This window comes from Cervus elaphus, chromosome 13 (assembly GCF_910594005.1).
Source record: "Cervus elaphus chromosome 13, mCerEla1.1, whole genome shotgun sequence".
Lineage (NCBI taxonomy): Eukaryota > Metazoa > Chordata > Mammalia > Artiodactyla > Cervidae > Cervus > Cervus elaphus.
In genome coordinates, this window is record NC_057827.1 from 41,999,469 (window position 1) to 42,071,557 (window position 72,089).

Below are 72,089 nucleotides of genomic sequence, written 5' to 3' on the forward strand. Positions count from 1 at the left end.
TTGGATGGGTAAGAACAATCTGATTTAATCTAATAAGGGAAATGAGAACATTGCAGAAAACAAAATTCAATAAAGGAAAATCAAACTGAGCACAGGAGAGGATTATGTAGTTTGGTTAATAGAATAGGGGATGTGGTGTCAAAACTCCTTCATTATTTTTTCCTGCTTAACCAAATCACTTCAAGAAAAAAAGGTTAGAAAAATAAAAAGATCTCCCTCCCCAATAGAGTGAAAGTCTATCAAAAAAGTGTCATAATGGGAGTTAAGATTTTTATTTTTTTATTTTTTTGGAATTAAGATTTTAAATTTTAAAAAGTACACTGAAATTAATTTTGGTAGAGAAATAATGAATTCCACTCTCCCAACATGAAGACCAGATTTTTTACCTTCTTACAGTATGAACTGTAATAAACAATCTATACTATCTTTCTATACAGGATCAAGAAAATGCCTAAAAGGGCAGCTGACTTTTCCATACAGTTCTTGGAATTGTGTGTAAGAATGCAAGAAGGAAAAAGTAAAGTTTCATCCAGTATCTCTAAGACACTTTTGGTGTGGGTTTACTGAAATCTTAGTTTTCAGTCCTTTAAGCAAAGGGCAAACTCTACAATTTATCTCATATGCACAATAATACCACACATATAAATACCTTTTGGATAAATAATGAGGTAGATTGTCTGAGTTATGTTGCTATCTATATTAACTGAAAAGCATGATATTGTTTATCAACATACTCCTTTGCATATTTTATTACCACCAATCAGAAAAAATGTCTTGTAAATACATAAAAAAACTTTTGTTCATATTATTGATCCTTTGATATCCAAAGTAGCAAAAGAAGGAAAATATAAAACATTAGTAAGTTCTAAGTATTCATAGTAGCATTTGGGGCATTATGACTCTACTTACAAAAGAAAACTATTTATTATTTCTGTTTATAACTATTAAACTGCTCTTATAAAGTATTCAGAACCGCCAGTAGAAATTAGAGAGTAGTTACAACACTCAGGCAGTTAGCTAGAAAGAGAGGAAAAAAAGGCTTCATGAAGTATTTGTGGCAGTAAAGCACTGTACAATCTAAGTTTGATTCTCAATTTTATCACAGAAGCTGTTTCGTTACCATGAAGTGCTTTAAATGTAGGTAAGTGAGTCACATTAACCAAACTCCCAAAATATTGATTCATACACCTGATTATGACTTTTTTTTCCACTGAAACTATGGAATATATATTTCTAGTTACCAAAATACCTCAATTTAATTTTCTATGACACTATTCTAAAAATTAAGACCCCTGAAACAAAAATCAAACTTAGAACTATAAAGTAGTTATGTGTGTGGAAAGTCAGGACAAAAGGTAGTCTAACCATTTTGCCTGCTATATAATCCCATCTATTTTACCACCCATGGTGGTAAAGCCTGGAGATTTTTAATGCTAGTGTCAATTAGATACAAGAGCTGAATAAATGTTGAAAAGCTCTTACTACCTACTTCCAATATTTCTTATTACTCAACAGTATCTTTTGTCATTGGAACACTTCCATATAAAGAACATGTTTTCATTAGAGATTTTTTAAATTAATTACACTTCAAGTGTGTCTTTTTTTCACAGACATAGTTTAAATCCCTCAGGAGATTATAATCTCTAGTCTAATCCAATCACAGATATGAATTACTTCATGGATTTTCTTATGCTTCAGAAGATTTTCATAGGCAACTAATCTTATCCACTTTATGTTAAGTGTTTCTATTTTTAGCTTCTCATATATTTTTAAATTGTGGCTGTTTATTAAAACCTACAGACTGCTGTACACTGGCTGACAGCAAGTATTATTTGTATAGACAGAATACAAAACTCCATAGAAATAGTTCTTATGCATCAGTAGCTTTTAAAATAGCATTTACTATTTTACTATTGATGATACAAGAAACTCACGTAAGATTAGATATTTTTATCTGTAGATAACAGAAAATCTATCTTAAACTGATGTATAATATGAGTATTTATTATTTCATATAGCAAAAAATGTGATTTCAAGGCTGGTTTCTTCACTGGTTCAGTGACATCATCAGAAATCTAGGTATTTATGATCTTTCAGCTCACCCAACCTTGATATCAGTGCTATTCTGCCTGATGGTGGCCAAATACATACAGAGACCTGGAACAATTTGCAACATGTCAAATCAGCCATGAAAAGGTTTATTCCTTCTTGCTCATTATTTTTCAAGAGCAAAAACATGTTTATCAAAGGCTTCCCTACCATATTCCTCTCATATTTCATTTGATTTATACTATATATTATGCCTATGTCTAAATCAATCACTAATAAGAGAAATGAAGTCAGATGGTTTTAGCAATTGGTGAGTGTCAAACTTTACTGTGTATCAGAAAAACAAGACTGTGAAAACACAGATCACAGGTTCCCATATATATTGCTATGACTTTGGTGGATGAGGTAAGTCACATTTTCATAAGCCCACAGATGATACTGATGTTTTCTGTCTTGGAGCCACTATTCAAGAACTGTTGCTCTAGGGTATACACTGGTCATCTGAAAGAGTATATTTGAGTCCAAAACTTCTCTCATATCTGAACTAGAAATGAAATAAAATCTGTAACAATAATAATAAAAACTTCCTACAAACAAAATCCAGGACCAGATGACTTCACAGGTGAATTCTACCAGACACACAAAGGAGAACTGATCCTTGTCAAACTTTTCCAAAAGACTGAAGCAGAGTGAAGACCCCTAAAGACCTTCTACGAAGCCACCATTATACTGATACCAAAACCAGACAAAGACATCACCATAAAAGAAAATAGGCCAGTATCCTTGTTGAATATAGATGCAAAATTTTCAACAAAACATTAGCAGACCAATCCAACAACATATAAAAAAAAGTCATACACCATGACCAAGCTGGATTCATCCCAAGTTAACAAAGATGGTTCAGTATATGCAAATCAATCAATGTGATACACCACCTCAACAGAAGAAAAAATAAACAACACATGATCATGTCAACAGATGCAGAAAAAGCATTTGATAAAACTCAACATCTACTCATGATAAAAACTCTTACCAAAGTGGGATAGAGCAGGCATATCTCAACATAATAAAAGTTAGTTAATGAAAAATCCACAGCCAATATAATGATCAATGGTAAAAAGTTGAAAGCCTTCCCACTAAAATCTAGAACAAGACAAGGATGTCCACTCTCATTGCTTCTTTCAACATAGTATTGGGAGTCCAAACTACAGTAATCAGAGAAGAGATAGAAATAATAGGTATCCAAACTGGAAGAGAAAAGGTAAAACTGTCATTATATGCAGATGGCATGATAATATATACAGAAATTCCTAAAGACTTCACACAAAAACTACTAGAACTGGTAAACTCAGCAAGATAGCAAGATATAAAATTAACGTATGAAAATTGCTTGCATTATTTTTACACTACTAATGGTATATCAGAAAGGGAATGCAAAAAAAATCCCTTTAAAAATTGCACCCCCCAAAAAATACTTAGGAGTAAACCTGGCCAAAGAGGTGGAAGACTTATATGCTGAGAACTACAAAACATAAAGGAATTTAAATGTGATTCAAAGAAATGGAAAGATATTCCATCTTCTTGGATTGGAAGAATTAATATTCCTACAATGGCCATACTAACCAAAGCAATCCATAGATTCAAATGTGATCCCAATCAAATTACCCATGACATTTTTCACAAGATTGCCAAATAATCTTGAGAAAAAAGAATAAAGGTAGAGACATAACCGTCCCAAACTTCAGACAATACTACAAAGGTACAGTAATCAAAATAGCATGATATTGGCACGAAAACAGACATGTGGATTAATGGAACAGAATAGAGAGCCAAGAAATAAACCCACACACCTATGGTGAGTTAATCTTTGACAAAAAAAGGCAAGAATACACAATGGGAAAAAAAAATAGTCTCTTCAGCAAGTGGTGTTGGGAAAGTTGGAAAGCCACATGTAAATCAATAAAGTTAGAACACACCCTCAAACCATGCATAAAAATAAACTCAAAATGGCTTAAAGACTGAAAAATAAGATATGATACCATAAAACTTAAAAAAAAATACAGGCAAAACATTCTCTGACATAATTGTACAAATGTTTTCTTAGGTCAGACTCCCAGTGGAATAGAAATTAAAAAAAAAAAATAACCTAATGGAACCTAGTTAAACATAAAAGCTTTTGTACAGCAAAGGAACCAAATGAAAAGATAGAAGGGGAGGAAATCTTTGCAAATGATGCAACCAACAAGAGATGAATTTACGAAATATACAAATAGCACATACAACTCAACAACAAAATAGCAAGCAATCCAACTGAAAAATGAACAGAACTAAGTAGACATTTCTCCAAAGACACACATATAACCAACACACACATGAAAAATGCATATCATCACTAATTATTAGAGAAATGCATATCAAAATCACAGTGAGGTACCACCTCACACTGGCCAGAATGGCCATCATCAAAAAGTTTACAAATAACAAATGCTGGAGAGGGTGTGGAGGAAAGGGGACCTTCTTACATTCTTGATGGAAATGTAAATTGGTACAGCCACTACAGAAAACAGTACAGAGGTTTCTCAAAAAAAAACCAAACAAAAAAATGAAGTTGCCATATGACCAGGAATCCTACTCGTGGGCATGTAACTGGACAAAACTATAATTCAAAAAGATACATACACCCCCTCTGTTCATAGCAGTACTATTCACAATAGCCAAGACATGGAAACAACAGGTGAATGGATAAAGGTCCATCAACAGGGGAATGGATAAAGAAAATGTGACATATTTATACACAGTGAAATTCTACTCAGCCATAAAAAAAGACTGAAAGAGTGCCGTTTGCAACAACATAGATGCACCTAGAGATCCTCATATTAAATGAGGTAAATCTGACAAAGACAGACAAATACCATATGGTATCTCTTATATGTGGAATCTAAAATATGACATAAATGAACTTATGTACAAAACAGAAACGGACTCAACAAACATAGACAACAGACATGCGGTTACAAAGGGAAGGGAGTAGCAGAGGGAGGCAGCCAGAGTTTGGGGTTAGCAGAGTTTGGGGCTGCACCCCACATGCCTACAAGACCTGTACTTGCTCAGCTTTAGGACTGAAGAAAGAGCCTGGAGTCAGCAATACAGACGTCAATGATTTAATGGATAGGGGAGCTTATACATCTTTAGCAAAGTCCTAGAGCAACACCTTACCATAGGTGTGTGTGGCAGACAGTGGGCAGGACATGGTAGCCATCTTCATTCCCAGGGGGCAGGAGAGACTATCAATTACAGAGGAATGATGTCGGGTGTGCTCATTGGTTACCATGGAAACCAGCAGAGGGACAGGCCTCTCTCTGCCCCTTTGATAAGAACCATCACTAGCTGGGCTGTGGGGCAAGTATGTAGGAAGGTCAATCATGTGCATAGTGTTTAAGTGAAGGGGGCACTGGTTGGGCAGGGGATGTGCAGAAAGCAAGTGGACAGGCATCTCGGGTGGCATGACCATACAGCATAGAATGGATAAACAATGTCCTCCTGTATAGCACAGGGAATTATATTTGATATCCTGTGATAAACCATAATGGAAAAGAATATTTAAAATATAAAAAAGTCCTCATAAAATCAGGAAGTAGCTTTCATATCAGAAGAATCAAATTCAGTAATCATTAGGGTGACATGCATAAAAGTTTTGAGCTAAGGTATATTGAGGAAATTGAAAACATATTTGACCAAAGACTGGCACTTCCAGGAAAAACTTTATGAAAGCTTGTGGCAGCTTGTTGAATGTAAATATTAAGAAAATACATTATATTTTGAACTTGTGCTCAGATTCAAACTGGGACATTTAGAAGCCTAGGAAATGTTAAAATGTTAAAAAAAATAAATAAATAAAAACTAACAAAAAATCAAATATGTTAAAAGCTACATGCAATTTCCCCCCCTAGTTTACAAAAGAGAGGAATCTGTTGCAGATCCATAGTTTCTTTGTGGAAAAAAAATGCTCTTAATGAGCATGGGAAGAATTTGCAATACAATTGAGATAAGGGAAGATAATATAGGAACAAATGGAACTGACTTTCCTTGACCTCAATAAAATAGATAAGAATACCCAGATTGGTGTCAGCATCATATCAATATGAGACAATCCCTTTGTCTCTCCCTTCAATCTACAACCAGTAAATCATCCAGAACTCAACAAAGATTTTGCTGCTTAACATACTGAGATGCTGGGGAATTCCACACATCTGTATATCTCAACATGGATGAACAGACACCTAGAGAAGGCAGAGCCAGTGGAAGAGCAGAGGCAGTGCCTGCTATACTGAACCCCTGGTGGCTAAGTCTGTGGCCCGGGGGGAAGCGCCTCAGGTGCCTACATCCATGGACAACTAGACAGCAGTGACAGGAGAGCCTGTGACAATGCCCCTCTGGCTTCAGAGGTGCCCACAACACCCAGTGACCCCCCACTCACAGTGGCATCACCTGCAAACTCGACAACCCTGGTCACAGCAGAGACACTCGCAATTCCGGCTCCTTTCCCAGCCTACCTCGACGCCCTCAGTGGAGATGCCTGCATCCCAAGAGGTCCATGATGTGCAGAGGCATCTGCTCACCCAGTACCCCAGGCAGCAACACCAGTCACATTGGCAACAGCAAGGCATCAATGATCAAAGAGGCACAGCAGCAATAATTAAGGTACCAGGTGACACTCCCCATGAAGGCAGTAAGGGTGGGATATGTCAACTGTCAAATATAACCAGAAGCAGTGCAGGTAAGAGGAACCAAAAATGTGTGCTATATCGCCAACTACTGGAAAACAAAAGAAGGCCTCTAATTCTAACCTGCTGAATCATTAAAATCTAGTTAATAAAGGAAAAAGAAAAACAAAAAAACTTTAAAGAAAAGTATTCACATAAAAAAAGAAAGGCGTTCACTATTTCAAATATGTCAGCAAAAAAAAAAAAAAAAAAAAAAGCTCATTAAGCACGAATGAAGAACCACAGTAACACAATCTCATAAAGAAAATGACAAATCTCCAGAAACTAAACTTGAAGTAGTGGAATTTTGCCATCTAATTGAGAGAGAACTCAAAATAGCTGTGATGAAGAATTGACTTAATAAACTCTTTAGTCAATAAAGAAGTCAAATGAGAAATAAGTACATGAAGACAGATAAAAATGTCATTGGGATATACCAAAATCTATGAGATATAGCAAAATGGTTTAAGAGGGAAGTTTACAACAAGACAGGCCTACTTCAAGAAACAAGTATGGTCTCAAACTATCTAAACTTGTACCTGAAGAAGTCTTAAAAAGAATAATAAACAAAGTCCAAAGTTAGTGGAAAGAAGGAAAAAATAAAGATCAGAGCAGAAATAAATAAAAGAGAATAGAAAGACAATTATAAAGTTCAATAAAGCTAAGAGCTGGTTCTATGAAAAGTAAAATTGACAAATCTTTCAGCATATTCACCAAAAAAAAAAAGAGAGAGAGAAAAGGCTCCGTTAAATAATATCAGAAATTAAAGGGGAGAATTAAAAATAGATACCACAGAAATACAAAGAACAACCTAGAATAAATGGATAAATACCTAGTAGCATACAATCTCCCAAGAATGAACCATGAAGAAATAGAATATTTGAATAGACCAGACTCGGTAAGAATTTTGTAAAGGTAACAAAAAACCTTCTAAAAATCAAGAGTTCAGAACCAGTTGGCTTCACTGGTGAGTCCTACAAAACATTTAAAGATTTAATAGCTATCTTTCTCAAACTCTTCCAAACAATGAAGAGGAGGGAGTACTTTTTTAACTCAATTTACAAGGCCAGCATTACTGTGATACTGAAACCAGACACCTATGACATACACATGAAAAAAAAAAGTAAAAGGGTAAAAGGATGAAAAAACTGAGCTCTTTTACAGGAAAAAAAATTGTATATGAAAAATATGATGGGGATTATATACACAAGGAGTTACAATATCTACAAAGATAATCAATATGTGGTAGGGACAGAACAGAAGGGATATATTAAACCTAGTTCAAATTCCCAGGAGCAAGAAATTTTGCAAACAGTTACACATTGTTAGAGCATTTGGATTTACATTGGAAAGTGTATGAAGTAGGAAAAATAAACTAGAACAGATAAGCATATTTTTGATAAATCCACCAAACTAAGATGCTTAATGGATAAATTCAGAAACAACAGCAAAGGCAGGGAATACACTGACATGGCTAAAAGATACTGTGGCTAAAGAATACTAACAGCCTTAGGAGAAGAGGTAAATTTGTTCAGGTTTTATATGAGATAGAGAGAGAAAGGGGTGAGAGAAAAAGAAATATAACTGGAAATGAGACAGCAGGTTAAGAGCCTGCTAAATAATTTGATCTGGAGGTAAAGAAGAGTTTTAACTGATAGAAGGGATAGCTGAGGGCTTGTTAAAATGTGGTTGAAGAAATCCACAGAATATCATGATACTTCATCATATAATGACACTTCATCACCAGGGGTAACACAAGCAAGGATACATTAATACTGATTGCAAAGAACTAGAAGATATCAACAGGTGACACATAGACCCAAAGGAACCTCACAGATCCAGCAGTAAAACTGAAAATGAACAATCTGAACTTTCAGTGTTGACTCAGTAAGATACAATTAAATGGGAGTAGAAGAGCAGACCAGGAGGAAGGGAAACAGTAAAATAGAGCTTCCACAAAAAATAATATTTTTATTCAGAGTGGCTGGAGCAATGAAAAACTGAAATTAGTTGAAAATATCCCAGGTTAAGAGTGTGGGCCTACTTCAGAAAATATAATTACACGCCATACCCATAAAGATTAGATTTTGTTAAAAAGGAATGAGGAAACATCTGAGGAAATTAATGGAGAAGAAAAGCTGAGAACTATAAACTCCCATGAATTTTTACAAAATTTAAAAAAAAGTAGAAAATATAGCAATAGAAATAAAAGAGTTAAAGAAAAAACCACATAACCCCCGAAACACACACACAAAATATCTTGTAGATTATAGAGCAAAACAGGAGCATGTAAAATAGGTTAAATACAAAGAAGAATGAAGAAATTGCCTGCATGATTAAAGGAAGAGCTAGAGAAACAGGAAGAAATGGATGGAATTAAGTCTATTGTTTACATGAAGCACTGTGGTATGATTAAATACATAGGTAAATTCGTTTGGCTTTTACAGTGTCAGGTTTAAGAAGAACTGTAAATGAGTTTCATAAACATGGCATTTTTATTTTTAAAAATATACTGTTGAAAATCAAAGGGGATAATGCAAGTGAAAGTGTTTTGATGAAGTTAAGTGCTTTATATGTGGAAGGTGTTATTATTATTATCTTTATCTTATGATTCCAGTGCTGGTTTTCAGTCCTTATACCCTTGCTCATATCTAATCAATCTGAATTCATTCAATGGCTAAGATGTCATTATCTTGAGTCTAAGGCACTACTAAAGTCTAAATATATTTCACTTTAATGTGTGCCTTCTGTCAACCATTTGCAATGCTATCAAGAAAATCCATCAATTTTTCTAGCATAACTTACTTTTGATTAAAAGCAAACTAATTCTTCCATATACTCTTTCTTAAGAATATGCTTATTCTTAAAATATTTGTATTCCTATTTCAACAAGAAAAAGAAGAGGTTATATACCAAAGGCACTGTTTTAGTTGATTTAAAAACACAATAAATCAATATTTTGCATTTTAAAATTTTGTTGTAAATATTCCTTACCAAAACATAACTCTATCTCCCAATTAGTATGAAAAGTGAAGAACTCTGTGATAATGTGAAACAATGATTATGGTACAATAATAATTACCTCAAGAAATTATAAGAAAATCAGAGTGGTATACATATCTGTGCTACATTTTCTGTTTCCTTAAAATTTAATTTAGAAGATTGTCAGACGATACAAATTGTTTAAAAAAAAAATTGTGGTTGAACCATATGAAATTACCATTACTTGACTATGTTTTGGTCTATAAAGTGTCAAATTCTTATTGTGAAAGCTATATTTAATATCTGTAATTACTTAACATATAAACTATTTTCATTGTATCATTTACAGTTCAAGTTAAATCTAGAACATTAATTTTTTTCTTCAATAAGGTAGTTTTTACTGCTATAAAACTACCTCAGTTAATGATAATTTTATTAATACAGGTCAGGCTGTGGGTGAAATGTTGTGGGAAAAGAACTCCAAAACAGAAGACCTCCCCCACCCCACCCCACCCCCATCACTCAAGACTGTTCTTTTTTAATTTTTAAAATTTTTATTTGGATTGTTAGCTTTTTATTTTCACTTACTTTTGTATTGGATGGAAGATTCTTTCAATTCTATTATGCTTTACAGATTTCAAAAGTTTCACACACCTGATTTCATATAGTCCCATAATAACCATTTTTCTCTCCCTACCCCTATATTGCCCCTGCCCACTTTGCACTACCCACTGGTAACCACTGGTTTGTCATTTATATCTGTGAGTCTTCTGCCTTTTTGTTTTATTCATTAATTTTTGTATTTTTATATTCCACATATAAGTAAGATACTATTTGTCTTTCTTTATGTGACTTATTTAGCATAATGCCTTCTAAGTCCATTCATGTTACTGCAATTGGCAAAATTTGATTCTTTTTTATGGTAGAGTAGTATTCCATTGTGTATGTGTACCACAATTTCTTTATCCATTTATATGATGATGGACACTTAGGTTGCTTCCATGTCTTGGCAATTGTAAATAACGCTGTTTATGAACATAGAGGTGCATGTGTCTTTTTGAATCAGTGCTTTTGTATTTTGGGATATACATTCAGGAGTGGAATTGTCCTTTCATGCATGCGTGCTAAGTCACTTCAGTCATGCCTGACTCTTTGTGACCCAATGGACTGTAGTCCACCAGGTTCCTCTGTCCATGTCATATGGGAGTTCTATTTTGAACTTTTTGAGAAACTTCCATAATATTTTCCACAGTAGTTGCACAAATCTACCACAATGGACACGTGTTCACTTTTCTCCATATCCAAGTCTGCAACTGTTATTTGTGTCCTTTTTGATGATATCTATCCCTGGTGGCTCAGATGGTAAATAATCTTTCTGCAATGTAGGAGACCTGGGTTCAATCCCTGGGTCAGGAAGATCCCCTGGAGAAGGGAATGGCACTCCGCTCCAGTATTCTTGCCTGGAGAATTTGATGGACAGAGGAGACTGGTGGGCTACAGTCTATGGGATCGCAAAGAGTCAGACACAACTGAGTGACTAAGACACTTTCTCACAGGTGTCAGGTGATATCTCACTGTGCTTTTGATTTACATTTCTCTAATAATTAGCTATCTTGAGCATCTTTTCATGTGCCTGTTGGTCATCTGCATTCCCTCTTTGAAAAAATTTCTATTCAATTCTTCTGCCCACCTTTTAGTTGGGTTGTTTGCTTTTTTGAATGTTGAGTTTTATAAGCTGCTCGTATATATTGGATATTAACCCCTTATTGGTCATTTCGTTCACAAATATTTTCTCCCATTCAGTAAGTTTTCTTTCAATTTTGTCAATGTTTTCCTTTGTTGCACAAAGCTTTTAAGTTTAATTAGGTACCATTAGTTTCATTTTGCTTTATTAGAACCTTAATTTTTTAATGGAAAATTCTGAGTTTTTAAAATAACCTCAATATATTTGTGTGTCCTCGCCCAGTCATGTCCTACTCTTTGCAACCCCATGGGATGTAGCTCACTACGCCCCTCCATCCATGTGATTTTCTAGGCAAGAATACTGGAATGGGTTGCCATTTCCTTCTGCAAGGAACCTTCCTCACCCAGGGATTGAACCTGCATTGCAGGCAGACTCTGTACCATCTGAGCCACCAGGCAAGTCCTGTTTAATATATTTATGTAGCATTTACTTTTCAATTGGATTTGGATTTATTTATATTAAAAACTTTTATTAGTACTGCATCTCCTATGAAAAGTTACACATACTTAAACTTTATGTGAAAGACAGCTTAAAAAGAAGTTAGCCTCAACAGGTATAGAACTGGAACATAAGCCTTTTCTTTCCTTTTTCAATTTGAAGATGACATAATTGTCTACATAGAAAAAAATCTCAAGGAATCTACCAAAACCCAAAGGAAAATGACTCCTAAACCTAATAAGTGATTTCAGCAATGCCATAGGATGAACACACAAAAATCAATTATGTTTCAGTGCACAACAATGAACATGTAAAAACTGTAATTTAAAACATAACACTACTTACAATCACTCAAAGAAAATTAAATACTTAGATATATATTTAACAAAACATATGCAGGATCTTTCATTTGAAAATTACAAAGTGGTGATGAAAGAAATCAGACAAGATCTAAATAAATAGTATAATACTTCATGTTCATATATTGGAATTATCAAAACAGGAAAAATGTGCTTTATCCTCAAATTGATTTAGAGGTTTAATAAAATTTCTGCCAAAATTCCAGCAAAGACTTTTGTAGGTGTAGACAAGTTCATTCTAAAATATGGAAAGGTTGAGTCCCTGGACTAGCTAAAATAATTTTGACAAAGAAAGAGGAAGAGGGATTGCAGCAATATGGATGCAACTAGAGATTATCATACTAAGTAAAGTAAGTCAGAAATAGAAATATTATATGATATCACTTATATGTGGAATCTAAAAATATGACACAAATGAACCTATCCATGAAACAGAAACATGGACATGGAGAATAGACTGGTGATTGCCAAGAGGGAGGGGGATGAGAGATGGATGAACTGGGAGTTTGGGATTATCAGGTACAAACTGGCATATAGAATGGGCAAACAACAACATCCTACTGTATAGCACAAGGAACTATATTCAATATCATGTGATAAATGGAAAAGAATGTGAAAAAATATGTGTGCGTGTATGTATATATATATATATATACATATGCTGCTAAATCGTGTCAGTTGTGTCCAACTCTGTGCGACCAAATAGCCGGCAGCCCACCAGGCTTCTCCATCCCTAGGATTCTCCAGGCAAGAACACTGGAGTTGGTTGCCATTTCCTTCCCTAAGGCATGAAAGTGAAAAGTGAAGTCGCCCAGTCCTGTCCAACTCTTCACGACCACATGGACTGCAGCTTACCAGGCTCCTCTGTCCATGGGATGCTCCAGGCAAGAGTGCTGGAGTGGGTTGCCATTTCCTTCTCTCTCTATATATATATATACACACACACACCACACACACACACACACACACATAGCTGAGCTACTTTTCTGTACAGCTGTAATTAATACAATATTGTAATTCAACTGCACTTCAATAAAAAATAAATTAAAAAAAAGAGGAGGAATCATTCTACTTGATATTGGTATTGATTACTATATAGCCAAAGTAATCACAATAGTGTATTACTTGTGGAGGGCCAGACACATAGATCAATAGGACAGAATAAAGACAGGCTTTTCAATAAGTGGTGATAGAAAAACTAGAAATACATAGGTAGAACTGTGAACTTTGATCTAAACTTCATACTTTATACAAAAACTAAATAAAAATGATTATGGACATAAATGTAAAACTATAAAACTTTTAGAAAAAACAAAAGTAAAATATTTGGAATCCAGGGCCAAAGAGTTTCCAGGTTTGACACAAAAATCATGATCATTAAAGGAACAATTGATAAGTGATTCTCACCCAAATTAAAACTTTTACACATGAAGAGAATGAAAAGACAAGCATCTTAGTACCACATTCATGAAAAGAGAAAGTGCTGAGCATTGTACTGAGTATATAAATGAGCCAGAGCTCTTGCTGAAGGCTGGGCAATCAATTTAACTTTTAAATGAATGGATTATCTTCATGATAGTTTTGATAATGTGTTTGGTACTCAACTGAATTAGTTAAGATAAGTAAACCTTTTTTTTTTTTTTTTTAAAGCACTCTGTGCTTTTTTCTTATTGATAAGCTAGCTTTCAGAATTAAATTTAATTCATCTAATCTATTGGCATCAAACTTATTTACAACTCATAGAAAGAAAAAATGAAGACTCTACTCATTTAACTTCAGTTGATGTTGAATTATGTATAGGCAAAACATCTACATCATAGACTATGCAGGCATAAGTCTGACTGCACATGTCTCCAAAATCATCTTTTTCTCCTCCTGTATATTCTAATCTTCACAACTGATATTAGTGGAAAGGAGTACTGGGTAATCTACTGCTTTTAATTATCTAGGCCACTGCCACCCACCTATCATTACCCTGGTGATAAGTAGACACGTGAAGAAATCTATATTCATGATGAATGATATAGTGTATATCTCTGGGGATGGAGATTAGCCAATTAACTTGTGGAAGGGAAAGTCTAAGCTTCAGTGCAAGCAATCTTAACTGACCTTTCTACAAATCCACAACAACTACTGGGAAAGATTTGTTTTGGTGTCAAACACTTTAAGAAAGAGTAAATGAGTAATAATAGCTTTAAGTTGGTTGAAGGAACTTAGCAGACAATCTGAAATAGAAAATATTTTTAATTAGCTAACAACGAAGAACTAAAATAATAATATAAAAAAGCCATACTGTGAGTGGCTTAATATTTCATTGGAAGTTTTTATTTTTCCCCACTTTGGCTAATTGGATCATTTCCACATGAATGAAATACATGTTAAATTATTTACAGATAATTACATGGCTGTGCAATTTCTAAAATATTAAGACACAGTTGTCCCACAGGAAACACTGCAACAGACACAGGCTCATCAAGAAATGAATAAGCAAGGGGATAATAAAAGGGCATTATAAGAAAACCCTTTAAAAAAAAAACCCTTTAAAATTAGAGGTAGCACTCTTAAAATTAATTTACTTTTCAAAATATCATAGGCACTTAAAATTATTTTTTCATCTCCCCACCTTTCTCTTCAAAAATAATGACTCAAGTATCAGCCCCTTAAATTTTCTTAATCTGAAAACACTAATGGAAATTAGACAACAAATGCATTTTAATTTGATTTATAAGTAGTATCACCCTCAATGAATATGCACTCAACCATGACTATAGAAAGGGGGGTGCTACTTTCTATAGTGTATCTAAAGTGAGCCAGCTTTTCACTTAATTATGTCATTATTAATATCAAAACAAGATGCTATAGATCATATCAGTAAGCATCAAAATTAAGTATTTGCATCTTGACTAATAATTAGTGGTAATTTTAGGTACTGTACTTTCAGGCACTGTGGGCACTAATTAAGTACATTTTTTCATCATTGACCTTTAGTTAACAGTTCACTTGATACCATTGTTGAGCTAACGAAGTGTTGTGACCTAATAAAGTATTAAGTCACAAATGTAGCCTAAGAAACAACAACCTCTCAAACTAAGTTACAATGGGGCAAAACAAACTTCATTAAATTACACATCTGAAATACATTCTTCCTACCCTTCACTGCCAACCCCTAAAAACAAGTCTGTTTTTGTCCCTGACTTTGTTGCATTCCTCCACCACTCAAAGGAAGTTCTTGGTCAGCCAGTCTACTTAAGGGGCTTGTGTGATTTACAATCAGTGGAAAGGACAGAGGGACATAATCCTCTGTTGGCATGTAGGATTTTTCAAAGATATGAGTATCCTATACTAAAAACTAAATTAAAAATTATAAACACAATAAAAGTGGAGAAATGGTGGGGGTAAAGAGTCTTCAATCTGTTTTTAGGAGAGAGAGAGAGTTTTTGTTTTGTTTTTGTTTTGTTTTGTATCTCATTAGCTATTAATTTGAAACTAAGGCTTAGAGAGACTTCAGTGAATCTCTAAGAAAGGAAAGATACTAAGGAGTGGGTAAAAAGAGATCATTATAAGAAATTATGCTATCAATTTTGACTATGCTTATTTTGATACATTTTCAGGGAAGTCAAAAAACACTGGAATAATTCTTTTAAGTACTTTGGGAACCAATATTAGGTTCCCAGGCCAACAAAGGTCCATCTAGTCAAAGCTATGGTTTTTCCAGTAGTCATGTATGGATGTGAGAGTTGGACTATAAAGAAAGCTGAGCGCTGAAGAATTGATGCTTTTGAACGGTGGTGTTGGAGAAGACTCTTGAGAGTCCTTTGGACTGCAAGGAGATTCAACCAGTCAATCCTAAAGGAAATCCGTCCTGAATATTCATTGGAAGGACTGAGCTGAAGCTGAAACTCCAATACTTTGGCCACCGGATGTAAAGAACTGACTCATTGGAAAAGACCCTAACGCTGGGAAAGATTGAAGGCAGGAGGAGAAGGGGATGACAGAGGATGAGATGGCTGGATGGCATCACCGACACGAAGGACATGAGTTTGAGTAGTCTCCAGGAGTTGGTGATGGACATGGAAGCCTGGCATGCTTCTGTCCATGGGTCGCAAAGAGTCGACACGACTGAATGACTGAACTGAACCTGAGGCCATTTACTTATTACTACCACTTCTACATTGCCTGTAAGTAGAAATTCAAATGCCCTCTAAGTATGAGGAGGTTATTATCCTTCTTGATTGTCTTTGAAATTATTAAAGGATTCGTTTTCTTTCTGTCCTTCTTCCCAGACCCATCACTGGGGGATCACAAACCTTGGTTTCTTACACCATTCTCCAACAAAAGGAATAATGGCCCTTGGAGAAAAGGCTGATTCTATGACTTTGCAGGAAATATGCCAAATTTCCTTGGATCATATTGTAGTTACATAAAATTAAAAAGTGCTTAAAATACAATAATAAAATACACAATGATGGCGGTACATCGAAGAGGAAAAAGGAGCCAACTAAAAAAGCTTCTAATGACCAAAATTGGAATAATTTAAGCAATAAAATAAGGTAGTATTAGATAATTATTCAAAGCATAAAATAAATATAGACTCCATACTGATAAAAATAAATGAAGAAATAAATAAATATAAGAGAGGAGATAAAACTCCCATACAGAAAAATGGCAATTAACTTGTGTAGACATCTACTCTTAAAGAGGTGGAACATAACTCCTCACTCTTTGAGAGCTACACACAGTAACATCCTTTCATAGTTTACAGTATGAAAAGGGAAAAAAATAACTTTACAGTGAATAAACCTGACAAACTCTGCTTTAGCCAGTGAAAGGTCAACATCAAAAGTCACAAAGCATATTAATAGTGTACCCTTGATATGGTGTAAGGTGAATGGCACTTTATCTTCCTGAGCTTCTTCCCAGAAACACCTAATCACAACCTAATCATGAGAAAACCATCAGACAAATCCCAATTTAGGGGCATTTAAAAAACACATGACTAGTACACGTCAGTAGTTTCAAGGTCATCAATAACAAAGTCTGAGAAACTGTCACAAGTCAGAGAAGCCTAAAGAAACACAACTAAATGCAATGCAGTGTCCCGAATGGGATCTAGCAAAAATTGCAACAAAAAGACACTGGGTAAAAATGAAGGAAATATGAATAAAGTACAGGCTTTAGTCAATCATAATGTATCCATGTTACTTCATTCATTATAATAAATGTAGCATACTAATTCGGAGAAGGCAATGGCTTCAGTGCTCACTTCAGAACCCACTCCAGTGCTCTTGCCTGGAAAATCCCATGGACAGAGGAGCCTGGTAGGCTGCAGTCTATGGGGTCGCGGAGAGTCGGACACAACTGAGTGACTTCACTTTCACTTTTCACTTTCCTGTATTGGAGAAGGAAATGGCAATCCACTCCAGTTCTTGCTTGGAGAATCCCAGGGATGGGGGAGCCTGGTGGGCTGCCGGCTATGGGGTCGCACAGGGTCGGACACGACTGAAGTGACAGCAGCAGCAGCAGCATACTAATTTAATAAGCTAGTAGGGGAACTGAGTGTGGAGTTACACTCTACTAGATTTTTATTATCTAAAGTTATATTTATATTATTTCAAAGTCGAGAAAACTTTATGATTCCAAAATTTTTATACAATAGGAAAGAAAGAATGAGTCTCAGGAGAGGGCCTGAAGGAGTAATGGGAACCCAATTAAAGTTGATTTGTTCCATACCAAGAGCAACACAATGAATAAGACAGTTACATGGGATTTTAGAAAATTCAGAAAGATCCTTGCCATCTAGTATCCTCTGTTTTTCAACCATTAACAACTCTTAAGAAAAGCAGTAATGAGAACCCATATATATACTTGGAACAAAAGACATATCTCAACAATGGCAAAAATGACAAAAAGTTCTAACACACTGCTACACAGTCATAGCTTAAAAATATTAAAAATATGATTCAATGCAATCCCTATCAAGCTACCAATGGTATTTTTCACAGAACTAGACCAAAGAATTTCACAATTTGTATGGAAATACAAAAAACCTTGAATAGCCAAAGCAATTGTGAGAAAGAAGAATGGAACATGAGAAATCAACCTGCCTGACTTCAGGCTCTACTACAAAGCCACAGTCATCAAGACAGTATGGCACTGGCACAAAGACAGAAATATAGACCAATGGAACAGAATAGAAAGCCTGGAGATAAAGCCACGTACCTACGGACACCTTATCTTCAACAAAGAAGGCAAGGATATACAATGGGAAAAAGACAACCTCTTTAACAAGTGGTGCTGGGAAAACTGGTCAACCACTTGTAAAAGAATGAAACTAGAACACTTTCTAACACCATACACAAAAATAAACTCAAAATGGATTAAAGCTCTAAATGTAAGACCAGAAACTATAAAACTCCTAGAGGAGAACATAGGAAAAACACTCTCCGACATAAATCACAGCAGGATCCTCTATGACCCACCTCCCATAATATTGGAAATAAAAGCAAAAATAAACAAATGGGACCTAATTAAACTTAAAAGCTTTTGCACTACAAAGGAAACTATAAGTAAGGTGAAAAGACAGCCTTCAGAATGGGATAAAATAATAGCAAACAAAGCAACAGACAAAGGGTTAATCTCAAAAATATACCCTCTTACACTGTTGGTGGGAATGCAAACTAGTGCAGCCACTATGGAGAACAGTGTGGAGATTTCTTAAAAAACTGAAAATAGAACTGTCATATGACCCAGCAATACCACTTCTGGGCATACACACCGAGGAAACCAGATCTGAAAGAGACACATGCACCCCAATGTTCATCGCAGCACTGTTTTACAATAGCCAGGACATGGAAGCAACCTAGATGCCCATCAGCAGATGAATGGATAAGGAAGCTGTGGTACATATACACCATGGAATATTACTCAGCCATTAAAAAAGAATTCATTTGAATCAGTTCTAATGAGATGGATGAAACTGGAGCCCATTCTACAGAGTGAAGTAAGCCAGAAAGATAAAGACCAATACAGTATACTAATGCATATATATGGAATTTAGAAAGATGGTAATGATAACCCTATATGCAAAACAGAAAAAGAAACACAGATGTACAGAACAGACTTTCGGACTCTGTGGGAGAAGGCAAGGTTGGGATGTTCTGAGAGAACAGCATTGAAACAAGCATCACCATCCCAGGTTGGATGCATGAGACAAGTGCTCAGGGCTGGTGCATTGGAAAGACCCACAGGGATGGGATGGGGAGGGAGGCTGGAGGGGAGATGGAGATGGGAAACACACATAAATCCATAGCTGACTCATGTCAATGTATGGCAAAAAACACTACCAGATTGTAAAGTAATTAGCCTCCAACTAATAAAAATAAATGAAAAGATAAAAATTAAAAAAAATAAAGTTTACAAACCTTTAGCTAGACTAGATGAGAAAAACAAATAAGTGAATAAAATTAGAAACAGAAGACATTACAGTTGATACTACAAAAACACACAGGATCATAGAGACTACTATGAACAATTATATGCCAACAATTTATGTAACTGAGAGAAATGAATATATTTTTAAAACACATAACTGACCAAGGCTGAATTAGGAAGAAAGACAAAATGTGAACAGAGCATAAAGAATAAAAAGATTTAATTAGTAATCAAAACCTTTCAAAACAGAAAAACCCAGGACCAGATAGCTTCTTTGGGGAATTATACCAAGCATTTAATGAATAATTATTACCATTCATTTTAAACTCTCCCAAAAACTTGAAGAGGAAGGAACATTCTCAATCTCATTCTATAGGGCCAGTATTACCCTGATATCTAAGCCAGAAAAGGACACTTCAAGAAAAAAAAACTGTAGATCAATATCCCTGATGAGTATACATGTAAAAATTCTCAGCAAAATATTACCAAGCAAAATTCAAGAACACATTAAAAAGGTTATACACCATAACCAAGTGGAATTTATCCCTGGGATACAAGGATGCTTCAACATATGCAAATCAATAAATGTAGTGTATTACATTGGTAAGACTAAAGATAAAAAATAACAATTATCTCAATAGATGCATAAAAAGCATTTGAGAGCATGCAACTCCCTTTTATAACAGAAACCCTCAATAGATTAGGTATAGAAGGAACAGAACTCAATATGATAAAGGTTACATATAGCAAACCCACAACAAACATTGCTTTCAATGGAGAAAAATTTAAAACTAAGACCAGGAATAAGATAAGTATGTCCACTCTCATCTCTATTGCTCAATATAGTACTGGAAGTTCTAGCTAGAGCAATTAAGCAAGACCAAGGAGAAAAAAAAGACATGCAAATCAGAAAAGAAGTAAAATTGCAACTGTTTGCAAATTATATGAATTTGTATATAGAAAAAATCACACTCAACCAGAAAACTGTTGTCACTAATCAAGATATGGGTAAAGTTCAAGGATATAAAATCAACAAACAAAAATCAACTATGTTTCTATACACTGATAATAAAATATCTGCAAAAGAAATCTATCTCATTCACAATAGCTTCAAAGCAAACAAAAAAATACCTGGTAATAAATTTAACCACAAAAGTAAAAAATTCTGTCTAATGAAAGCTATAAGACATTGGTGAAAGAACCAAAAAAATGCACAAAGGGAAAGATACCTCATGTTCATGGATTATAAGAATTAAAATATCCATATTACCAAAGCTACAGAAAAATTCAATGCAATCTTCATTTTAAAAAGCAATGGCATTCTTCACAGAAATAGAAAAAAAATACTAAAATTTGTAAGAAACCACAAAAAACCCCAAGTAACAATAGCAATTATGAGAAAGAAGACCACAGGTGAAGGCATCACTCTTCCTCATTTCAAACTATACCACAAAGCTATCATAATTAAAACAGTAAGTAAATGCCATAAAAAAGAATTGGCATGAATGGAATATAACCGAGAGCCCAAAATTAAACCTCACATAAACATTCAACTAAGAATTGATGCTTTTGAACTGTGGTGCTGGAGAAGACTCTTTAAAGTCCCTTGGAGTGCCAGGAGATCAAGCCAGTCAATCTTAAAGGAAATCAACCCTGAATGTTCATTGGAACGACAGATGCTCAAGCTGAAGCTCCAAGAATTTTGCCCCCTGATACAAAGAGCCAACTCATTGGAAAAGACCCTGATGCTGGGAAAGATTAAAGGCAGGAGGAGAAGGGGATGACAGAGGATGAGATGGTTGGATGGCATCATGGAGTCAATGGATATGAGCTTGAGCAAACTCTGGGAGATGATGAAGGACAGGAAAGCCTGGTGTGCTGTGGTGCATGGGGTCGCAAAGAGTCAGACATGCTTGGCTACTGAACTGAATACTCAACAAGGGAGTCAAGAATGGCTGATAGGGAAAGGACAGCCTCTTCAACAAATGGTACATGGAAAACTAGGTAAATATATGCAGAACAATGAGATTGAACCCTTATCCTACACATCTCAGAAAAATTAACTCAAAATGGATAAAGAATTAACCATGAAAACTAATACTATGAAACTCCTGGAAGAAAATGTAGTGAAGAAGCTCGTTAATGTTGGTCTTGGCAATGATTTTCTGGGCATGACACCAAAAAACACAAACAACAAAAGCAAAAAACCAACAAATGGGACTGCATCAAACTTAAAAGTTTCTGGACAGCAAAATAAATGACTGACTAGGTGAAGAGACAACCTATAGAACGGGAGGCCTTAGTTTCTACATACCATGTTTCAATAAAAGTATTCAAAATTTCATGGATAAATGGTTGATTCTTGAATATTGGAGTGGGTAGCCTATCCCTTCTCCAGTGAATCTTCCTGACCCAGGAATTGAAGCGGGGTCTCCTTCATTGCAGGATGATTCTTTACCAACTGAGCTACTAGGGAAACCCTGATTTTAGAGCAGGGGTAGGGCAATACAAGAGAAGCTTGAAGCATCTTGTAGTACCAGAAAGAAAAGAAGAGCTCAAAATGTAAAAGGATGGTGGTGGGCGAAAGAGGACTAAAAGTCACCCTGAAGAGTCCCCAGTGGCCAAATCTATTATAATTTTATCAATAAAATAAGTAACAGTAGTATTGGATTGTAACTCATAATATAAAATGAATATATTTTAGTCCATACTGAACTAAATAGGTAGGCAGATAGATAGTCTTGTTTATGAAACAGTTCCTCCCAAAAATGCAGATATTTTCCCCTGTAGGCGTTAAGAGATTAATTCTCCTTCATTCTGCATGCATGCTAAGTCACTTCAGTTGTGTCTGAATCTTTGCGACCCATGGACTCTCCAAGCAAGGAGCGGGTGGCCATGACCTCCTCCAGGGGATCTTGCAGACCAGGGATGAAACCCACGTCTCCTGCATCTCCCGCAGTGCGGGCAGATTCTTTACTGCTGAGCCACTAGGGAAGCCCCTGAATCCTGAATGTCACTAAACTAAATGACTTGCTTTCAAAGTATCAAAAATGGAGGGGTTATGGAAAGGGAAATTTAGTAACTGTGTGCTACTGGTGAAACCTCTGAAACACCATTTTATCCAAATGATCAACATTAAATAACCACACGTGGCTATTATGTGCCTCATGTGATATAAGTTGAAAGTCATTTCACCTCTGTGGTACTGTTTCTAATAATTCACAATCCCAGTCTAATAATGAGAAATGTGAGAGAAACCTATACTGAGAAATTCTACAAAGTGCCTTACCAGTACTCCTCAAGCTATCAAATTCCTATCATCACAGATCATAGAAAACTAAGAAGACATAACTAGAATCTATAAAAGTGTGGTATATGTATATGTATATGTATATATGATTCACTTTACTGTGCAGCAGAACTAACACAACATTGGAAATCAACTATATCCAATAAAAATTAAAAAAATTAATGTATTATGGTATCCTGCATTGCAGACTGAAATAGAAAAATGGTGTTAACTGGAAAACTGGTGAAAATCTGAATTGCCTATATGTTAAGTTCATAGTAACATAGCAGTGTTTATTTCCTAATTTTGACAAATGTACCATAGTAATGTAAGATAATAACATCCGGAGAAACTGAATGTAGATGAGAGGGTCTGCTTTCAACTTCCTTAAAAAACCTAAAGTCTTTCCAAAAATAAAATTTTATATATGCTACAAATATTTGACTCTGTGGGTAATTTTACCCTGAAGCCACTTTTTGGAGAACTTCATATGCAGTTTCAATGTGTTGAGACAATTAGAGACATAATGGGAATACATCTTGCCTGTGTGCTATATATTAGCACTGTCCAATAAGACGGTGTGATGTTAAAAAATGTTCTATAACTGTTATTTCCAGTATAGAAAACAACAACTACATCTGATCTTTGAGCACTTATATTGTAACTAATGAGACTAAGTTAATTATTGCTATAGTCACATGTGACTTGTAACTACTATACAGGACAACACAGTCCTAGATATTTCACCAGACAGCATGTTCCCTCAATACAGGGAACCATCATCATAATTAATTTTATGTTTTTGTTCTTGTCCAGTTGCTAAGTCACATCCGACTCTTTGCCACCCCATGAAGTATGCCAGGCTTCCCTGCCCTTCACTGTCTCCTGGAGTTTGCTCAAATTCATGTCCATTGAGTCATTGATGCCATCCAACCATTTCATTCTGTCACCTCCTTCTCCTCATGCCCTCCATCTTCCCCAGCATCAGGGTCTGCCTAAACACATTTAGCAAACAAATACTTTAAGAAATAAAGTCACTTTAACACATACAAAGAGAATGGTAATTACAGTTAGACAACTGTCATTTGAAATTTCAGTGGTATTAACACAGAGAAGTGTATTTGATCTATAGATACATACACTATAATTTTCTTTGTCGAATCCTAAGTAGTTGATGTTTCCTTTTCTCTCTGCTTCTAGATGAAGGATGTTGTTTTGAACTGGCTTATATTATGTTCTCTGTTTTCTTGAGACACAACCTGATATAAATTGATGAAATGTGACATGCTTGTCACTTTTCATTAAAAGTGCCTACAAATGAGAAAATATCCATGTAACTGAAATGTTTCCCCATTACTGGTTCCTGGCAGATTATGGTCTAACAGCATAGCCCTACATGGAAAGCAAAAACAATAAAAAGCAGCTGATGCCTAAACAAAACATAGTTAAAACACTGAATTATATATTCTCAGGATTCTATCTTGTTTCTCCATGGTTTGATTTGGAAGACTGAATCATGATTATTTCTAAAGCCAGTGGTCAGACTATGAATGTGGAATGAGATGAAGAATAGATAGAAGGAACAGATGAACTAACCACCAGTATTCCTTTTTGTGAAAACCATATTTAGTGAAATGGGACAGAAATTGTGCAGCTAGTACATGATATATGACTAGAACTGTTTCTCATTAGAATGCTTTTCTGACTTGTCCAGGAGGCATTATACTTTAAGCCATGTTCTTAGTGATGCAGAAAATTTCTACTTATAATGCCATATGAATTCCACCTTCTACTATTATGAAAATGAGGAGTAACAGAAAGATACTCCATTTTCTTTCTGTCACTCTCAGAAAATATTAAGTTAATAATATGAAAAAGTATTTATCTAAATGCCTATCTTTTTTAACGTCAATGCAAGGCAAGAAATAGCCCAATGCAATTTGATTTAATTTATACATGGTGGAAAAAAGATAACATATGGCTGAAAGAATGTATTTTAGCTAGTAAGAGTAAAACTAGAAGTCATTTCAAAAAGGCCAAATATTCTAGATTTACCTTTAACTGTCACAGATAAAAAGGATTAATTAATGAAGTCTGCACTCAATAGATAAAGGGCTCCATTGGTATTCTGTTAATTTTCTTTAAAGAAAAAGATAGTCCAGGTTGAATTTTCTCTTTAGTTTGAAATGTATTCCAGCTATTTCTTCTTAATATGAGGAGAAAAAGAAAAAGCAGAATATAAAGCTAAAATTGAATGATAAATGTTACATCAGTAACATCTTTTAAATTTTTGCTTAAATATGCAATGTATATTTAAATGTACATTTTAAATTGTGAATCTCATATAATTTCAACAGAAATCACCTGGAGTTTTTAAAAATACCTAAGACTCTGAAATCTGTCATATATCATGATTTATGATATTATAGAACATTAACATCACCTAGTGCTACGTTAATCAAATTAGATTTCATGTACATAATGATGGAATATGAACTCTTATATTACTTATTCATTTTATTTAGTAATGAATAAGTTGGTTATTCATTGTTTCCACAATGCAAAATTACCATGTATTATAAATGCCTTCTCAACACTGTGTAAAACAATCTTAATAGTACCTATGATGTAGGTAGAACTCACATAAGAGATGAAGGCATTATATTCACTAATGAAAATAACATAAAACTTTGGTAAGATTCACTGGGAAACAGTCTTACAGGTATCGTGAAAATGTCAGAGACAACAATGATTAATAACAATCTATAAAATTAGATTTGAGGTTTGGCAAAACGGGAAGGTTTTGCCTTCAAGGTGAATGAAGGTTCACCTCAAACAATGCTGTAAGAGTTTTAAGTAGTTATTATCAAATGCGTTAAAATTAAGCTGTTATCAAAGTCATTAAAAATTACCTTTATAAAGGGAATTTTTTTTCTACATGTTAAAATGAAGACTCTGGCAACACCTCTGCAGCAATTTCTTCAGATTAAAGTTTTTTGTGTGTTTATTGGATTCATATTGAGCAGTGGGAACAGGGAAAATGGCTGAGAGAATAACAGTAGGAGAAAAAAGGTAAGAAATAGAATAAATAGGATTATAAAGCTCCAGAAGCAGGACTACAGGTGTTGGAGACCAGAAGGACCTCAAATTGAAAGACTGACCCATTTATACATTGACCATATAATGTATCATCAAAACAGGGACAATTTTCAGTATCTAAAAGGGCCATTATAGCAACTATAATGAGACAGCAGAAGTAAGCCATGACAATAGACCCACAAGTGTGAGAAAGGTCCCCTCCAAATCTCCTAATGGTCAGCTCCCCAGGCACTAACTAAATTGAGTAAAAAAAAAAGAAAAAGAGCCCTCCCACCTTCCCATTTTGGCAGAAAACCTCCTTCAGTTCAGTCACTCACTCAGTCATGTCTGACCCTTTGCGACCCCATGGACTGCAGCACACCAGGCTTCCCTGTCCATCACCAACTCCCGGAGCTTACTCAAATTCACGTCCACTGAGTTGGTGATGCCATCCAACCATCTCATCCTCTGTCATCCCCTTCTCCTCCTGCTTCAATCTTTCCCAGCACCAGGGTCTTTTCCAATGAGTCAGTTCTTCACATCTGGTGGCCAAAGTATTGGAGTTTCAGCTTCAGCATCAGTCCTTCCAATGAATATAAGCTCCTTAGGTGGTCATGTTTTTTTCCCTTTCAGCTCCTCTGGGCAAAATGCCCATATCAGAAACATGTCAGAAATACATCCCCATGACCCTTTCATGATCTAGATCCCCAACTGCACAGCCCAAAGTGTGACATGTGACTGGAGGGCCCTAGGGAGACAGACTTGGTATTGAAAAAACTGAAGTAGCATATTACCTGCAGCTATGGTATAAAGAAGGCAGCAGGCAGTTTTAATTTTGTGTAGTAGAATAATGCTATTTTCTCTAAAAAGAAATAGAGAACAGGTAAAGATGGAGAGAATCCCTGAGATAACATGGTTTCAATCTTCTGTTTTAAGTAGGGAAAGATTACCTACTCATTTAGGAATGAGAGATCTTGAGCACTGTGGAATAAGTTTAGCAAAGAAGCAAAGAGTTGGGGGGGAAAGTACAGATCAGCTAAAGGTGAAAATAAAATAAATGAACCTTCAATGCTGTGAATTTAGAATAAATAACATGAGTTGAACAAAAATTTTCAATAATAAAACTGTCTCTTTTTCTTTCAACATTTCTCTGCTGTAGTCCCATAATTTAAATGACTAAAGAATTTAAAATCACATGTGTGGACATTATTTCTGAAGTGACAATTTAGAGCATATTTAATAGGATACTAACTATGCTGAGATGCAAAAGAACTGTATTTAACTCAAATTTATTATTAAGTTTGATAAGTAAATTTAGACAAAACTGTTTATCTTAATTTGCTTCAGTTTTTGCATTGGTCAAGTGAGGAAAATACTATTTGACTCAAGTAACCTAAAGGGTAACTCTGTGCAAAAATAAAAGGAATGTATTTTCTGAAGTTAAAAGATAAATGAACTGCATTTACAAATTCATTGGTAGCTGTGAAAAATAACAAAAAGAAAAATAGGATATTAATATAATACAAAAAATCTTCCACTAACAACCAAACAAAGGCTTTTCTGAGTCGAGATAAACTCTTCAATTTAAAAAAAAAAAATCTATAGTTTAACTTCCACTTTCATAATATGGCAGACACTTAATTTTAAACGTCCCTAATTCAGTCACCAAAATACAAAATGAAGTATAAAAAAACTCATCATTTCTGATAAAATTGTTTCCAACTGGTTGCACTCAAAAAATCATTTAAGTTTTTAAAGTATACTTTATATACTTATATATATAATTTGCCTCATTAAAGAGAAAAAGAAAATCATTTAAGTGCAAAAATAAGAAAAACCTACAAAACTAATAGGAAAACAAACAAAAAGACTTCATATTAACTGTCATTAGGTTTGTCCATCCAACCAAGAAAATAACCATTACAGAATCATGGCAACAATAAACAAAAAGAATAGTTAGCTATATAATTGTATTATTATAAAATGAAGTAAAGTATGTCTGTTGTAATTATTTCTTAAAAGTTGGCCAAAATCACATGCAAAAACAGTACAATTTATATCCTTTGTATTCACTCTAAGTATACTGAAAATTACAGACTTTTTCATTTGATTTCTGTTCCTTTGGCTTTCTAACATCCTATGATTTACATAATCGCCCATTTTTTGCAATTCAGAAAAGTATAAATAAAAAATAATATGGTATTCAGAGACTCAAAAACTGAATCTGTGTATATGGTAAAAGTGATATAAATATTTGGTAAAAATGTTATTCATTTTATAGAATGAGTTACCTTATTCTGATATGTCAGACGTCATCAAACATCTGCTGCTCCTCAATTAAAAATTATACATAGGCAATAAGCCTTCCTGACTGTGTGTCTCCATTTTTCCTGCTCTGCTTCCATGTAGCACTCTTCAAAAGACAAGCTCCATAGGATGTGGCAGAACACACGGCAGGCAATTGTGCTGCGCCAAGTCTTGCTGTGATTCAGGGGTCGCAAAGAGTCGGACACAACCGAGCTACTGAGAGGAGCTGAACTGAAGCCTTGCCTAAGGCCCAGAGAAGAACTGGGGTGTAAATACGGGACTCCAGTAAATACCAAACCCAGGAAAAGATTTTTAGTAAAGAAAAAAAAAAGAAGACGGAGCTCAATTTTAAATAGAAGAGAATATTTTCAATGACTTTGAAGACAAAATTACCATTTTTCGACAGAGGAGCCTGCAGGGCTACCGTCCATGGTGTCACAAAGAGTCAGACACGACTGAAGCGATTTAGCACGGACACAAATGTAATAAAAACAGACATTGCCACTTCATATTCAGTCTTCTCTGTGATAATTATTCATGATTGCACTAAAAACCAATATCTTTTTTCAAATTTGAATGTAGGGTCAGGAAAAAGTGGTTGAGATGATAGCCTAAGTCTTCACGACCAGCTTCCCCATTGAGTGACCTCTAATGGAAAAACATTTCTTATCTAAACATCAGCTGGCTAAGGTAGATAATATTTATATACTTTACAATTTAAAAATTTTTACAACTTAAATTTAAGCTAATAACACATTACATTTTATAAATTAAAACTAGTATCTATGATATTATTCCACTTTTTGCCTTCTGTTATTGAACTTAATTCAGTTCAATGACTATCCATTTATATACCCTATAGAAAATCTCTGAATATCTTTATGTCAGTCAGATTGACAACCTATTCCAAGTGGCCATTTCTTCTTTGAAACATAGAAGGCAAATTTACAACCATAGCAATAACTGATTTTATTTACTTATTGCCAATACTTTACAAAATGCTGAATTATTTTGCTAATCATCCAGAATATAATAAGACATTCTACACATGCTGTTGTTCAGTCGCTCAGTCTTGTCTGACTCTTTGTGACGCCATGGACTGCAGCATGCCAGGCTTCCCTGTCCTTCATTATCTCCCAGAGTTTGCTCAAACTCATGTCCATTGTGTTGGTGATGCCATTCAACGATCTCATCCTCTATCACCCCCTTCTCTGCCTGCCTTCGGTCTTCCTCAGTATCAGGGTCTTGTCACATCCCATGTCTAAGTAATGGAGCTTCAGCTTTAGCATCAGTCATTCCAAAGTATATTCAAGGTTGATTTCCTTTTGGATGGACTGGTTTGATCTCCCTGCTGTCCAAGGGACTCTCAAGAGTCTTCTCCAACACCACAGGTCAAAGGCATCAGTTCTTTCGTGCTCAGCCTTCTTTATGGTCCAGCTCTCACATCCGTACATGACTACTGGAAAAACCTAGCTTTGACTATGTGGACATTTGTCGACAAACTGATGTCTCTGCTTTTTAATATGTCTCTGCTTTTTATTTAATATTAAATCTTGGAAGCTTTTCTTCCAAGGAGCAAGCATCTTTTAATTTCATGGCTGCAGTCACCATATGCATGATTTTGGAGCCCAAGAAAATAAAGCTTGATCTGGGTAATTCTATTCATTTGTGGATTTCCATTTATGATTAATCTAAAACTTAAAGTGCAACAGAAAATTGAAATGTACTCCCCAATCTCAACAGAAATGAATTGTTATTATATTCAAATTTTATTATCAGTAGCCACTCTAACCAATGAGTTCATCAAAATGAATAAGGAATGTTTAAAATGTCACCAGTTTATTTTTTTTCATTCAGATGAATAGCCAAATTCTTTAACTGCAACTTCCCTTTTTTTTATCGTTTATGGTCTATTTGCATGCAAATGTATATTTGAAGTCTTTGTTAATTAACTTGTGTGTCTTTTCTTTACCTCTGTAACATATCACTTGAACTTTTGTTTGTGTACCTATTCAACTGTGTGTTTGTGTTCAGTTACCTACAACTCTTTGCAGCCCCATGGACTGTATGTAGCCTGCCACGCTCCTCTGTCCATGTAATTTTCCAGGCAAGAATACTGGAGCAGGTTGCATTTCTTTCTCCAGGATATCTTCCCGAATTAGGGATCAAACCCACATTACCTGTGTCTCCTGCATTGGCAAGCAGATGCTACTGGAGAACCCAACTATTTGGCTATGTTTTGTAATAAAACGCGTTTTTACACATAGATATCTTCTACTATCCAGCAAGTTTCATAATGGCATGAGATACTTGAATATCTTAATGTAGAGATCAGCAAACAAGTCACACATAATCAAGTTCATAAAGCTATTTCTATAAATAATGTTTTATTACACAGCTATGTCCATTTTTTAATATATTATCTATGACTGCTTTCACAACAACAGAGCTGAGTAATTGCAATAGACACCATATGGCTTACTAAGTCAAAAATATTTATGATATATGGATCTTTACCAAAAACGTTATCCAGTCCTGCCTTAAAGAACTTAACACAGTGCCTTTCATGGAATAGGAAGTCCAATCAATAGTTAGTGAAAGGAAAGAAACAACAGCAGAAGAATGCTCAAGAAGGAAATAAAGACTGATAAGAAAAGGAACACTATAAAAACTATTTATATGTAGGTTTTCATGTGGACGTAAATTTTCAACTCATTAAGGTAAAAGCCCAGGAATTAAATTACTCAACCATATAGTAAGTATATAACATTGGAAGAAACTGCAGAACTGTCTTCTAGAGTGGCTGTGTACCATTTTGTATTCCCATAAACAGTGAATGAAAATTCCTGTTGTACCACATCCTCTCCATTATTTGGTGTTGTCAGGATTTGGGATTTTAACCATTCTAATGGGTATGCAGTAATATCTCGTTCTAGTTTAATTTGCAGTTGCCTAATGAGCAGAAGCTTTACAGTCTCACTTATTCATTTTTGCTTTTGAAAGTCAGATCCCCAAAATCCATCATTAAGATTAATGTCAAGGAGCTTATCACATATGTTTTTCTCTAGGTGTTTTATGGTTTAGGGTCTTAAAATACTTAAATTCAAGAGTCCAATCCATTTTCAATGAATTTTTGTGTGTGATATAAGATAGTAGTCTAGTTTCATCCTTTTACATGTGGCTGCCCAGTTTTCCCAACACCATTTTTTTTTTTTTATTAGTTGGAGGCTAATTACTTCACAACATTTCAGTGGGTTTTGTCATACATTGATATGAATCAGCCGTGGATTTACACGTATTCCCCATCCCGATCCCCCCTCCCACCTCCCTCTCCACCCGATTCCTTTGGGTCTTCCCAGTGCACCAGGTCGGAGCACTTGTCTCATGCATCCCACCTGGGCTGGTGATCTGTTTCACCATAGATAGTATACATGCTGTTCTTTTGAAATATCCCACCCTCACATTCTCCCACAGAGTTCAAAAGTCTGTTCTGTATTTCTGTGTCTCTTTTTCTGTTTTGCATATAGGGTTATCGTTACCATCTTTCTAAATTCCATATATATGTGTTAGTATGCTGTAATGTTCTTTATCTTTCTGGCTTACTTCACTCTGTATAAGGGGCTCCAGCTTCATCCATCTCATTAGGACTGGTTCAAATGAATTCTTTTTAATGGCTGAGTAATATTCCATGGTGTATATGTACCACAGCTTCCTTATCCATTCATCTGCTGATGGGCATCTAGGTTGCTTCCATGTCCTGGCTATTATAAACAGTGCTGCGATGAACATTGGGCTGCACGTGTCTCTTTCAGATCTGGTTTCCTTGGTGTGTATGCCCAGGAGTGGGATTGCTGGGTCATATGGCAGTTCTATTTCCAGTTTTTTAAGGAATCTCCACACTGTTTTCCATAGCGGCTGTAGTAGTTTGCATTCCCACCAACAGTGTAAGAGGGTTCCCTTTTCTCCACACCCTCTCCAGCATTTATTGCTTGTAGACTTTTGGATAGCAGCCATCCTGACTGGCGCCCAACACCATTTATTAAAAACACTATCCTTTCCCCATAGTATATTCTTAGCTCCTTTATCATAAATTAACCATATATGAGTTGGGGTTATTTCTGGTCTCTCTGTTCTGTTCATTGGTCTCTATATCTGATTTTATTTCAATATGATACTGTTACAAACACTGTATATTTCTAATACATTTATTTTTAAACAAGGACCACCCAAATATTATATTCATCATCAACATCATGAGCCAACAATTTTACAAGATTCAACCATATGTGTTTCCCTTGAATCTGTACTACTTTTGGTTTAGAACAGATTTGCAAGTTGACTCTTCCTGTGATCCTTATATTTTAGCTATACAGTTATATTTGATGTTTCCTGCATGTGAGTTGCAACCTAGATTCAGGGGTGACTAGATTTCCCTCTTGTTGTCTTGGTAACTTCACTGGCAGCCTGGGAGGGATAGAGTTTCAAGAACTAAATTGCCTCCTATCTTACAAGGTTTTGCTTGCACTTCAGACATGAATGTCACATGGAAGCAGATTAACAAACATGAAATGAAGAAAGACAGTTATACTTACTTTCCCAAACACAGACTCTGTTCATTCATCTAGATACATATAATAACAATAACTGCCAGCTTTTCAATAAGGTAAACATAAGATTCATATCCAGAAATAGGCAAGATGTTATATATTAATCCAGATTTATTTGCTAAGAAGAAAAGAATGAAATAGACTATTTCACCTTACAAATCATCTATCATTTTCTTTTGAATGCTAAGGCAATAGTCTATAAAATATGCTAATAACTCTATAGAAATCACTATATCTGAATACCTCCTAATCCTCCCTAAGGGAACATTTAAATATCTGTTTTTCAGAGATATGACTGAAACCTGTTTTGGGGCTTATGAAAAAGAGGACATAGTCACAAAAATTACTTAAAGAGGGAAAGCAAATTTAGTTAAGAACAAAAATGCATCCTAGTAGAAAACTGAGAACTTTTGGATATTTTAATGGCCAAAATAAACTCCAAAACATTTGCCATGTTATAGATTCGGTAAAGTCCGAGATGCATTCTAAAGTTAAAAAACCGAAATTAAGTTAAAACAAGCAATAATTAATATAGCATTAATAAATTCTCTATAGCCATTAAAATTTCAAAAATGATTTCCAAACTATTTTTCACTTTTATAAAGCAAATTTTAAATGTTCCAGAGTATACAGATTACATTGTGAAAATTAGTGCTCTCTCCAAATGTTTTGTCACTTGATTACTAGATACTATGAAACTCTGGTTTAAATTGCAGGTCTAGAGCTTTTTGTTAGAATCTTATTCATAAAGCAATTTTATAGCAACATGCTTGTTTTTTTTTAACACTTTTTATTGGCACCTCCAGTGAAATCATAAAGTAAAATTTTCTCAGAATGAAAAAAATGAGAATAGTTTATCTTTCAAAGGCATACCTGGGCCTTTTGAAAATATAATTACAGTCCAGCTAAGTGCTTCAGGCAAGTTGCTTAATCTTTTCACTTTCAAAAAGTGTGTGTGTGTGAAAAATTCCTGTGTGAAAATCAAACTGTTTGTAGGTATGACAACTATCTAATCACCTCCATGTGTTCAGGATGATTGCATTTGTTGTATATTATAGATTGATACAGTATTGAAGAGAAGTAAGTAAACAAGGGAAAAGGAATAGCACAATAGACTGGATTCATGGTTTCTAGCAGATGAAATATAAATGGGTTTGAGTATATTCTGAATGAACACGAAACCCTGTTTTATAATGAAAATGAAAATACTGCAAAGTTTTTTCTAGCACAGATATGAAAGACTATTTGGGATTTTTAGCAAACCTGTGATGTTGCTGGAGTAAGTAGTAAGTTCTTAAGGACTGGCAATCGATAACTTCAAAGCAGTTGGAAGCTTACATATGGCAAACATGTATTATAAGATCGATTTTTATAGCAGAAATCTATGTATCAAGCAGGTTTGTTGGAAGCAAATGATAAAATGAATATAGCTCTAGAAAGGGAGTACTCAAAACGGTGCAATGAGCTGGGGTGACATAAACTATAAAAGACAACTGAGGTGCAAGGCAAAGGAATGATAATCAATTTTTCTGATGGGGTACAGTGACTTACCCGTTGTCTTTTTAATACATTGTCAAATAAGCAATGGATATTTATTAGTGAATTTTTTGAACCAGTACCAGTTTGCAAGAATCATCAGTAATTGCTGCAAAATGTTTAGTGTGGAAAAAACTAACAAGTAGGACAAAGACTTCTTCTATTGTAATTAATCTTTAATACAAATGTACATTTTCCCTGAGTCTTTTATAATGTCTTTAATTCCTAGTTACGGGAGGATGAATTTAATTTTCCAATTTAATCCTATAAACAGAATGCTCTTCATTTTTATAATCAGAGAAAAACCCCAAAATTGTTATAAGGTGTCAATATTTGTTTAGCATCTTTAAAAATTATCATCTTACTCTTGGATAGGAAACCTTCAGTACTAATATTTAAGTTTATAATAATATATTCTAGAAAGTCATAAAATTGTGATCTATTTCCTGTCTTTAAGTAACTAATGACAAATATATCATGCATTACCCAAAGAAACGAGCATACTGATTCAAGAGGGAAGTGGGTTGTGTTTTTTGTGCAATTAACTTTTCAAAAGTGGAAAGTGGAGTGTTCAACAATTGAGAAATGTAAATACAATTGCACCATTAAATCCCCATTGTCTTTCAGGCTAGCAATCTACATTCTATGTGGAATGACTATTTTTACTACAAAGTTCCCAAGCTCTCCAACTTGTCAATAAGTCAATATTATAAGAATGTTCTTTATCATCTTCTATCTAAAACTGTAAAATCATTAAGACTTTTTTCCAACAAGTTCATGTCTTACAATTTACATGTAGAACTTTATGGTAAGTTTTTACTATTACTCTCTTTCCTCAGTATTTAAAAACATACCCTGGATTTTGGGTAAGTTACAACTACTTCCATAGTTAACAGAAATGAATTATTTCCATAAATAATACATGGATTTAGAGAATAATCCTATTGTAATTTTTTAAGTCTCCATTTCAACTGACACTTATTTTTCACCTCTTGGAGGATGTTATTTCTTGAGAAATCTCTTGAAGGTACTCAAGTTGACATAATATTCTGGCAAATCACTATGAGCTACAGATCACTGGGGAATTGAAATATGGTAAGTTTTTCCAGGCATATAAGCCATGATCTTTTTGTTTTAATCAAATATGGCCTGTTAAATTTCATAAGTATGAATGATGCTAGAAAAAAAAGTAATTCTTCCTCTTAGTTCAAAATATTTGAAATAAAATTTAACTATATCACAGAATTAAAGAAAAATACAAAATGGACTGTTTGAGTTAATACAAATATTTACAAACTGCTGAATTCCTTCATTTGTCATTAGCCCTAGCACTCAAGCATTACAGAAAGGAGTAAATTGAAGATTTTATTATTATGTTGAAAGTTTGTATCTGCCTCTGTCAGTGCATAATTTCTTTGCCAAGTACTGTTACTAGGTTCCATCTGGTATATTCACGATCCCAGTTTAAAATCTGCAGAAAGATTCCAGGTAAGGATGAGAAATAAAGTGAATTGGTGTTTCCTTTATTTCACTTTTAAGTATGATGGTCATTCCAAGAAATTCCTAATCAGTTTTCCTAGGCTTCAAAACAGATGGAATATTACAAAAGTCCTAATTTTTTTTTAACTGAGTTTAAAAAAAAAAAGAAGGTACACATTTTAAGCTAAAATTCATGGTAATATAATGAGCACACTGTTATAGCATATTTTCAAACAAAAATTTGATGGCCATCTGCACTGGGTTGAATGTTTTTCACTGTCTAAAAATTTAAAGAAACTTCTAAAAAAGACAAGAATTATAATGAAAGAGTCATCCCTAACTGTTAACAATGTCAGGACCAAACACGTGAAAGAAACTGCCTAAAATGCAAATGATTATGAAAATACAAAATTTTCAAATGAAGGGATTTTTAGTTGGTATCCATAACAAACAGTAATTGTTGTATGTCAGATATCAATTGCCCAAGTGTATAAATAGCGTATTGTTACATATTTAATATATTGTACTACTAAAGCAAAGTAAGAATATGAATTTAAGCTACTTAATACTGCACTCAGTGAACCCAATGTCCTGAATAAGCAGCGGGTGTACAATAAGTTGCACACAAAAAAGAAAAAAGACAACCATAGATGGTTAAATTCAAGACATATAATTCTCTATTCCCATAGGTAGAATGCAGCACCATCTTCCACCAGGTGATTTACTGCAATAACATCTCACCTACAAGACATCTGTTTTCCAGCTGACAATGGGCCAAAACAACACTTCAGACTTGGGGAAAAAAATGCTTTCCTCTCAGAGCAGTGCTGACATAAATCCTAATGACCTGATACTTTTAACTACCTCCTTTTAACAATCTCTTGTACAATTCTCCAGCAGGGTCTTGAAATGAGCTGAGAGTGAAATGCTACCCACAGCACTTAAATCAGACTCTGTTCCTAATAACGGTTTTTTCTCAACCACTCTTTTTCTACTCTGTCTTCCTAATTATTGTCATCAGTGTGCACTTTTTTTTTGCTTGAGAGAAAATATTGGCATTTTTGGAGTGAAATATTGAAATGGTGCATTTGTTTTATTGATGATTCTGCAGTGGCTAACATTCACAGAACTAAAAGCTGCAGAACTTTGTTGATGAGCCTAAAAAATTAGGAACAAATTAAACAGAGGAGTAAAACAGGACTTCCAAATTAATTAGTAGATTTTTGTCTAATCTTCCCTGCATGAGAAGGTAGGTGGGTAAAATAAATCTGTATATCTGGCACTGATTAAAGTTCCAAGCTAGCAAATGAATGTAATAACAACTCTTTACTCATATATGTTAAATGTGTTTTTAGAAACTTCTGAACCTAAAAGAGAGTTGTTAATTTTTGCAAGTATGAGCAAGCTTTTAACAGTGCAGCATCTACCTCAGCTTCTACCTGAGGTTGATTAATGAGCAGGCATTAGTAATGAAATGTAGTAAGGTACATATTAAAGGATTTAGATGCCCTATTAAACTTCCAGTCTTGCACCCTATATATAGCAATTTATTTGTATAAGTTTCTTTAATACTAACATTGCTATGAGGGTCTTATATTTACTAAATTACTCTAATATAATTCATACAATAAATGTTAATCCTAAACTCTTTCATGGACAAGAGCTCTCACAACCCTCATCTTGCCCAAGCTTCTTGGTGTTGTAGAGTTCTGTTTTTAGTTAAAGCAAAATTGTGATAGTAACTTAATATTCTTGATCTTAACTACCTTAAGGCTTAGGTGAACTATTTTATTATATCTTAGTACATTGGTCATATCATAATATATACTTCCTAAAGATTAGGTTTGATCTAGGTTGTTTATAGAAAGGGGAGTCATATTTACAATAGACCTAGACCTTCATTTACCATAAGAAATTTATCTGTATTTGTTCTTCAAAAAAGAGTTTTAGACTAGTTATTTTAACTGTTACTGTTAGAAATGCTACAGCAGGAATGAAAGTATTATTCTAAACAATCTCTTTTTAAACTACTAAATTTACAATTGTAGAGTCTTACCTTTATAATAACACAACACCAAAAAATGCTTAGTGTAAACCTGTTTTCTTGCTTTCAAAGCCTCCCCTCATGAAAGTCAACTTTGAAACAACAGCCTAAAAAAACACGATATATAGACTTCTTAGACAAATCTTATTTCTCAATGTGGTTTCCCTTGAGAAGTGGTCATTTCATCTCAAAATGTCTCTATAAGGATGGATATAAGAATTGAAGTGAGAAAAGTAGATGTATAAATACTGTTCCTGAATCATTGTATTTCTAATGGCTACAGTCTTATTCAATCTACCTTTCAGGTAACTATTCAGATTTCATATCCCTTTAGGGAACTCGGGCTTGGTTTACCCACTTTTCTTTGGAATCCAGGATCAAATTCACTATATATTTAGATCTTAAAACTTAGAACCATAAGATGCAAAAATTCTCTTTATTTCACAGTTCACTAGATCAATCTACCAACGGAGGAGGATGTGAAGTGGGAAATGTTAAATATCCCACATGATACAGAAGGGAACTGATACAAAAGAGAAAAAAGCAGATTATTCCATGAAAAAGTAAACATTTATCATAGCAAACCATAGCAAAGATAGGTTAGCACCCTGTACTTCTATCTATAAAGGTATGAAAGCCCACCTTTGTGTTCCCTCAGTAGCCAAACAACACTTGCAAAAGGCTTAGAAGTTTTGTATGCCTGTTTTCTACGGCTCTTTCCCTACAAGTATGTTTGTTTTTGCTTTTTTAGGACAAGGTCTATTTTGTTTGCTTGTTTGTTTAAATAAAAGTACCTAGGGGATCCTTTTTAATTACGGAAGGTGCTTCTTTCCTTCAACACTGAGATCTGACCTGTTACAAATCTGTACTATACACTATGTAAATGGATAACAAGTCAATTGCAAACCAACTGCATGTACAAATCTTAGTGCTGTTGCTAAAATCTCTTCTGGTTCTTTGAACATATAAACAAGATCTCAGAAAACCAATAGCCCAAATCATCAAGGAAAAAAGAGAACTGAGCTAAATCAACCCAGAAATGAAAGAGGAGAAATTAAAACAAATACTACAGAAATACAAAGAATCACAAGAGAATATTATGCTATACCAACAAACTAGACAAACTAGGAGAAATCACAAAATTATCCAAGATTAAAATATGAAGAAATAGAAAATATGACCAGATGGATTACTTGATACTGATATTGAATCAGTAATTTAAAAACTCCCCAAAAACAAAAGTACAGGTAGAAATGACTTCATAGGTGAATTCTACAAAACATTCAAAAAAGAGCTAGCATTTATTGTTCTCAAGTTATTCCAAACAATTGAAGAGGAAGGAACATTTTCAAACTCGTTTTATAAGGTCAACATTACCCTGATATCAAAAACAGACAAGGACAATACACACACATGTCAGGCAATATCCCTGATGAGTATAGATGAAAAAATTTTAATATTAGCCAATGAGAAAAAATAATACATAAAAGAATCATATGCCATGATCATGTGAGATTTATTCTAGGGATACAAGGATGGTTCAAGAACCATATATTAATTAATATGCTACACCACCCTAACAAAATGAAGAATAAAAAAATCATATGATTGTTGCAATACATGTAGGGAAAGCATTTAGAGAACTACATTTCCACTTAGGATAAAGACTCTTAACAAACTTCTTACAAATGAAACATAGCTCAACATGATAAAGACCATATATGACAAATCCACAACTAACATCATACTCAATGGTGAAAAACTGAAAGCTTTTCATATAAGATCAGGTATAAGATAAGGATGCTCACTCTCATACTTTTATTCAACATAGTATTGGAAGTTCTAGTGATAGCAATTAGTCAAGAAAAAGAAATAAAATACATCCAAAGGAGAAAGGGAAAAGTAAAATTGTTGCTATTTGCCAAACTGTTGCTATTGTGTGAATGGCACAATATTACATGTAGAAAATCTCAAAGTCTCTACCACAAAACTATTACAACTAATAAATGAATTCAGCAAAATTTCAGGATACAAAAGTAATAAATACATTTCAATCTACTAATAACAAACCATTAGAAAGAGAAATAAAGAACAAAATATCATTTACAATTGCAGCAAAAGGAATGCAAATCAAAACCACAGTGAGATATTACCTCATGCCTATTGGAATACTTTATTATCAAAAAGATGAGGTAACTTGTGTTTGTGTGGATAACCCAGAAAGAGCACTCTTGTGCACTGCTGATGGGAATATAAATTGATCCATATACTATGGAAAACAGTATGGAGGTTCCTCAAAAAACTGAAGATAGTACTATTGTACAATGTATAAATTCCACTTCTGGTTACTTATCTGAAGAAAATGAAAACACTAATTCAAAAAGACATATGTGTACTCTTATGTTTTCTGTAGCACTATTTATAATAGACAAGATGTGGAAACAATCTAACTGCCAATCAGTAGATGAATAGATAAAGAAGATGTGTTTTATATATATGTGTACATATATATATACAATGGGGAATATTACTCAGCCATAAGAAAAAAAGAAATTTTGCTGTTCACAGCAACATGGACAAAACTGAGGAGGATTATGATAAGTGACATAAGTCAAAAAGAGAAAAATACCATATAATTTCACTTATATGTGGAATCTTAAAAACAAGTGAAACAAAGCAGAAACAGACTCATAGATTACAGAGAGCAGACTAGTGTTTGCCAGTGGGAAGAAAGTTGGGAGACAGACAAAATAGGTAAAGGAGAATATGAGGTCAAAGATTACAACTACAAAATAAATAAATCATGAAGACGTAATGTATACATCAGTAATATAGTCAATAATACTGTAACAACATTGTATGATGACAGATGGTAATTGGTTTTATTTAGGTGATCATTTCACAATGTGTAAAAATATTGAATCACTGTGCTAAACACCTGAAATTACTATGATACTGTATTGTTAATTATAACCCAATAAAAAATAAATAAATCCCATTGATTCGTCAAGACTGAGGGGACAATACGAGTTATGACTAAAATGTAAAACTTTATAGTATACCCTCTGAAGTTAATCATAAAATCTCAAAATGTGATCACAATCCCTGCCCTCTGCTTTCTTTACTTCTTTCCTTCACCAACTTAGATTTCATGTTAATATCATTTCAAAAAGTTCTGCCATTAGTATCTACTGCCTCAGTTTCTCTATCTCTTCATCACATTCATCTGAATAAACTCACCCTAAAAGACTCTAGTTGACCACCTTCTCTAAATCAACACTGAAGTAGCTCATCACTACTAAAAAATGTCACATATAAAACAAGCTAAATTCTTCATGAGCAAAGACAAACGGACTCCCAGAAGAGCCCAACAATCAGTGAATGGTACAGCCATTCCTGCTACCTTTCCAAGCTGCACCATCTTCTGTATTTAGTCTATCAACAACAATGTATTTATTTCTATCATACCGCTTAAAAGCTTACTTTCCGTCTTCTGCAATATTACCAACATAGGCCCACTGTCATCATCTACTTTCTATCTATATTTCCTGTTGTACATCTAATCCATTTTGCACACTGGAGCCCAAGTTGTCTATTTGAAATGCACGCCTAATCTTTTTCTCTTACCACAACTACCACTACCACGGGCATTTAAATCTTTTCGTTAGCTTCCTATCACTGTTATGATTAAGGAGAGAGACAACTATGCAATCTACAAGAACCTGTGTATTTTGGTTCTTACCAATTTCTCTGTATGAAATCTGCCTCCACTGTAAGATAGTTATATAAAGATGTTTCTTCTGCATTAAAAGTTCTTTCCTATCTTTTCTTAGTCCACTCCTGTTCATTCATCAGAAATCAACTCAATTACATCATGACCAAACTTTTATTTGTGTGATTCTTTGATTAAAATCCATCTCATCGCCAATATTGTGAGTTATATCATTAAATAATAATATAGATATGAAAGAGAAAAGAAAATATCCTAAAAGAAGATTTAGGTGTCACTACAATAAAAGGATGAGGGACATATTCTTAACCAAAACAGAAACAGAAGTTATTTTTCAACATAGATCTCTTATAATTGATAAAATTCAAGTTGAGACAGCAAAAGATAATATAAGCAAAGCAAAAAAAAAAAAAAGCAGTTATTTTTGGAAACATGTTTATAATACAAAGAGCTCATTGAAAAGGTTAAGGTCTATAATGTAAAAAACTGTTCACATAAATTACAAAAATGGGACCAAAAGTAAATAAATCAGACTTCACTGGTGGTACAGTGCATAAAAATCTGCCTGCCAAGGCTGGGGACGTGGGTTCAGTCCCTGGTGTGGAGAGATTCCACGTGCTGGGCAGCAACTAAGCCCGTCCATCACAACCTCTGAGCCAGCATTTCACAACTCCTGGAACGCACAAGCGTGAGCTCCACAAGGAAAGTCTCCACAATGAGAAGCCTGTGCACCGCAACAAAGAGTATCTAGAGAAAGCATCTAGAGAAGAAGCCGCTAGAGAAAGCATGCCACAGCAAGGAAAACCCAGTGCAGTCATGCAGTCATAATAAATACATAAATAACCCGCAGTAGATAAATGGGCAAATGGTACAATGAGTCAGAACAGGAGAGCAAGTTCAAACATCCAAAAACCAGAAAAAGACAAGATGCTTGAATATCTCAATCAGGAAAAAGATAAAATAACAATGAACAATTGTATATATTAGCCTGACTAAAATGTTTAAAAAGTGTGAGTATACATTGTGTGGAATGTGGAGAGTGCACACTCTCATATTACTGAAGAAAATATAAATTGCTATTACCTCTATCAAAAGCAATCTGTAACATCTGTAAACATCTGTAAAATTGCTATTACCTCTATCAAAAGCAATCTGTAAACATCTAGTAAAGTTAAAAATTCAAAGACCCTTTGACCCAGCAAACTCATTCCTGTGAATTTACTCCATGCTAATATATTATTTAAAACTAGAGTAAATAAGAACAATAAGGCAGATTTTTCAAGTGGGAAGAACAACTGAATATAAAGTAAATGCTAACCATTCGGAAGTGGTTGAATAAATTACTTTACATCCCTACCATGAAATATTTTGTAGTCATTGAAAGAATGAATTATAGCTAGAATAACTGATTTAGAGAACTTTCCATGAGATACTATTGCAAAACAAGAAATTGATGTAGAAACTATTTGAAATAGCCCATTTTTGTAATTTTGCAATGTGGCTTCCCTGGTGACTCAGATGGTAAAGAATTTGCCTACAATGCAGAAGACAAGGGTTGGGATTCTATCCCTGGGTCAGGAAGATTCCCTGGAGAAGAGAATGGACCCACTCCAGTATTCTTGCGTGGAGAATTCCATGGACAGAGGAGCCTGGCGGGCTATAATCCATGGGGTCACAAAGAGCTGGACAGGGCTGAATGACTAAGCATGGATACACACATTTTTGTAAAACAATGATACAAATCTTCTACATGCATACAGATGCATTGGGGAGAATAATTAAAAGCACATAACATGTTTTAAACATGAGTTTCTAAGTTTGGGGATGTGGATGGAGGATATGGTGAGATAAAACTAAAAACACAACTAAAATATAAAATTTCATTAAAGTAAGTAATTACATTTAAACTACATCAAAAATAAGCAAATAAACATAACTTTATAAGAATAGTTTATATTTTCATTACATATATGGTTAAAAACTAAGAACTTCAAACAAAAAAGATGGAATGGATGATTGAAAAAAACAATCTTTATTGTCTTGTTAAGTTGTACCTTATCTTGGAGTGCAAGACCATACTGTCTGTAGTTTATCCCCCATCTGGAACAACAAAGGCCATTTTTCACTCATTTTTTAAATACATAAATCTCCATTCTTGAATCTATTTTAATCAAATTCACTCAGTAATATTTGTTGAATGCCAAATAAATATGCACAGCTTTTTTTCCTTGAAAAAATAAAAATAGAGATACATTAGAGTAAAATAAAAAATAAGTACAAATGTATATCGAATAAGAGGCAATGGAGAATCCAGAGAAAGTCAAATAAAATTAAATGTAACAAAAAATAATAACAATGATTTTAGAAAAGATGATACGTATGGTAAACATGACTGAAGAAGTTCCTAGTATATAGATGAAACAAAACAAATAGGAAAAAAATATTCTAAAGTAAAGGAGAATAAAGCTTTCCTGAAGCAAAGACTTAAATCTGTCAATTAAAAGGAACTACCATATTGTTGGGGGAAAAAATTGCTCAAAATAATCAATAACAAGCTCTAGCCCAGTCAAGTTCTGGAAATATATGAAGAACCAAATAAAACCACTGAATCACATATAAGAGAGTGAAAGAATATTTACTTAAAAATGTTCTAAGAGTAGTATTTAAGGCCAGAAGACAGGAATCAATCTCTACACAATGAGATGAAGATATAATTCAAAAAATTAATACAAAGCCAAGTAATGTTACAATTATAAAGACAATAAAAAGACTCAAACACATAAGAAATGCAGGAATATGACCCTTCATAAAACAAATATAAAAAAGGACTAACAACAAAACATTTGCTGAAATATAGTTGAAAAAAATCAATATAATGAATGCAGGAATAGAGAAACTATAGCTAAAGGATTGGAGACAAAAATTAAATCAGTTAAAAACTGATTTACATCTATGGCCAAATGAAGTGAAATCAACTAGGGTAATTATAGTTTCACAATCAAAGATAGAAGTAGATAAACTCTTAAAGGAGACTTTAATGGGCATGGGTTTGGGTGGCTCTGGGAGTTGGTGATAGACAGGGAGGCCTGGCGTGCTGTGGTTCATGGGGTCACAAAGAGTTGGACATGACTGAGCAATTGAACTGAACTGAACTGAAAGACTTTGCAGAAGTTATAAGAATTTCAGGGGAACTTCTTGTTTGTACCTGCTCTTGGTTAATACTAGCCAAATTACAATCCTAGAAAATTGTATGAATATCTTAGGATGTCTAGTTATAATGCCTTATTAAGTTGACTCCCTGCTGGACTCAAGAAACTACAATCTGTTCCCATCCAAATATATTAAGTCCCAAACATGATGTCAAATTCACAGAAGGAGCTAAATGTTACTCCAATAGAAATAATACTGATGAACCACTCTGAACTGAGTGAATTAAGCAGTTTTAACATCAAGGCTCTAGAAACTATGAGTGCAGTATTAAAAGCAGTCTTCTTCTTCCTACCTTATTCCCAAAGTAAGACACCATAATGATTAAATATCTGTTTCTCTGATGGTTGGTTATGGCCAAAAATAAATGTAAGGGTATTTACTATTCTTTGGACAGTTGAAAATCCTCAATATTCCTATGTTGCTGAGTAAAGTCAAAGAGCAGAGTCAGATAACACAAAACGAAAGAATAAAACAGTATTCAGAGATGGGTATCAATTTTTTGAGGAGGAATAAAAGGAGAACACGTATTATCTATCCAAAAAATCTTTTTAAAAATGTATAATAAACTAGTAGCAAAAGCTACTTCCAAAAAAGAAACATAGATTAGAGAAAACAATGAGAGAAGATTGGTTTCATTGTATATAGTTTTCTTTTAATAACTTACTATGTACATATATTAGCTGTTCAAATAAAGTAATAATTTTTACATAATCTGAACAAGCAATAGACAATCAGACATACTCCTTTATATAAAATGTGTGAAAAACTCTCACAAACCATAGGAGACTAAGAAGACATAACATCTAAAGGCAATTTGGGGGCCTCACTGGTGGTCCAGGAGATAAGAATCCTCCTGCCAATGCAGGGGACATGGGTTTGATCCCTGCTCCAGGAAGATCCCACATGCCACGTGGCAACTAAGCCTGCTTGCTACAAATGAGCCCACACTCTACAGGAGACTCAGCTAATATGCCCACACTCTACAGCCTGCAAGGCACAACTACTGAGCCCCACTGCTGCAACTACCTAGGCCTGTGTGCCTAGAGCCCATGCTCTGCAACAAGAGAAGCCACTGCAACGAGAAGCCTGTGCACCAAATACACAGCAACTCAAAGCAAGCTCACAGTAACTAGATAAGGCCTGCACACAGCAATGAAGACCCAGCAAAGCCAAAAGAAATAAAATAAAATAAAAAATAAAAAAAATCTTCTAAAAAAAACAATGCAAGTTGATATCCTGGATCAGATCCTGAAACAAGCAATCCAAAAAAGATACTAATGGATAAACTAGTGAAATTCAAATAAAGTCTGAAGTTAGTTTGGAAAAAAATTACAATGTACTATTTTTCTCACAAAGTTCATTTACATCTGATTGGTGGTATCACTGATTTTGTATGAAAGAATACACAGCTTAAAGAAAAAGATAAGAAGAAATGATCTCAAAGACAAAGATCTGAGCTCATCAGCCTTCAGATCCAACAGGTAGGGCTTGAAACTCATCACCCCCATCCTTCAAACATGAAAAAAAAGCTGAACAGACTGAAAATCAGTAACTTTTCTTACACCCAGCAGAAAATCAAGGTCATGGGGCAAACCACCACATGAAATCTAGAAAGACAGGTGAATAAAAAAAAAAAAAAAAAAACCACATCCAGGACATTCTGAACTATAGCAGAAGCTGCTAGGGCCACAAACTTGTAGGAACACTAAAATTGAAATCCCAACAAATTTCTGGAGGTTGAGTGTGGATTACCTTCAGAGTAAGAAATTCCTGTGACCCAGCATAGGAGGACCCTTATATTTTCATGGATTTTTTTAATCTCCAAGAACCCCACCAGACTTTCATAATAAAGTCCAAGAAAAATCCTTCTGTTTCTAGTATGACAAAGGGAAATATAAACATACATAACAAAGAGCTACAGGGGAAATGACTTTATAAGAGATTTATTTTCTGAGAAGAAAAGCAATTAGCAAAATATAGCCTCCTCTAGCCTTTTTGACTCACTCAGAAGGAAGGAAAAAAAAAAGGTTAAAAGAAAAATCACTCAAAAGTCAGAGCCCAGGCAGAAATAGAGGAGATTAAAAACAAAGAACAAGCAACAAGTATAAAACACTTAGAAACATGGTAAAGAAAGAAAGAAAGAAAGAAAGTGAAGTCGGTCAGTTGTGTCCAACTCTTTGCGACCCGATGGACTGCAGCCCACCAGGCTCCTCCAACCATGGAGTTTTCTAGGCAAGAGTACTGGAGTGGCTTGCCATTTCCTTCTCCAGAAACATGGTAGATATCAAAAATATACTAGTATTCACTTTAACTGCAAGTAATTTAAAAACACCAATTGAAAGAGATTTTCATATTGGATTAAAAAATAAGACTCAACTATATGTTGTTCATAAGAAAACCACTTTAATATACATCTGTTGGGTCACAGAAAAAGCAAGAGAATTCCAGAAAAACATCTACTTCTGCTTCATTGACTAGACTAAACACTTTGACTGTGTGGATCACAATAAACTGTGGGAAATTATTAGAGACGGAAATATCAGACCACCTTACCTGTCTCCTGAGAAACCTATATGCAGGTCAAGAAGCAAAAGTTATAACTGTACATGGAAAAATTGACTGGCTCAAAATTGGAAAAGGAGTATGTAAAGGCTGTATATTTTACCCTGTGTATTTAACTTCTGTGCAGAGTACGTCATGTGAAATCCCAGGCTGGATGAAGCACAAGCTGGAGTCAAAATTGCTGGGAGAAATATCAACAACCTCAGATACGCAGACAATACCACCCTAATGGCAGAAAGCGAGGAGGAACTAAAGAACCTCCTGATGAAGGTGAAAGAGAAGAGTGAAAAATTTGGCTTAAAACTCAACATTCAAAAAATTAAAATCATAGCATCTGGCCCCATCACTTCATGGCAAGTAGATGGGGAAAAACTGGAAACAATGGCAGGTTTTATTTTCTTGGGCTCCAAAATCATGGTGGACAGTGACTGCAGCCATGAAATTAAAAGGCTCTTGCTCCTTGGAAGAAAAGCTATGACAAGCCTAGACAGTGTATTAAAAAGCAGAGACATCACTTTGCTAACAAAGGTCCATATAGCCAAAGCTATGGTTTTTGCAGTAGTCATGCACAGATGTGAGAGCTGGACATAAAGAATGCTGAGTGCTGAAGAAACGATGCTTTCAAACAGTGGTGCTGGACAAGACTTGAGAGTCCCTTGGAGAGCACACAGATAAGACTAGCCAATCTTAAAGGAAATTAACCCTGCATATTCATTGGAAGAACTGATGCTGAAGTTGAAGCTTCAATACTTTGGCCACAGGATGTGAAGAGCTGACTCATTAGAAAAGACCCCGATGTTGGGAAAGATTGAGGGCAGGAGGAGAAGGGGGTGACAGAGGGTGAGATGGTTGGATGGCATCACTGACTCAATGGATGTGTTTGAGCAAACTCTGGGAGATAGTGAATGACAGGGGAGCCTGACACACTGCAGTCCATGGGGTTAAAAAGAGTTGGACACGACTTAGTGACTGAACAACAACACTTTTAATATAAACATATAGATGCATTAAAAATGAAGTGATTGAAAAAATACACCATGTTAACAGTAATCGAAAGGAAACTGAAGTAGTAATATCAATTATACACAAAGATGACGACAGAAAAAGGAAAATTATCAGGATAAAGAGGGCCGCTACTTAATAATAAAGGGAATAATTCTCCAAAATTACATTACAATCCTTAAAATATGCACCTAACAAAAGAACATCAAAACACATGAGGCAAAATATATGGAAGGCAAGAAGAAATAGACAAATCAGATATTAGAGCTGGAGACTTCAACATTCTTCTTTCCATAATTGATAGATCCAGCAGGCAGAAAAGCAGTAATTATGTAGTTAAACTGAACAACACCATTAATCAACTGGATCTAGTTGATGATTTTGGAATTCTTCACCCAACAATGACAGAAAGCACATTCTTCTCAAGCTCACTTGGAACATTCACAAGATAGACCATATTAATGCCCCTAAAATATAATCTAGCAATTTAAAAGAATATTTATCATACATAAATATCTTATTATGCCACAACAGAATTAAACTAGAAATCAATAACTGAGAGGTAATGTTAAAACTCCAAAATACTTGGAAAATAACCATTACACTTCTAAATAACATAGGCTCAAGAATTCTCAAAAGAGCTATTTAAGTATTTCAAGCCAAATGAATATGAAAATACAGTTTATCAAAATTCATGGGATACAGCCAAAGGAGTCTTTAGAAGAAAACTGAAAGCACTGAATGCATGTAACAGAAAAGTAAAAAATCCAAAATCAATAACTAAGCTTCCACCTTAGGAAACTAGAGATGGAAAAGGAACTTAAGCAAGGAGAAGAAAAGAAATAATGAAAATTAGGGCAGACATAAATGAAATTGGAAACAGAACATCAACAGAGAAAATCAAAGAAACCAAAATCTGGTGCTTTGAAAGAATCAATAAAGTTGATAAATCTAAGAAAGAAAGATAGCACTGTCATGTCCGACTCTTGTAATCCCACGAACTGTAGCCTGCCAGGCTACTCTGTCCATGGAATTCTCCAGACAAGAATACTGGAGTGGGTTGCCACGTTCTCCTCCAGGGGATCTTCCCAACCCAAGGATCAAACACAGGCCTCCTGCATTGCAGGCAGATTCTTTACCATCTGAACCACCAGGGAAGCCCAAGAACACTGGAGTGCGTAGCCTATCCCTTCCCCAGGGGAACTTCCCAACCCAGGAATCGAACCAGGGTCTCCTGCATTGCAGGCAGAAGCTTACCTATGCAGGAAGCCCTGATAAATCTATAGCAAGGTTAAAAACAATATTTTACATTAAAGACAGAAAGGAAAAAAAAGAGAAATATCAGACATGAGAGAGAGGCCATCACTACTGATCACTTAGGCTCTTATTAAGATAATAAAGGAATGTTATGAATAATTCTATGCCAATAAAGTTGGCACAGATAAAATTGACCAATTCAATGAAAGACAAAAACAACCAAAATTCACACAAAAAGAAATAGATAACCTGAATAGAAATATAACTATTAAAGAAATAAATTAAATAATAAATAATAAACAAGCTTTCAAAAGAGAAAGCAAGTGAACCAGATGATTCACTACTCCATTCTACATTAATGAAAGAAATACTTTCAATTCTCTACAACCTCTCCTAGAAAAAAGAAGAGAAGGAATTCAATATTTCCTGACTCTTTCTGAGGCTAATATTACCTTAATACCTAACCCAGATAAAGACATCACAAGGAAAAAAAATTATAGATCAGTATTTCTTATGAATATAAGTGAAAACTCCTCAGCAAAATACTAGCAAGCTAAATCCCATAATGTATAAACATAAGTAAACACCAGAAGTAGGTGAGATTTTTTCCAGGTATGCAAGGTTGATTATATATTTAAAAATTAATTAATATAATTCTTTGCATCAAAAGATTAAAGAATAAGAATCATATTATCATATTAATTTAGAAAACAATTTGAAAAAATCCTACACCTATTGAAGATGAAAACTATCAGCAAACTTGGAAACAAAAGATATTCTTCAACTTTATAAAGAATATCTGCAAAAAACTTATACCTATATCATATTTCATTATGAGAAACTAGATTTTTTTCCTCTAAAATCAAGAACAAAACACACGTTCCTTATCAACATGCCTACTAAACTTTGTACTGGAAATTCTAGCTGATGCAATAATACAAGACAAGCAAGGTAAATGGATTGGGAAGAAAACAAAAGCTGCCTTTGTTCAAAGATATCATGATTATCCATATAGACAATCTCAAAGAATCCATAAAAAAACAAAAACAAAAATCCAGAATAAAGTGAGTATGGCAAATTCACAAGATACAGGTTAACATAGAAAAATCATTTGCTTTTCTATGTACCAGCAACAAACAACAGGAATTTGAAATTAAAGACAGGCTATCACTTACATTAGTATCAAAAAAAGAGAAAATTTAACTCTAAATCTAATAAAATATGTACGAGATCTATATAGAACTCTGAATAAAAGATCAAAGATCTAAATATATGATATATATTTCATCTATGAAGAACTATGGATGGAGGTTCGTGACATTGTACAGGAGGTAGTGATCAAGACCATCCTCAAGAAAAATGCAAAAAGGTAATATGGTTGTCTGAGGAGGCCTTACAAATAGCTGAGAAAAGAAGAGATTGAAAGGCAAAGGAGAAAAGGAAAGATATACCCATTAGAATGCAGAGTTCCAAAGAATAGCAAAGAGAGATAAGAAAGCCTTCCTCAGTGATCAATGCAAATAAATAGAGGATAACAACAGAATGGGAAAGACTGGAGATCACTTCAAGAAAATTAGAGATACCAAGGGAACATTTCATGCAAAGATGGGCACAATAAAAGACAGAAATAGTATGGACCTAACAGAAGCAGAAGATATTAAGAACACATGGCAACAATACACAGAAGAACTATACAAAAAAGATCTTAATGACCCAGATAACCATGATGGTGTGATCACCCACCTAGAGCCAGACATCCTGGAATATGAAGTCAAAGGCCTTAGGAAGCATCACTACGAACAAAGCTAATGGAGGTGATAGAATTCCAATTGAGCTATTTCACATCCTAAAAGATGACGCTGTGAAAGTGCTGCACTCAATATGCCAGCAAATTTGAAAAGCTCAGCAGTGGCCACAGGACTAGAAAAGGTCAGTTTTCATTCCAATCCCTAAGAAAGGCAACGCCAAAGAATGATCAAACCAGCACACAATTGCACTCATCTCACATGCTAGCAAAGTAATGCTTAAAATTCTCCAAGCCAGGCTTCAACAGTACGTGAACCGTGAACTTCCAGATGTTCAAGCTGGATTTAGAAAAGGCAGAGGAACCAGAGATTAAATTGCCAACATCCAATGGATCATCAAAAAAGCAAGAGAGTTCCAGAAAAACAGGCACTTCTGCTTTATTCATTACGCCAAAGCCTTTGTGTAGATCATAACAAACTGTGGAAAATTCTTAAAGAGATAAGAACACCACACCACCTTACCTTCCTCCTGAGAAATCTGTATGCAGGTCAAGAAGCAACAGTTAGAACCAGACATGAAACAACAGACTAGTTCCAAATCAGGAAAGGAGTATGTCAAGGCTGTATATTGTCACCCTGCTTATTTAACTTATATGCAGAGTACATCATGCAAAATGCCAGGCTGAATGAAGCACAAGCTAGAATCAAGATTTCTGGGAGAAATATCAATAACCTCAGATATACAGATGACACCACCCTTATGGCAGAAAGCGAAGAAGAACTAAAGAGCCTCTTGATGAAAGTGAAAGAGGAGACTGAAAGTTTTGGCTTAAAACTCAACATTCAGAAAACTAAGATCATGACATCTGGTCCCATCACTTCATGGCAAATAGATGGGAAAACAATGGAAACAGTGATAGACTGTTTACCCCGCTAAGTGAAAAAAGCCAGTGTGAACAAGCTACAAACTTTAGGAAAAGATAAGTGGTATCAGGAATTTGGAGGTACAGGGGGGATGAACATGTGAAGTACAGGACATTTTTCACAGCACTGAAACTATTGTGTATGATACTGTAATGTTAGATACATGACATTACACATTTATTAAAACTATAAAATTTTACAACACAAAGATGATGTACACAAATTAAAAAATAAATCATTAAGACATTCAGATGATCCCAAGAAAGAATGTGAACTGTAATAAGTGAACTCTAACTATTGCAAATGTATAAAACAACCATACTGAAGAGTGGGCAGTGGGGAGAGACTGATATAATCAAACTCTTAATACAAATGGAGTCTATAAGATTAAATACAAAAGGAAAGTGAAAGTCTTTCAGCCATGTCTGACTCTTTGTGAACCTGTACAGTCCAGGGAATTCTCCAGGTCAGAATACTGGAGTGGGAAGCTTTTCCCTTCTCCAGGGGATCTTCCCAACCCAGGAATCGAACCTAGCTCTCTCACATTGCAGGCAGATTCTTTACCAACTGAGCTATCAGGGGAAAGGAACGGCACATAAATCCTATATTTTAGTCAATAAAACTTTTTCCTACATGAGTATAAGCTAATAATTCTAATACTGCTATACACATACACTCAGTCAGTCAGTTTGCTCAGTTGTGTCCGACTCATTGCAACCCCATGGACTGCAGCACGCCAGGCCTCCCTATCCATCATCAACTCCTGAAGTTTACCCAAACTCATGTCCATTGAGTCAGTAATGCTATCCAACCATCTCATCCTCTGTTGTCCCCTTCTCCTCCCACCTTCAATCTTCCCCAGCATCAGGGTCTTTTCAAATGAGTCAGCTCTTCACATCAGGTGGCTAAAGTATTAGAGTTTCAGCTTCAGCATCAGTCCTTCCAATGAATAGTCAGGACTGGTTTCCTTTAGGACAGACTGGTTGGATCTCCTTGAAGTCCAAGAGACTCTCAAGAGTCTTCTCCAATACCACACTTCAAAAGCATCAATTCTTTGGTGCTCAGCTTTCTCTGTAGTCCAACTCTCACATCCATACATGACTACTGGAAAAATCATAGCTTTGACTAGATGGACCTTTGTTGGCAAAATAATGTCTCTGCTTTTTAATATACTGTCTAGGTTGGTCATAACTTTTCTTCCAAGGAGCAAGTGTCTTTTAATTTCATGGCTACAGTCACCATCTGCAGTGATTTTGGAGCCCAAAAAATAAAGTCTATCACTGTTTCCACTGTTTCCCCATCTATTTGCCATGAAGTGATGAGACCAGATGCCATGATCTTAGTTTTCTGAATGTTGAGTTTTAAGCCAACATATGCTAGAATTGAACAATTAAGAATGTATATGTATGGCAGGTGATGAGATCTATGCATCTCACCATGGAGCAGAAATTTATGTATGAACAAGGGGTTAGGACTGGGCTTCCCAGGTGGTAAAGACTTTGACTGTCAAACACAGGAGACCTAAGAGATGAGGGTTTGGGTCTTCCTCCTGGGTAGAGAAGATCCCCTGGAGAGCAAATGGCTCCACTCCAGTATTCTTGCCTGGAGAATCCCATGCACAGAAGAGCCTGGCGGGCTACAGTCCCTGGGGTCACAAAGAGTCAGGAAGGATTGAGCTTCTGAGCACAAGGGGTGAGGACTAGAATGATCCATGTTGTAATAAATTAGAATAAGAAATAGCAGTACGAACTTATGTCTAACAATAGAAATTCAGACGATTACATGTAGAAATAGCTATAGCCTTTTGTATATACATGAGTCAACATACACACATATATTTCTCTGCTCTGTTACCCAAGAGGGCCTGAAAGAAACAACAACCTACTAGCAAAAGGCACGCCTAGCTCCCAGACCTTGGTTTCCAATACCATTCTCCAATAAAAGAATTCAGGCTTTTTGGAGCAATGGCTGATTTCAAACCTTTTCAGGGAATGGATAAGATGAAGCTGGAGTATCTTGCAGTGCCAAAAGTGAAGGAAATGCTTTTATAAATGCAAACACACAGTGAGAGGAGTATATCAAAGGGGCACAGGAACCAAATGAAAGACCTTCCAATGGCCAAACCTGGAACAAATTGAACTAAATAATGAAAGTAGTATTAGGTTAAAATCTAAAGTATAAAATAGACATCCATTAACCTTTCCCAATAAAAATAACTGATTGAATAAATTAATAAATGGGGGAACACAGGCAAATCTTCCATGCAAAGAACTCCAAATAAATTATGTAGATACCCAACCCTACTGGAAAGGAGACATGAGTTCCCACTCTTTAAAAGTGTGTTGTGCATGATGACTCTCTTCCAAAGAAAATTCCAAAGAGTACAGTGTAAGAGAGACTTTACACTGGAGAAACCTAACCAACTATTTCACCTGAGTGATCAAACTCAACATCAACAGTCACAGATCATGATGCTAGTCACAGATCATGTCATGACTCTTGATATGATATGATGAAAATGGCACTTTATTTCTGTAGGCTTCCTTCTAAAAGCCCATAACCCCAGTCGAGTTATGAGAAGAACATCAGTAAAACTTCAGTAGAAAAATGTCCTATAATATATCCGACCAGTACTCAGTTAGTTCATCAAAAACAAAGAAAGCAGAAATCTCTGAGAAACTTACAGTCAAGGAGAGCAGGAGACATGACAATCAAATTCAATGTGGAATTGTAGAAGAGAAAAGGGGCATTCAGTAAAAATGAAGGAAATCTGAATAATGTTTGGACTTTAGTTAATATCACCACTGGCTTACAATTTTAACAAATGTATCATTCTAATCATATTAATGTGAAACATTTAATAATTGGAGGAACTGTGTATTGAGGAGACGGTATAAAATAGGAATGTTAGAATTCTCTAGTATAGAGTCTATTAAAATAAACAGACAAAAATTAAAAAAAAAAAAAGATTGCTGGCTGGGAAAATAATCTGTTTACTTAGAATTATGTGATAAGACTGAGGGCTCTTGGGCTCAAGAGCTATTGTTTGGCATAGCCAGACAATGGGGCTTCTGGGTGGTCACGCAGCATTGTAATTTATAACCTATACATGAGATATAGGTTTGTAATTTTATCAAAGCCCCTAAGTTTAATTTAAAAAAATCAATGAATTACAAAACACCAATGAGAGATAACAATTTCCACTATGCAGTCTAGTTTCTGTTACTCTCTACCAGACTCTAATTACAGGCCCTGACACTTTCTTGGAATGTCCATCACTACTGATCCTGGAAACTGTATATGTCATCTGCTAGCCTTACCAGAATGGACTCTGGCCAAAACCTGCCTCCTTAGATCACCAGCTTCTGAAGCATGTGCGTCTGATTGGTAGAAACCAGGTCACATGACCATGCTCTAGCTATCGAGGAGCCTGACAATTTTTTTCTAATTTTATAGAGAAAAGCTGGAACTCTAAAAGTGGAGAGTTTTCTAAACACAGGAAGAAAATTTAGAGATGGAAAAAAGGTATAAAAAGTGTCCACACAATGGTTACTGCTATGGTTACTATGAGGAAAATTCCCCACTGAATAAGAACTGGCCACTAAATGTCTAGCATTTAAGATACTTTTTTATATTATTTTGTAAAGCTCAGAACTTATCATTTAAGATGCTGTTTTTCTAGTATTTACAGTCATGAGAAGCACATCACCTTCCACCAAAGAAGCAGCCTGAATATTTTTCTCTGTGATGTTAACTGATGTGAGATGCATTATTACATCATGATAAATTGATAATTATATTTTTGCCTCACTAACACTAAAAATGTTCAACACTCTGATTTAAAGGTGTTCCTTTGCAAAAGACCCATTTCCTTTACCCTAGACACCTAGCATTACTAGAATCTAACAACCCACTATAACACAAATATGCCCAGGCTGTCCTATAAGAGAAAATAACTGTAAGAAAAGCATCAAAGAAAGAAACCCAAGATGAAGAACATATAGCTTATTGCTCTGCAGAGTATGTGGGTAATAATAAAGAGAACAAAAAGTGACATAAATAAAATGGAGTCCTCCCCTCATCTCTTATTTTTTCTCTCTCTCTCCTTCTCTCTCTCACTCACACACACACACACACACAAATGCTGCTTGACACTTCTCAGGGTCTGAAAGAGTTTGGAAATTGATATTTGTATGATATTATATCTTTTTTGCAGTCTAATTGGCTAGTCAACTGTCAGCTGCTTAGAGTCACACCTGAATTCTAGAGAGAAAGGGCTCACTGGATTTTCTTGGGTTCTTTCCAGAAGGAGAACATGGTCATTTCTATACAAGCTTCCTCCATTATTTCAATTTCAAACAAAGCTGAGAACTCTGTGTTGCCTTGTCCTGAATTATTACCATAAACATCAAAGAAGGATGTCAGAAAATCAGTTAAGTCCATCTCATCTCTATTCCTATAAGACTTCAGTACACAAACTTCCTTGGTCTTTGCTTTTTATTAGTAATATTAGAAAGCAATATTTCCTTCATAGGACTAGTGTGTGAATAACGTGAGGTAACACATGTAAAGAGCATGAACAGAATCAGGTGTGGTTGACACTTGAGTAAGCGAGGGGGTGGAGGACCCACCCACTGTTGGCCTTCCCTGTTTTCAGTTCCCCATCCACAGATTCAGCCAACCCTGGATCATTTACTCTTGCAGTTTGTATGTATTGAAACAATCTGGTGTGTAAGTGGAACTGCACAGTAACTGTGTTGTTTGAGGGTGAACTGTACATCTTGTTTCTTTCACTCAGAGACAGACTCACACTGCTGCAATCTTTAGTCAAGCTGTGCAAATAAATTCTGAGGTTACTGTATGCTTTGTTGTTTGATGTTTGTTTGTTTGCTTTTGTCCTTTGATTCCAACTTGCTCTCTTCCTCTTTAAATCTTTTTCCCCCTGAGGCTCAGTGGTAAAGAATCCGCCTACCAGTGCAGGAGACTCAGGTCCAGTCCCTGGGTCAGGAAGATCCCCTGGAGAAGGAAACGGCAACCCACTCCAGTATTCTTGCCTGGGAAATCCCATGGATGGGGGAACCTAGTGGGCTACGGTCCATGTGGTTACAGAGACTCAGACATGACTAGTGACTAAACATCAACAACAATCAAAACTAAGTTTCTGTTTCTTTGTGCTTAATCAATGAATTAATATCTGCTGAAGGCTCACTTCACTAAGTGTTTGGGGATGATTTTTAAATACATAAAGAGCTAAAGAACCATTTTGAGATTGCCCTTTTCCTTTAATATGTTTGTTATCTCACAGACTAACAATTTTTCAAATGGATGAAAAATGAGATCAATTTCTTTATAATATGACAATTATAAAATAACCAATTAGCATGGCAAGCACTGAGAGTCCATGATCTGACTCTGATTTTAAGCTTACATTTACTGTGATATATGCCAAGTGCTTTAATAATAATTTTAGAGTTATATTAGCATATTCTAATCCTCACAATGATAAAGTATTTGCTGTTATCACCATGTCATTTTCTCAATTATGAAATTGAAATTTTTAATATAATGCAACCTCCCCAGTTAGACACGATTAATAGTTAGTAGAACTGCCTTTCAAATTGACATGTATCTAAAATCATAGCCAACCACCACACTATACAGCCTCAGTGATGAAGTCACTAAAGCTAAGTCTAAAACTATCAGCTCGTTCCATGAAACTTTTCTCAAGAATGTAGAACAATAGCCCTGAGAATTCCAAAATCAATCTAAAAAGTAATGTCTCCCATCTTCTCGAGTGGCTGCTTTCACAACGTATAGCTAGCGGTGCCCATTACAGCAGCGGGGACAGAGACAGCCAGCAGTAAATCTTTTTCTTTTACAGTTGGCTCTGGTTTAGGAAGATTTACTTTTATATCAGCTGCAGAGACTTCTACCTTATCAACTTCTACTTCTTTAATACCTTTCTCCCAAACCTTTTTACAGCCTCTCATAGTAATGACAGGTCCTAAGGGTCAGAACTGGAAGTACTTTCTCTGTAACTCTCAAAGCGTTTGATTTTGACAAATTACTTTTATTGTCTTAGCTAAGTTTGGGAATATACTTGATTTTACTTTGAAAAGTTTTCATGAAGTGGATTCCGGTATGTGAAATTAAAGTGATTTTTTTTTTCCTATAAATTCCCTTATTGGGTTCTTTGCATCAATGCAAATCTCTTTGTTTACAGAGTCTAACTTCATGGATCATATATTATTCAAATCTCTTGATCGGATAAAGACTAATACTAATTTCAGAACTTGAGCTGGATCAGATTCTTTTCCCTTAGGTAAGTGTTGCTTCATTGAGAGATATAAGCTATTAAAAAAAAAAAACCTACAGAGGGAAAAAAAAAAGAAGCTGCTCCAAGTAGAGAGTTCAGGGTTTCAATTTCTCACCCTTCAAGTAGAGCTTGCTACAGCACAACAGGGGGATGAAAAGGTCGAAGCCAACCAGAAGAGATGTGGCACTTTCTACTGAGAATCAAAGTATGTGACAATCAAAGTACGTTTGTTATGGATTTGAGACCTGCCCTAGATGTCTTGTGCCCTGGAGAGACCGCTGAATTGTCCTTCTCAATGGACCAGCTGGATACAGACCTTATTTTTTTGCGAGTTGTCAGGATAGAAGAGACAGGGGAGCCTAATCATGTTCAGAGCAAGCAAGGGTTTAGCACATCAACCACTGGAGCTCCACAGTGAAAATAAACCATCAAGTTTTTCCTAAAAACATAGCTTGAAACTCATCACCTCTCATTTAACCCTCTGAGCTCATAATAAATAAATGGCTTTATATCTATGGCTAATATATTATTATACTTTTAAAATATTACTGTACTTTAAGCACTAGTCTAGTACTTTAAATATTTCAGTAATAAAGAACAAATTTTCTCGAGAAAGAATAGTCCAAAGGGAGAATATTGTCCCAAAGATACCTTAGCAAGACTTCAAGTAATAAAAACATGTGGTTGATTGTTTGTTGTTGTTGTTATTCAGTCACTAAGTCGTGTCTGACTCTTTGTGACTCCATGAACTGCAGCACGCCAGACTTCCCTGTCCTTCACCATCTCCCAGAGTTTGCTCCAACTCAAGTCCACTGAGTCAGTGATGCCATCCAACCATCTCATCCTCTGTCACCCCCTTCTCCTCCTGCCCTCAATCTGTCCCAGCATCAGGGTCTTTTCCAATAAGTCGTCACTTACTATCAGATGGCCAAAGTATGGGAGCTTCATCATCAGTCTTTCCAATGAATGTTCAGGGTTGATTTCCTTTAGGATTGACTGGTTTGATCTCCTTGCTGTCCAAGAGACTCTCAAGAGTCTTGTCCAGCACCCCAGTTCAAAAACATCAATTCTTCAGCACTCAGCCTTTTTTATGGTCCAACTCTCACATCCATACATGACTACTGGAAAAACTATAACTTTGACCATATGGACCTTTGTTGGGAAAGTGATGTCTCTGCTTTTTAAAACACTGTCTAGGTTTGTCATAGCTTTTCTTCCAAGGATCAAGCATCTTTGAATTTGGTGACTACAGTCACTACAGTCACGGTCTATCACAATCCCATCCATAATTTGCCTCTTCTATATGTCCTCAGCTTCCTTGGTAGAACTGAGCACTTGCTTCAACACAGTAGCTTAACAATTTCTACATAACTGAAGATATTAAAGCTACTTCAACAATCTTTACTGATTCAGTCTACTTTATTATAAAGTCTATTGTATTAGAACCAGATGTACCAGATGTATTATTATAGATGTATCAGAATTTACTAAGCAAAGAAAGTGAATGATGTGAGGAGAAGCCTAGGCAATGGGAAAAGTGTGTGAGTGGCACAGATAGATACAGTATAAAGATATTTGATAAGATGGGTAGTATTATATAATATGCATTTGGATGTTTTGATGGGTCTGTAACTTGTAATGAAAAAAAAATTATTCTATGAACAAAGCCATGCTAAGCATTTTACAGTTATTACCTCCTTTAATCCTCATAACAAACACATAATGTTAGTGATGATATGAGCTGTACTTTACAGATAAGGAAAAAGTCTAAGCAAGATTAATTGTCTAAAGTTTGTATAGGATGAAACAGGACTGATCAGGTATATCTGATCACAGAGACTGTACCCTTTATCTAATGGGGATCTACCCATTAGGGTGTGACTCTTACCACATCTGAGAAATATAAAAGAGAAAGAGAAAAAGAAAGAGAAAATAAATCCTCTTCCTCAACATTTGCTCACTTTCACTATACTCATACTTTCATCGCTACCAGTATCATGATACCAACAGGATATCATTACATATGGCTTTCAGAAGAGATGCTCATGATGGGCTATCGTGAGTCACTACAAGCTGACGTAAACAGACCGTCACCTCTACCATTGTGATCTTTGCTTCCTATTCCCGTTTGTACTCTGCTTCCTCCCCAAAGGCTGTACTCTGCCTTGAATCAATGTGTACTCAAAAATTCCTTGTGAAGAAATGAATAAATATTTATACTTGTAAATTAACTACAATGTGGTTAATAGACACACATCTTAGTAAAATAATTTCCTGATTTTTGACATTTGGTCTCCAAAAAGGGGTTGCTGATAGTAAATCATCTAGTGGTATAAAAAAAGAACATTTTCAAATAAAATAGAGCAATCTATATTATAAGTAGTGATTACTTGTAAAAATTGAAGTCTTTTTCCACTAGGTCCTGTGCATTTTGGCAAAAACGGAGACTTTCAAAATTAATCATATAGTTCAATAAATGATGATGAAAATATCCATATATTAGTTTAAACTTTCATGTTCTCCTTCATGTTTCTTCATCTTATGGAAATTTTGCCAATATATCCAAATGCAGAAAATTCTTCAGATCTCCAGATTATTTTCATTATCATAATTAAAAGCTTTCCCATAATATCTAAATCATTTTATTAAATCTTAATATCTATAAAGAGTAAAGGGGTCATATAGACCAAGATACCACTCCTAGGAATTGAGAAATTTTTAACATCAATGTCATTTCTCTACTTAAAAAGAAAAGTATCCGAAAATTACATGAAATTCTATTTAAAATTGTGGCACTTTTTAAAAAAAAATCGATTCAGGGATTTCAACATTTTGCTTACCCAAAACTAAGCGAAAAGTTAGATTTTTATTAAACTAAAAATGTCAACATATTTTTCTGCTCTCTTATATAAAATTCACTCTAGCTTGTGAATAGCTATGCATTTCCTTTGTATTTCTTTTTGAAAAGCTGAGTGATGAGCCTTGAGACATATTTTAAATGGAAAATGTTCAAGAAGCACTCTAAATTTGGAAGAGTTTTCAGTGTCAAATATAAATCTTTTCTAAAGTTAAAATCATTTCTCTTATTAATGTCTTTGACTTTAATTATTTATTTTCTGTTTATGCTAATTTATTGGTTTAAAATTTCCATTTGATTCTTCGAAGACAATTCTCAATAAATGCCTATGAAATGTTCCCTCATTGCAGGAAGTTTCTTTACCATCTGAGCCACCAGTGAAGCCCCCTGTGAAAGGTTTGCTGTTATTCAGTTGCTCAGTTGGATCCACCTCTGCTGCCCCATGAATTCCAGCATGCCAGGTCCCTGTCCTTCACTATCTCCTGGAGTTTGTGCAAATTCATGTCCATTGAGTCAATGATGCCTCCAACCATCTTATTCTCTGTCCCCCACTTCTCCTCCTGCCCTCAATCTTTCCCGGCATCAGTGTCCTTTCCAATGAGTCAGCTCTTTGACATCAGGTGGCCAAAGTATTGGAGCTTCAGCTTCAGTTTCAGCATCAGTTCTTCCAATGAATATCCAGGGTTGATCTCCTGTAGGATTGATTGATTTGATCTCCTTGTTGTCCAAGGGACTCTCAAAAGTCTTTTCCAGAACCACAGTTCGAAAGCATCAATTCATTGGTGATCTGCCTTCTTTATGGTCCATCTCTCATATCTGTACATGACTACTGGAAAATGTTAATGAGTAATAAAGGCAAACTCCAAAATATAGCTTAGTCTTAATCCAAAAGAATAATCTAGTAGCACAAGAAAGTTAGTTGTCTTTACTGAATGCTAGGGCTTTGACCTAACTGCAGTATTAACAGAATCACTAGGTATGGTGAGTCCAGGACACTGACATGAGGAGACAACCATAGGTGGAATGATGGACAATACTGCCTGGTAAATCTCTTCCTTGACTAAGCTGTAGGATCCAATGGAATGACACTATAATTACATGGAAAGTAATTGTCATATATTTGCCAAGAAATTACATGGTTGACAGTACTCTCTGAAAACTGTTCTGCATTTCTAGTGCCAACAGCTATGTTAGCAGAAAATGAAATTAGAAACAACCACAGGAGGTATTTTTTTCTCATTTAGAAAACTATTTCATTTAAGCAGCAAAATGTAATTTACAAGTAAATATTATAAAACTAAAAATAAATGAAATGACTTAGAAGCACTTCTAAGAGTTATTGTTAAATATTTAGCCTAATGTTGGCTTTATGGAAAAAAACAAAGTCATTTACTACATGTCAAGCTTATTATACATCCTATTTTGAAAGTACCAGTACTATAAATCCATCTTTCCCAGGTTATTCCTTCCAGACTAATGAATGTGTCAGATTCCAAGATAGGAACAACTATATTTTTTTACAGCTTACAACTCTCTCCCCAAAATAATATGAAAGGCTTCTTTTGTGCATTGGAAGAGTTAATATTGTAGGAATAGTTTTCCATTCAGAGCTATATGTTCAAGTTCACAAATGAGTGGTTTTATGTTCTCATATTGTCAGCAGTCTTGTGTACATGACAAACTGTGAAACCAACATAAACACACACACACAAAAACAGATTTAAGTATGTTTTCAAGAATTTGTTTCAAGTTATATAATAAATTATCTTCCTTAGCCAATGCATTTAGTTAATATGTTATCATGTGATTGATATATATATATATACACACACATATATATATACACACATACATACACATATTTCCTTTTTTGGTTAAGTCAAAACAGAGGTCAACCAGGGAAGAAATTTAATATTTAAAAAATCAACTTTTTAAAAAATGAAAAAAAATCAACTTTTCTTGTCATATTTTTACTATATACTTTAAGCAGGAAGTTAGTTTTGCTGCAGAAAGTTTAAAATGCTTAGTACTGTGGGGAAAAAGTAGCATGTGCAAAGTATTATCTATAGTACCTAATATTTGTTAAAGAAAACAGATAGAAGATTGTATAATGTACATACATAAAATATCTGAAAGGTTACATAAAGAATTAGTAATGTTGATTACTTCTCAGAAGGATAGCAGGAAAGGGGGGAAGGGAGACACAAATTCCACAACACATTTTTTTTTTTGCAACTTTAAAATTTTATTCTGTATCCATGAATTATCTACTGAAAAATAATTTTAGTGTAGGAAACAAATATGTCCTTGAGTGTAGGAAACAAATATGTAATGAAAGGATTACAAAACTGGGATCAAAGGCTCAAATTAGATGACTATAAATAAATAAATTGAAAAAAAGAGAAGACTATAGGACTACAAAATAGAAGAAAGTAATTCCTTGGATTATAAGGAAAGCTGGCACTTCTCATTTTGCAAAGTACAATGAAAAAAAGCATATCCTCTAACAGTGCGTAAGCAGTTGGAAAATGAGGACCTTGAAAAGACAGGATGTCATGTAAGATCAGACCACATGGAACAAAGATTAATATGGGACATAAAGAAGACAAGTAGCAAATGTATTAACTTAAAAGGAATAAACAAGACTAGCCCCTCCAGTACTCCCCCACACATACACACACTTGGTCTTCCCTGGTAGTGCAGTGGTAGAGAATTATTCCCCTGCCAATGCAGGAGATGCTGGTTTGATACCTGGGTCAGGAAGATTCCCTGGAGAAGGAAACAGTAACCCACTATAATATTCTTGTCTGAGAAATCCCATGGAAAAGGAGACTGGCAGGCTATCGTCCATGGGGTCACAAAAGAGTCAGATACAATTTAGTGACTAAACACCACCACCACTACCACCAACACCACCCCCCTACACACACACACACACACACACACACACACACACACGCACAGATTCTATTTCTTATGTGAACTTCTTGGACATTGACTGGCCTATGAAGATATTACCAACTGTTCCTCTCACAAAGGTGAGCCCCCAGTAGCCAGTTTTGTCTACACAACACCAATTTTGGGGGGAAGAAGCCTGATAAAAACCTGATCAACCTGATTCTTTTGCCAGGAAATGTCAGATTTCAAAAGCCTAGCTGTATTTTTGCCCTTGGTTTCCATGAAATTACTCTATTTAAGCTTGTGATTCACTCTAGACCATTCTCAACTGGGATTTCAGGAAAGAATTAAGCCACAATCAACATGCTAAGGCCTTCATTTTTATATATGAATTAGGATGGAATTTGTTATATATTATCCTTGGGAAGACTGGGAAACCAGTCATTCAGATCATTTTCTGTTTGAGATTCAAAGGAGAAGAATCCCGCTGAGGCCATGTTACACCAAAGAAGAACAGTTTTAATGTTAAAGAGGAAATTCAGAATAACTCAATTCTCTATTTCAAGTTCTCATACCCTTTGCAACGGGATATGGAGAACACAACAATACTCTTTGAAATCACACCATCTTCTCCCTTTATTTTCTGTTTCACTCCATAGTTGCTTCAATTTTTAAATCTCAAAACTATTCTGAGAAAACTTCCTTCTTGTCCACATAATTTCATCCAGTCTTACAAGCCAGAGTAGCTAGCAGTTATTTCCACTTCGGTGCTGTACTTTAAGACTGCCAAAGAACTAGGCAATGAATATCCCCAAGTGCACAGTCTGCAGGAATTGTAGTAATTCTATTATTCTAAATTATTCATGAGAACCTGCTGGTATATTTTGTTCTTTCCACATCTATTTCTCTCTCTTAATTTCGGCCCTATAACTTCTGAAACAGTTTTTTCTTTGCTTAACTTCATTTAATTCAACTTTATTTTTATTACTGAGGACAGAAAGTTTATAACCAATACACTTTATATACCTACTAAAAGTTTTGCCTTGAAAAGAGAATATTCCAGTATTTGCAAAGCTTATATTTAAGGTTTTTGTACACAAGGGAGAAAAATTTAAAAGAACATTCAACATTAACTTAATGAAATTTAAATAAAGAAATAGCAAGACATTTTTATGGTATAGTTTGGTTTAGTCACTCTCAACCAATACTTTACAATTATTCATAAAGTCCTGAGTTTTAACATATTAGATGAATATATCTTGATTATTGCTTTTTCCTGGCTTTTATCACTCAGCAAAATAATTTTGAGATGAATGTTTTTTTATATGATAGTTCATTTCTTTTTATTATTGAGTAGCACTATATTGATAAATCAGCTTATCAATTCATCTGATGAAAGATAATTGAATTTTTCCCATTTTAGCTATTCTAAAATAAACTATTATAAAAAGTATTATGAGCTTTGACATAAAAGTTTTTTAATGAGCATAGACTTTCATTCCTCTTGGATAAATGACTGGGAGTTAAATGCCTATAACGTATGTTAGGTGGATGCTTAATGTTTTATGACATCACCAAACTTTTCTGAAATGATTCTACCACGATTTTTTTTTCTATCCAAGCAATGTAGGAGACACCCAGTTCCTCTAAAGTTTTTGCCAGCATTTGGTGTATGATCAGTTTTATAATTTTATCAGATCTAATAGGTGTCTCATGTTATCTCATTGCAATTTGAAATTGCATTTTTCTGATCACTAGTGATGTTGAGCATCCTTTTTGTTTATTGCCATTGGTTAAGTGTATGCTCAAATATTTTACCTATTTTTAAGCAGTTCTTTCTTATATCACTATTGAGTTGTGAGAGATCTTTGCCTTTTCTGTATAGAAACCACCCATCAGATATATACTTTGCAAGATATCAGTTTTCCACTTGTTTTTGCATTCTCCTCATAGTGTCTTTCAAATAAAAGTGCTTTTAAATTTTGATGAAACTTTTAGTGGTTGTCCTTTTGATTGTGGTAGCTCAGAAATATTTGCCTTATTTCACATATCATGGAGATTTTTCTATGATTTCTTCTAGGAGTTTTATAACATTTGGTCTTATATTTAGGTCTATAATCTATTTTGAGTTACATTTTACATAATATAAAAGGCATCAATCAACTGGGTTATTTTGCATATTTATATACAATTATTCCACACCATTCTCTTTTTAAAGCTGCTATCTCCCCACAAAATTGTTTTTCACTTTTGTCAAAATTAATTTGCACATATTTGTGTAGGTCTATTTCTGAATTCTCTATTCTATTCCATTGATGTATTTCTCTATATGAATTCCAAACTACACCTGCTGATTACTCACCATCACAATAAGTCTTGAAATCAAGTAATACATCTTGCTATTTGCTATCTCTTTGTACCTTCTGTTGTTTGTTTCAAGTTGTCTATTTTCCTGACAACTTTTGGACTAAGTATTCTTTACAATTCTAACTTATAATTTCTCCTTTGTTGGCTACTAGTGTAAAAACTTTGCAACACTGTATTTCTTCCTAGTCTTTTTTGCTATTTGTTTTATATGAAAAGTGTTTTATTTTAGGCACTTTGGGTGGGGGTTTTCAAGGTGGCACAATGATAAAGAATTTGCCTGCAAATCTAGGAGATGCAGGAGATATGGGTTCAATCCCTGGGTTGGGGATATCCCCTAGATATGGGAAATGGCAACCCACTCAAGTATTCTAGCCTGGAAAATTCCGTGGACAGAGGAACTTGGTGGGCTATAGCCTATGTGGGCTCAAAGAGTCAGACACAGCTAAGCATATCATATGCATTTCTTACTAATACATTATTCTGTTTGTTTAAAAACATGATCTTTTTAGCAGCTTTGTTTTTTGTTTTTAGTTGCTAAGTCATGTCTGACTCTTTTGTGACTCTTCTGTACTGTAGCCAGCCAGGCTCTCTTGCCTGGATTTCCCAGGCAAGAATACTGGAGTAGGTTGCTATCTCCTCCTCCAGGGGATCTTCCCAACCCAGGAATGGAACCCATGTCTTCAACATTGCAGGTGGATTATTTACTCCTGAGCCATCAGGGAAGCCCTTTAAACAACTTTATTGAGAGATAATTCACAATCCATACTGTTAACCCCTTTAAAGTGTACAATTGGATATTTTCAGTGTACTAGAAGTACTGTATCACCATCACTGCAATTTAATTTTAGAACAATTTAAGTAAGGAAGTAAGTGTTAGTCACTTAGTCGTGTCCAACTCTTTGCAGCCCCATGGACTGTACCCACCAGGCTCCTCTGTCCATGGGATTCTCCAGGCAAGAATGCTGGAGTGGATTGCCACTCCCTTCTCCAGAGGATCCTCTCAACCCAAGAATCAAACCCAGGTCTCCTGGATTGCAGATGGATTCTCTAACATGTGAACCAGGAGAAAAGCCCTTCTTAAGAAACCCAGACACAGTAGCTGTCACATCCCATCTCTCTCCTGAGGCCCAAGCAAGTCATATTCTGTCTCTATAGATTCACCTGTTATAGACAATTCATATAAATGAAATAATACAATAACCAGTGTTTTGTGACTGGCTTTCTTCACTTAGTACAATGTTTTCAAAGTTCATCCATGTTGCAGCATGTATCAGCACTTCATTTCTTTTTATTGCCAAATAGTATGCAATTATATGAATATACTATATTATTTTCGTCCATTCAGTTGTTTCCACCTTTAACTATTATGAATAATGCTTCAAGAAACATTTGTATATACGTGTACATTCACATCCATTCATGTGGATGTATGTTTTCATTTTTTTTCATTTCAATAGAAATGTACTCATTTCTTTTGGGTAGAAATGGAATTTCTGGGTAATTAGATAACTCCATGCTTAATCTCTTAAGTGGTTGCTAAACTCTTTTCCAAAGTGGTTACACCATTTTATATTCCCACCAGCAATGTATAAGGCTCTCAGTTTCTCCATATCCTTGCCAACATTTATTACCTGTCTTTTTCATTTTTGCCATCCTGTGCTGTGTTCAGCCACTTCAGTTGTGCCTACTTTTTGCGACCTATGAGCTATAGCCCACCAGGCTCCTCTGTCAGTGGGATTCTCCAAGAAAGAATCCTGGAGCAGGTTGCTGTACCCTCCTCAGGGGATCTTCCCAACCCAGGAATTGAACCCATATCTCCAGTGTCTCCTGATATGTAGGCAGTCTTTACCCACTGAGCCACCTGGAAGCCATCCTAATGAATGTAAAGTAGGATCTCTTTATTGTTTTGTTTGCATTTTCTCTAGTGACTAATAAATTTTCACATCTTCTCATATAATTATTGGCCATTTGCTCATCTTCTTTAATGAAATGTCCATTCAAATACTTTGCTCATTTTAATTGGGTTATTTGTCTTTTTATTGTAGAGTTATACTAGTGCTTAATGTGTTCTGGATACAAGTTCCTTAACAGGTTTGAAAATCAATGTCTATTTAAAATAAACTCAAATGGGTTTTGATAATGATGCATTGAATCCATAGTTTAATTGGGGGAATATTGCCATTCCAAGAGTACCAAGTTTTCACTCAAAAAACATGAAATGTCTTACTTAATTTTTGGTAATGATGTTTTATAATTTTCAATGTACATGCTTTGCACTTCTTTTGTTAAATTTAGACTTAAGTATTTTATTCTTTTTGATGCTATTATAAATGGAATCACTTTAATTTTACTTTCAGAACATTTATCCCTATTTTATAGAAATGCAATTGATTTTTTATATATATTGATCTATATACTACAGTCTCACTAACTTCTTTTTTAGTTACAATAGTGTGTGTATGTCTCTGTGTTATTTTTCAAGATGATCCATATTACAAGACCATGCCATCTGTAATGATAGTTTACTTTTTCTTTTACAATCTATATGCTATTTATTTTATTATTTTGCCTAATTACCCTAGCTAGGATATTCAGTACAGTGTTAAATAGAAATGGCAAGAACAGACTTCCTGTCTTGTTCTTGATCTTAACAGTAAAGCATTGTCTTCCACCATTAAATATGTTAGCTGTGGACTTTTGTAGATGGCCTACTTTTGTATATGACTGAGGAAAGTCTCTTCTCTTCCTAGGTTGTTTGACAGTTTTATCATGAAAATGTGCTGAATTTTTTCCAAGTATTTTCTGCATATACTTCTGGTGACCCTTGAACAGCTCAAGGGTTAGGGGTGCTAAACATCTGTGCAATCAAAAATCTGCATGTAATTTCACAGTTGCCTTCCATCTCTAGGGTTCTGCATCAATGGATTCAACAGTGTTGTCTCTTATGTAGCATGACAGTATGCATTTATTTAAAAAAAAATCTGCATATAAGTGGACCTCTGCCGTCAAACCTGAATTTAAATGATGGTATGGATTTTAGCCTTTACTTAATTAGAATGGTGTACTATACTAATTGATTTTCAGATGCTAAACAAAGCTACCATTCCTGAGATTTACATGGTCATAATGCATAACTTTTTCTATATTTTACTGGATTCAATTTGATAGTGTTTTCTGAGGCATTTTGAATGTATTTTAACATTCATAAGGGATATTAGACTGTGGTTTCCTTTTCTTATGATGTCCTTGGTTTTAGTATACTGATAAAAATGGCATTAAATGGTAAGTTAGAAAACATTCCTCTTTTTTAACATTCTACAAGAGTACATGAAGGATCGATATTAATTCTTCAAATGTTTGTTAGAAATCATCAGTGAAATGATCTGAGCCTGGGCTTTTCTTGTGGGGAGACTTTAAATTAGTATTTTTATCTTGACATTTACGGTAGGAGTGTTAATATTTTACTTTTTAGTTCTTATTTTATACTGGAGTATAGTTGATTAGCAATTTTATGTTAGTTTCAGTATACAGCAAAGTGATTCACTTATACCTACACATATATCTACAGAGAGGTGGGATGGAGGGGAGGGAGGTAGGCTAAAGAGGGAGAGGATATGTGTATATGTATATAGATGATTCACTTTGTTATGCAACAGTAACTAATACAACATAGCAAAGCAATTATACTCCAATAATGATTTTTTTTTAAGTCTACAAATAAATGCTGGAGACAATACGGAGAAAAAGGAACCCTTCTGTACTGTCGGTGGGAATGCAAATGGGTATAGCACCTATGGAGAAGAGTGTGAATGTTCCTCAAAAAATTAAAAATATAGCTACCGTATGATTCAGCAATCCCACTCCTGGGCACATATCCAGAGAAAACCATAACTTGAAAAGATGCATGCACCCCAGTGTTCACTGTAGCACTATTTACAGTAACCAAGACCTGGAAGTGACCTAAATGTCCATCAACAGATGATGGATAAATATGATATATAACAGGATATCTATACAATGGAATATTATTCACCCATTAAAAAGAATGAGATAATGCTATGTGCAGCAATATGGATGGACCCAAAGATTATCAAAGTGAAACAAGCCAGGCAGAGAAAGACAAACAGCAAATGATACTGCTTACTTGTGGAATCTCAGTTTACATTTTAAACTTCTTTAAAAAGCCTTACTAAACCCAGAAGAACTGAAAGGATCTCATGGAGATATTTGTACAACGATGTTCATAGCAGCATTTTTCACATTAGCCAAGAGGTAGAAGCAATTCAAGTATTCATCATAAGAAAGAATGAATAAACAAAATGTGTTCCATAAATACTATGGTATATTATTCAGCCTTAAAAAAAAGGAAGAGAATTCTGAGACATGTTACAACATGGGTGAGACTTGAGGACATTATGCTAAGTGTATACATCAGTTCAGTCCCTCAGTCGTGTCTGACTCTCTGCAACCCCATGGACTACACCCTTGCCAGGCCTCCTTGACCATCACTAACTCCTGGAATTTACCCAAACTCATACCCATTGAGTTGGTGATGCCATCCAACCATCTCATCCTCTGTCATCCCCTTCTCTTCCCACCTTCAATCTTTCCCAGCATCAGGGTCTTTACAAATTAGTCAGCTCTTTGTATCAGGTGGCCAAAGTATTGGAGTTTCAGCTTCAGCATCAGTCCTTAGAATGAACACCCAGGACTGATCTCCTTTAGGATGGACTGGTTGGATCTCCTTGCAGTCCAAGGGACTCAAGAGTCTTCTCCAATACCACAGTTCAAAAGCATTAATTCTTCACTGCTCAGCTTTCTTTAGAGTCCAACTCTCACATCCATAAATGACCACTGTAAAAACCATAGACTTGACTAGATGGAACTTTGTTGGCAATGTAATGTCTCTGCTTTTTAATGTGCTGTCTAGGTTGCTCATAACTTTCCTTCCAAGGAGTAAGCATCTTTTAATTTCATGGCTGCAGTCACCATCTGCAGTGATTTTGGAGCCCCAAACCATAAAGTCTGCCACTGTTTCCACTGTTTCCCCATCTATTTGCCATGAAGTGATGGGACAAGATGCCTTGATCTCTTTTCTGAATGTTGAGCTTTAAG